Source organism: Macaca nemestrina, chromosome 6 (assembly GCF_043159975.1).
Source record: "Macaca nemestrina isolate mMacNem1 chromosome 6, mMacNem.hap1, whole genome shotgun sequence".
NCBI classification, from domain to species: Eukaryota; Metazoa; Chordata; class Mammalia; order Primates; family Cercopithecidae; genus Macaca; species Macaca nemestrina.
This window is the reverse complement of record NC_092130.1, coordinates 29,259,805-29,317,793: the sequence shown is the minus strand read 5'-3', so window position 1 is coordinate 29,317,793 and position 57,989 is coordinate 29,259,805. Positions and strand designations below refer to the sequence as shown.

Genomic DNA, 57,989 nt, shown 5'->3' with positions numbered 1-57,989 from the left:
CTGATGAGTGAGGGGCAGGACTGGAATTTAAACCCAAGTCCCCTGATTCCTGGCCTAGGCTCCTTCGACTGTCCCTGGTTGCCCTACCCTCAGGGAGGCCCTGATATGTCACCATTACTCAAGAGAAAGTAAGAAAGGGAAAGGAAGAAAAGGGGAACAGAAGGAGGGACCCAGGAAAGCAGGGGGTTGATAGGGGAACATTAGTGCATAAATGAACATGAGTCAGAATGTTGCTCTTCAACTTGGATTTATGTCCATGATTCGTGCAAATAGCTATCCAGGGATGGACAGCCACCCTAATCTGGGCTTCTGGCACCACAGGCCTCCAGCTGCAGGGTCCAGGGTCTGAACCTCAGGGCCTGGAAGCTTCAGGCTGGGGCCCCTCATCGGACCTGGCTGGCATGACCTTCTCCCATCTGCAATGGCTTCAGCAAGGCTACTGTGAGTGGAGGTGGAGAAGGCCCCAGAGCCAGAACATCCATCATTCTCTTCTGTTCCGGAAACAAACCCACACTTCCCACAGCTCCTCACAGAGGGGTAGGGGTGTGCGTGGGGCAGGTCCTGCTAGAGCTTGAAGCAAAAATTAAACACACACACAAATTGGTCATGGCACCAGAGGGCCTGAAACCATTTCCAGGAGATTTTGAAGGAAGGGGATCTTCACTGCACCCCACTCTTAGGATTGCTGCTCCTGGAGGCTTCTGCAACAGATGGCAGGTCAAAGCTGGACGAGGCCTCTCTCCACTCAGCAGCAGGGAAGTGAGTTTTTCCCAGTCACTCCCATCAGAGTACAAATGAAAGCCTTCTGGGTGGAGCCTCCCCAGTCTTGTAAACAGCTCGGTTCAGGGACTGGTGTACAAGCTGGCCACCCATCTCAGCCTCTCATCCAGCTGAGGCTCTGGCCACACCGTGCAAGTGGCTTCTAGTTTTTCGGCAATCTGAGGTCAGCTGGCTCTGCAAGATGAAGGTGGAGCCAAATGACACAATCTGGTCTCACTGAGGCCCCTCACGGTCATTTTTTGGAGACTCTAAATAAACAAAAATTTTGAGGACTTCATGATTATGTGGTCGAGTGAGTTTCAAAGTCTCTTATGGAATGCAATATGGGAACAGTGAAAATAACAGCTAGGGTTACGGGGTGCTACCAAGCGCCAGGGCTAAGTACCTTAGGTACACTGGTCATGTAATCTTCCCCCAGCCCTATGAAGAAGGCAGGTTATTACCCCATTGTAGAAGAGGGAACTGGGACACTAAGAGGTTTTGAATGACTTGCTCATAGCTCCAGGTCCAGGAAGTAGTGGGGCTAGGATTTGAACCCAATCTGGCTCCAGACCCCGGAAGTGGAGCAGTTCTGGGGAGGGAGCCCCTCCCCTTAAACCAACCTCTACCACTCATCAAAGCAGCCTCTAAGGGGTTCCACTGAACTCGTGGGGCTCTTCAGGGAAAAACAGAAAATGACCGAGCAGTCCAATCCTTTCTTCCAAACACCAAATCCTCCAAATCACAACCCCTCCAAGGTATCCATCCCATGGCCTTTACTCACACACCTTCTGCAAAGGGACACTCGCTACCTCCCAGAGCGGGTTCCATTTCTGCACAACTGTGTCCCTTAGAAAGTTCCTCTTCATGCTGCGATGGACCTGACCTCCCTGTCATTCCCACCCACTAGTTATAATTGTGTTCCCAGAAGTCCCACAGGCGAGGCAGTGCCTTGTGTCCCATGAGAGCTCTGCAGGGAGCAATGGCAGTTGCTAAGGTCCCAGTCTTTTGACGAGTGGACACAACTCCCGGCCCTTCAGCCTTTCATGGTGGACACCATGGTCAGGGGAGCTTTTCAAACAGAAATATGGTCATACCACTCTGCCTTAAAAATGTCCAGTGACTACACATTATGCTGAGGATAAGACCCAGGCCTCCCACCAAGCTCTGCAGGCCTGCACGGTCAGGGCCTGGCTACATCCCGAACCTTGCATTGCCCCTCTCTTTCCCCACCTTGTTCTTGGCTCCAGCCACACTGGTCTTCCCTCTGATCCTCAAATCGGCTTCCCTACTTCCCCTCCTCCCACCAAGGCCTCTGCATTTGTCGTGTTCTCTGCAAAAGCATGACACTCCTACCTCTCCACCTGACTAGTGCCACTCATTCTGAGAGTCTCAACTCAAATGCTGCCGCCTATGGGAAGCTCTCCTAAGCCCCCAGTCTAGGTCGGCTTCCTCTGCTATTTTCTCCGACAGAAACCTGCTCTTCTTCCTTTAGGGCACTCGAGTGCAGCCTGTCTGTGTGGTGTCTGTTTAGCCATTTCTGCCTCCCTCATTAGACATTATGCTGTATAAGGGCAAGGACCGTATCTGCTTCTGTTCTCTTGGCATCCATAGCACCTAGCACAATGCCTGGCATTTAGATAATGCACTAGAATGAATGGTTTCAGCCCCCCTCACTCTGTGGCTGCCATCGCTCTCCATTCAACACTGTTTTGAAAAGCTGGGCCTCTCCTCCACCAAGATTAGAAAGTAACAATATCACCCCAGACTTAGGCAATGCTGGCAGATGAGATGTTATCTCCCCCAGGGAGGACCAAGACTCAGGACTCGGGGCTCACCTGGTTCTGTAGGCCTGGCTGTGGGAGAGTCCATCATTTGGGAGCTCTGATTTGGATTTCGAACCCCTCCACAGGGTAGACGCCAGGTGTATTCCGGCTGCGACAAAACTGGTGCTTAATAATCAATAACCACACCCGAAAATTACAATAGCACCTACTGTGCCAGGACAATACTAAATCTATATTAGTCAAGTATAAGTGAATCTTTATAACAACTCAGGCTGGCACTCCCATTTCATAGGTAAGGAATCTGAGGCTCAGAGGGGATAACTTGCTGAAGGTCATCCAGCAAGGAGAATGGCTAAGCTTGGATTTGAATCCAGGTCTTTCTAAATCCAGAGCCAACCTCTTAAGCGCCGTACTATACTCTGGTGTTTAAAGATGTGTACCAAGAATGTTCATATGGGAGAAGCTGAAAAGGAGGCCAGCCAGGAGGTTTCCGTAATGGTCCAGGGGAGAGCTGGGACACCTAAGGTGGGGCTGTGGCAGAGGACTGGGGAAAAGTAATAGCAGACCTTTGGAGGAAGAATGGTAAGAAGGGAAAAGAGGCCAGGCGCAGTGGTGCACGCCTGTAATCCTAGCACTTTGGGAGGCCGAGGCAGGTGGATCACCTGATGTCAGGAGTTCGAGACCAGCCTGGCCAACATGGAGAAACCCTGTCTCTACCAAAAATACAAAAAATTAGCCAAGCGTGGTGGTGCATGCCTGTAATCCCAGCTACTTGGGAGGCTGAGGCAGAACAGCTTGAACCTGGGAGGCAGAGGTTGCAATGAGCTGAGATCACGTCACTGCACTCCAGCATGGGCAAAGAAGAGTGAAACTCCATCTCGAAAAAAAAAAAAAAAAGAAAAGAAAAAGGGAAAAGAAAATAAAAAAAGAGAGAGAGGAGGAAAGGAGGGGAGGGGAAGGGAGGGGAGGGAAGGGGAGGGGACAGGAGGAGACAGGAGGGGACAGGAGGGGAGAGGAGGGGAGATGAGGGGAAGGAGGGGAGTGGAGAGAAAAGGGAAGGAAAGAGAGAGAAACATGGTGAGGCTCTGGAACCTGGTTACATGCGGAAGTTATAAGAAAAAGCAAACCCAAACTCTGATACCCCTGGCCTGGGGCCTGGAGGGAGTCCTACTTCCTACCCTGCACTGTTACTCAGCCTTCTCTGTCCTACACCAGTGACCCTGAACAGCTGTGGGGCAGCCTGCGGGATGGTGGCCAGATCCCTGCCCCTGGGTAGCAGGCCAGAGCCAGGCCCTGGACACCCACCTGCCACCATGGTGCTGTTTAGCTCAGAAGGATGCAGTTTCTGACCCCCTCACTTAACCTTCCTCTCTGGAAGGTGTCTGGGGCAGCCTCTGTGTGTGCCCTGGAGCAAGGGAGGGACACAGACTCACCAGATGGAAGAGGCGGGAGTTGGGGAGTGGGGGCGGGTGCTCCATGGCCATGGGGGGAGGTGGGTAGCGGATCTGGGACCAGTCCTCAAAGCCATGGTGTGGCACCATGGCTGGCATGGGCGGGTAGGCGTAGGGGTAGGCCCCGCAGAGATGTTCCGGGTGGGGCTCCACGTGGTAGCGCTCTCCCGAGGCCTGCAAGAAAGGCTCACATCTGGCTTTGGCCTGCAACAGGCTGTACGGGACACCCACCTCATCACCGTCTCTCTAATTAGAACGTTAGCTCTCTGAAGGCCAGCAGGCTAGGTACCAAAGGCTGGTACGTGGTCATGAAAGGCTGCTACATGGGTACAGAAATCTGGATACATGGGTATAGAAGGCTGGATATATGAGCATGGAAGGCTGCATGGGCATGGAAGGCTGGGTACACATGCATGGAAGGTTGTGACATGGGCACAGAAGGCTGGTACATGGGCACGAAAGGCTGGTACATGGGCACGGAAGGCTGGTACATGGGCAGGGAAGGCTGGTACACGGACACGGATGTCTGGGTACATGGGCATGGAAGGCTGGGCACATGAGCATGGGGGGCTGGACACATGGGCACAGAAGGCTCATACACGGGCATGGAAGGCTGGTAAATGGACACAGAAGGCTGGGCACATGGGCACGGAAGGCTGGTACATGCAAATGGAAGGCTTGTACATGGACACGGAAGGCTGGGCATGGGCACAAAAGGCTGGTACATGGCACGGAGAGCTGGTACATGGGCACAGAAAGTTAGATACATGGGCATGGAAGGCTCACACTTGGGCACAGAAGGTGGGTACATGGACACGGAAGGCTCATACAAAGCCAAAGAAGGCTAGTGACATGGGCACAGAAGGGTGCCACCTGGACACAGAATGTCAACAGTGATGACAGCTAACGCATCGTAAGCACTGTCTCTGTACCAATACCGCTCTAAGGCTCTTCCTGTATTACTCATCAGTGAGTTGGTAGAGAATGTCCCCACACCCGAGCACACACTGTGCGTCCATCAGGCTAGTTCCCTGAGGAAGGTGAGATGATGTCAGTGCTGCCACCTCCCTCAGGCCTCCTCACCTTTGCTTTCCTCTTCTGCTGTCTGTTGGCTTCTCTTGCCTTCTCCTCATCTTTGAATGCTTTTAGCTGAGAGAAGGGAGAGAGAAAAGACTGTCGGCAAGGTGGTTTCTGGCCAGGCCCGGATCCAGGGCCTAACCAGTGGAGAGCACTGCCCGGCTGACGCTTCCCGCCGGGCCACCATGCATGGGCCAGGCCTGGGAAAGGGTCCTGAGGGCCGAGCGCAGCCCAGGATGTTGCTGCAGGCCACCTGCTCGTCACAGTGGTCTGTGCGCAGGTCAAGAGGGTTCGCGTGAACCTCGCTGCTTCTGTGCTAACATCTTTTAGTTCCATTCTGGGAGAGTAAAGCCCTAGAAATGACTGTGGAAAGTCAGAGGTACAGGTATCTTAGACTAAACCTGGTCATTGTACAAAGCAAGAGTCAGAGAGGGGAAGGGCCTTGCCGAGGTCAAATATGATTGCAGAGCTGGAGAGAAGCAGTGAGTGTCCCGACATCCAGCCTCACCAGGGCCCTCCAATCCATACCCCTCTCCCAATGAGGACAGGCCAGTCACCCTTCCTGGGTCCAGTCACTCTCACCTGGGCGTTCGACAGGGTGACCTGGGCCTGCAGCTTCTCCACTTGCTTCTTCAGCTCTTCCTTCTCCTCATTCATGCGCTCACGATCACTGCGCTCTCTCTGGAAGTCCTCCTCGAAGATCTTCACCTGGTGTGGAGGGAGGATGAAGAGAGGGAGTGGGATGGCCTGAGTGGGGATTTCTCCTCAGGCCCAGACTCCCATGCGTCCTACTGGGGTCACAGATGGCAGAGCTGGGGGTCGCCGTGGAGAGTGGGACAGGTGCGCCTCCAACCCCCACCTTAACTTCAAACAGAGTAGTTCTGTGTCCCTCTATTTTACATTCTGGGCCCCAAGGTAGGACTTTATTTGAACAAAGGATATACGGCTTTAAAAGCAAAGTTGAAAGCCATCAACCAGTACAATCCTTTCACTCTGCTGAGAACCACAGGGGCAGTGACCACAGAGCCAGAGTTTGGTGGAGACCGGAGTTTGCGTCTGCTGGCTCTGAGGGTAGAGACCCTACAGACTCTGCTCGGGCTCCGGGGTGCCCCAGCAGAGGTAGGTTGGGTGGGGCCTGCCTCTGTCTCTTAGCCTGTAGTTTCACATGCTTAGTACAGATCAGCTGAGACACTGGCTAGGTTCAAGGCGGTTTAGGAGGATCAAAAGCATAGGATTAAATAGCACGGAGACAATGGGAGAGCCACAACCTTTTCATTTCCTTTCACCCCAATCCTTCTGTGTCCCTCAGGACTAGTAAGTCTTTAATACCATTCTAGTACCTGCCAATCTCCTTTAAATAAAGGGGAAAAGAACTCCAGTTCAGAGTCTTCATCTGGCAAGAGTATCTAGCTAGAGTTTTATAACATTATTTTTATTGTGTTTATCGCTTACAGTTACTTTCTACTTGTGACAAATAATAAATGTGTTTTTCCATTTACAGTAGTGATATACAGCTCCCTTTTAAATTCATTTATTTAGAATGTATTTTTTAAATACTAGGTAAATGATAGCACGTGTGGGGCACAGAGATGGCTAAATCATAAAGGTGGTAGAGGAATGACTTAAGCTAGGGCTATGGTGCTGGAAAGGATAAACGTAGAGCCAGACGGGGGCCCTGGCCAATGGCCAGAAAGTGGATTACTAATTACAAGTTCCACGTGATTCCAAGCCGTCTGGGCCCTCAGGAAAGCTCCAGCTCCCACTGAGCACCTCCCACCTGATTTCCTCCCGGAAGCCTCACCTGCTGTTTCAGCAACTCATTCTGTGTGACCAGCTCCTGTTTCCTTAGGAGGGCCCCTGCTCCTTCTGGGCTACCAAATGCTGTTGGTGGAGAGGATGGTGGGGTTTGGATGCTCAGTGCTTCCTCCAGGGCCTGGAATCAGGGAAAGAAAAGACAGGACCATCAGCAGGAACCCCTGGAAATCAGGGCCCTTTGGAGGGGTCATCCTCAGGGACCTCCTTCCTAATAATAATGATACTAATAATAGCCACCACCATTAATGGCACTGTGCAGAAGATACAATGAAATATGTGTAGAATGCTAAACAATAGGGTAGCACTGGATCTTCTGCACGGTGCCACGAAGAAAAAAAGTCTATGATCATCATCCTCATTTTACAGATGTGAAAACCGAGGCTCAGAGACCTGAAGGGTCTTGTCCAAGGTCACACAGTTAGTAAGCGGCAGAGCACAGACTCAAGCTCAGCACATGCTCTTACCCAGCAGGCTAAACTGGTTGTCATGTAGAAGGGGAAATCTCCCCTTCCCTGAACAGGTGTGGCTCAATTCTTAGCATCCAGACCTAGAAGGAAGATTAAGTCCTCCGGGGGAAGCTTGAGTCTCCCCAACAGCTGGCCTGCCCTGAGATTCTTCAGCTTCAGCAACCCATTCCCATCCAAACCACCCCTTCCATCCCCAACACTTCCGTATGTAGAGAAGACTGGATTTAATTTCTACTTAGTTAATATTTTCCCTTTCTAACCCTGAAAGTGGGCTGAAATATCACCAGATAACATTTTGAAAATAAAAAAAAGTACTCTTAATCTATCAGGTTCACAAAATACTTTTCTTTATATAAACAGTGTGCTCACATCTCCTTAAAGGTTTCAGTTAACCGTGTTTCCCCTTTAACTCTGTTAACATGTTACTCAGAACTCTGGAACACGTCTCAAGACTGGTCACCCTGGACTTCAGCCCCAGGACAGCAGGGCTGCCCCTCGCATGCCTTAGCATCACCCATGGGCCTCCCTGGACCATGGGGAGATAGAGACCTGGCCCAACTTGGACTCAGGCTTCCACTTGGTCTCCTCAGCTCCCCTAGACATGCAAAGAAACTGCAGGACCGAGATTAAATTCAGGATGCTTCGAGGGGAAGTTATGGCTCCACTTTTTCTTCCTACTCCACCCCACTTTTTAGATGAAAAGACTGAGGTCCAGGGACAGGGAGATGCCTGAGGTCATGAGCAAAGAAGGCCACATGCCCTGCATTACTCATCCACATGGTGTCTGTCCCCAGCTCTGCCAAGAAAACCTCCAAGGGCATCTTTATGATCAGCAGCACGGACAATTCTCTGCCTCTATTTAGAGCCCCAAGTCCCCCAGCTCAGGACAGATCGCTTTTCTTTCTCTGGAAACAGGTCAAGGGCCCCAGACTTGGCATAATCAGTGTTTACAAAACACCAAAACCAAAAAGAAAGGGTGTCCCCAGCAGGCCTAGGAATGCTCAACTCATGCCAGAGTCCACTGTGACCAGGGTCAGGAGGCAGAGGGAAAGAAAAACAATTAGCACGAAAGGAAAAGCTGAGCCATGAACTTAACTCCTCCAGGCCCTCAGAAAATGTTTCCTTTCAAAGCTCCCCCGTCAGCTTGCATCTTTGAAACCCTGCTGGAAGGTAGGCAGAGCCAGAGCCATTCCCACCAGGGTTCTGATGGCAAAACTGAACTGGAGGGGCTGGAGAGGCTAAGGGGACTAGACCACTCCGCTTGGCTCAGACCACACGGTTTCTGGTTTCCCCAGCCTCCACCCTGGGGGCCCCGTCTCCCTGGATCCCACTGCACAAGGGCGGGCCCCTCAGCCCGTGCTCCTCCACTCCCTTCAGTGTTTGCTGAACACGTGCTCAATGGCAGGAGCTGTGCAAGGCACCCAGGGTGTACACCTTGGTGAAGGTGTGCACCTCCCACCGCCAGATGGGAAGACAGAATTAAATAAGTGATGACGAGCCATGAGACGGAGTGTCAGAGAAGTTGCTGGGACCTCAGGAGCACAGACCAGGGCAACCTGAATGAGGTTCAGGGAAGGCTTTGCTGAGCAAGTGAAGGTAAAGCGAACCCTGACAAGCAGGGTGGGCAGGTGAGGCATAAGGGGAAGAGTGTACCTCCAGAGGGATGGGTGACACAGGCTCATCCAAGGGCTGAGTCACTCTGAGTGTGGGAGGCAATGGCAGAGCAGGCGGGAAACAGGATGCCAGTTCACTGACTGGGGGTTACCCTTCCTGAGCTGAATGGTTGGGGGTGCCAGTGATGGGGTAGGCATTGCAGCTGGATTCAAGGGACCCCTGCCCAGCCAAGGGACCCGGGCCAAGACACCCACCTTGTTGAGCCGCTGGATCTCCTTTTCCTGGTACTCACGCTGCCGGGTGAGCGGGCTCAGCTGATCCTGCAGGTACTTGACCTTTTGGCGCAGCTCCTTGGCCTCTGCTGTCAGCTGCTCCTTGTCGGTCTGCAGGGAACACAGGATTGGTAAGCTGGCTAGGGATGGCCTCTCCAGGAGGCCTCGGACTCTGTCCTGCCTGGCCCAGCTCCTACCTTCTCCCCTGGCCATCACTCCACAATGCTCACATGCAAGGCACCTGGGGTCAGTGCAGTAATGTCCATCTGGTCCTGCCCTCAATTATTGTGGGTCAATTTAAAATAATAATTTAAAAAAAGAAAAAGCAGCAGCTCAGTTGAGTAGAAGACCCTGGATTCTGACACCAGTTCATTCACTAAGCAGTTGAGACCCCCGGCACTGCCACAGCCCTCTCTTGTCTAAACTTACCTACCTGTCACAGGTACGGGGTTCCTAACGTGAGTCACACAGAGGCCTCAGGAGGCCTGTGAGCCCCAAAACTGAAAGCAGAATTTTGTCTGTGTGTAATCTGCTAGAAAGAAAAGCCATAGTTCTGACCATATTCACATGGGGGTCTTCCGTGATCCACAGAAAGTGATAAACTACTGATAATCCCTAACAGACACTTCAGCTCGTATAGCCTTGGAGCCTAGAGGGGAGATGACACGCCCAGAGAGCACTGTGGCATAAGGCAGAGCGTGCTCCTCCAGAAAGAAACGAAGTACTGAGGGGCTAAAAGAAAGATCACCACAGCTGAGGGAAGGCTTCCAGGAGGCGGTTCCATACCCTCTATGGAACCAGCAGGGCTTCGCCACAGACAGCCAAGACTGGGATGGCCTTTAGACAGCATCAAGTCCCAGCCCTGTAATACGATGGAAAACAAATGTCCAGAGAGGGGAAGTGACAAACCCAAGGCCACATAGTGAGCTGGGGCTAGAGCCCAGGTTTCCTATTCCCTTGCACTCTCCCCTTCCATGTCAAAGGAGGTGTTTAAACGAGGGGATGGCAGCACAGTGCAGTGGAAAGACAAGGCACATCCCAAAATAAACTATACATTCCTATGTGTACATATATGCGAGAAAGGTCTGGAAACGGATGCACCAAAACGGTAACAGTGGTTCCCTCTGGGGAGGGCCTGGGATCGTGGCAGGGGGAGGTAGTCCAGGGAAACTTTCACTTTGTAGTGTGTGGACATTTCCTAACTGTGTATTCACAGCATGTGATTAGGAGACCAGTCGCAGGGGTTAGTTTTCACCCAGCCCTGTGGGACCTTTAGTCAGTATGGACTGCGGAGGGCAGCCTTGGTCAGAACTCCGTGGGAATCGTTCTGGACTCCCCATCAAGAGGCTCCCAGACGGGCATGGCCTTTACCAAAATGCGTACTTATCTACAGGGCCACGCCTTGTCACGAAATGCCCTACCTTCCTTGCAGCTGATAGGGAAGAGCCCTCAGATTCCAGGGATTTCTCTCACCTATCACTGTTAACAAGGCAGAGAGGCCAAAGATCCAGGATGTCTCGCTGTGAGTCACCAGATGTGACTGTGCACTCGTGAGGAAAGACAGAAGTGTTCTCCCTACCACACCTCCAAGGTGAGGGGGTGTCACAGACGCAGGCTGACTGCTCAAATAAGGCCCCTGGTGTCCCATGCTGATGGGAGGAACTCTGAAAGGCAATCCATGTTGAAAACGTCCATTTTGAAGCTAGGCAAAAGACCATATCCAGTTCCCATGAAGGGGAAAACATGGTGACATAAATAAAATCTCCCGAGAGTCTGGCAGTCAAGTGGCCTTTCCTCTTTAAGCTGCTCCAAGGTCCTGATGGGCCTCGGCTGGTCTCAGTCATACATATGACTGGGCAGATACTGCTACTTAGGGGACCTGTTGTTTCCCCCCTAAGAAAGAATCTGGTCCCACTTATGCTCACTCTCAGATCTCTGTAACTTCTTCCTCATCGTACTTTTTTTCTGAGACAGGGTCTCATTCTGTTGCCCAGGCTAGAGTGCAGTGACGCAATCTCAGTTCACCGCAACCTCCACCTTCCGGGTTCAAGCGATTCTCGTGCCTCAGTCTCCCGAGTAGCTGGGACTACAGACATGCGCCACCACACCCGGTTAATTTTTGTATTTTTATTAGAGATGGGGTTTCACCATGTTGGCCAGGCTGGTCTCGAGCTCCTGACCTCAAGTGATCTGCCCACCTTGGCCTCCCAAAATGCTGGGATTACAGGCATGAGCCACCATGCCCAGCCATACATTTTTCTTTTAAAGAAACAGGGTTTCACTCTGTTGTCCAGTCTGGAGTGCAGCGGCACGATCGCAGCTCACTGCAGCTTCCAACTCCTGGGCTCAAGCAATCCTCCTACCTTAGCCTGAGTAGCGAGGTCTACAGGTGCACGCTACCACACCCAGCTAATTTTTAATTTTTGTAGAGACAAGGTGTGGCTGTGTCACCGAGGTTGGTCTCAAACTCCTGGCCTCAAGCAATCCTCCCACCTCGACATCCCAAAGTGCCAGGATCACAGGTACAAGCCACCCAACCTGGTCTTCTTTGCAATACTTAACACACTTTTACTTGATTTGCTTCTGTAATTAGTTGTCTGGCACCTCTTTCCCAGCCAGGGCAGGGTTGAGCTGTTCCTGTGGACTCTATGCCCAAGCATAATGCCTGAGACAGGCTCTGAGGACAAAGGCCTGCATGAATGGATAAGTGAAGCTCTGTCTCATGTTGTAGCCCATCCCTGGCATATCACCATCACTACGCTGAACACTTAGCAGCATCCCACCCCACCAAGTGCCACAGAGCAGGCCTGCTTGGATCTTTTTTTTTTTTTTTTTTTTGAGAAAGAATTTCACTGTTGTTGCCTAGGCTGGAGTGCGATGGTACAATCTTGACTCACTGCAACCTCCGCCTCCCAGGTTCAAGCGATTCTCCTGCCTCAGCTACCTGAGTAGCTGGGATTGCAGGTGCCTGCCGCCACACCCAGCTAAGTTTTGTTTTTTTTAGTAGAGACGGGGTTTCATCATGTTGGCCACACTGATCTTGAACTCCTGACCTCAGGTAATCCATCTGCCTAGGCCTCCCCAAGTGCTGGGATTACAGGTGTGAGTCATCGTGCCTGGCCACCTGCTTGGATCTTTTATACAGTGTGCTTCCCTGTACAGTTCCCCAGTCCCTACGATTTTAATGGAACAAAAAGTTCTGAATAAAAACAAGAAAATGTGCAAAGCTGCAGTTAATGCAACCTTCTCAATTTTCAGATGGGAAACTGCAGTGCAGGGAAGGAACGTGCCTGTGTTTTTGGTCACAGAGCTCTTTGGCACTAGACCCCCAGGTCTCCTGACTCCTGCTCCTGGCTTGTTTGCTCCAGTGAACTCTCTGCTAATGTGGAGGGGAGCTGACTCTGCAGGGACCAACAGTCACACTTGCCTCCTCCATTTCAATCTTGGATTTGGCCAGGAGAAGCTTGCGGTCAAAGTCACGCTGCTTCTGCTCCCGCTCGGCCTCCAGGTCAGTCACCTGCTTCTGCAAATCAGCCAGCTTCTGACGCAGCTCAGTGATCTGGGTTCAGAGGCAGAGAGAAGGAGTGTATAAGGCAAGGATGTAGAGCACTTCCAGGATGTGGGCAGGGCCTGGCTGCCCCTGGGCCCTCCAACACTGCCCCCACCTTCTCCTCTGGGCCATACTGGGGCTCAGCGTGGCCACTCCCCAAGGTTCAAAGCTGCTAAAGAGGCAGTGAGATGAAGACCAGGCATGCCCTGTGGGCGTGGCCAGGAACCCCACATTACCTTCTGCTCATACTGCTGCTTCATGGACCGGAAATGCTGGTCCCACTGCTTGTTCACTTCCAGCAGCTGTGGGGAGAGACTGGAGTTAGCAGGAGATGAGCAGAGAAGGAATAAGGAGAGCCAACTCCTGCCCCATGTACACCAGCGTCCCAAGGTGCGCTCAGTGTGTGTGAATAGTGGCTACGTCTCCAGCCCTCACCTCTCAAAAACTCAATGTTACTCAAAGTCATTTACCTTTATCCACTGCTGCATTTTACCTTGCCAGGAAAGCAAGATTAACACTAAGACATGGAAACCACATCATTCTGGTGAATAGTTGTGGAACACACACACACCTCTTTGGAGGGCAGTCTGGGGTGATGTATTGAAATTTCACATTTTCATCAACTTTAACCCAATAATTCCACTCTGAATAATTTAACCAATAGAAACACTTACACAAGTGTGCAAAAATATATACACAAGGCTAATCATCTCAGCAATATCTCTATTACAAAAAAATCCAGAGGCCAGTCTAACCACAGAAGATAGGTTAAGTAAATGATAGTTTAAACAGACAATGTGCAGCTGTTAAGAAAATAAGAAAACAGGCGGCCAGGTGCAGTGGCTCATGCCTATAATTCCAGCACTCTGGGAGGCCAAGGTGGGCCAATTGCTTGAGTTCAGGAGTTCAAGACCAGCCTGGAGAATATGGCAAAACCCCATCTCTACAAAAAACACAAAAATTAGCCAGGCATGGTGGCACGCATCTACAGTCCCAACTATTCGGGAGGCTGAGATGGGAGGATCACCTAAACTTAGGAGGTGGAGGTGGCAGTAAGCTGAGATCATGCCACTGCACTCCAGCCTGGGCAACCAAAGTGAGACCCTGTTTTAAAAAAAGAAAACAGAAAATAAGGCATCTACCACACTTCCTCAGTTAGAAGATGACACTAATTATCCACCATACTCTTGATATAACAATGCCTCAGGGAAGAAAAACAAATCTACATCATCAACTAAATAAAACAAAAGGAGTATTGGCCCTGACCCTTAAGATGCGTCATAAGGATCCACACCAATTTCAAAAACACTGCATATGATAAAAAATTACTAAGAATTGAAGGAATATAGTATATGTTATAGATATGAATAGACACTCTCAAAGGCAGTTAATTTTTTTTTGGAGGCAGGTCCAGGCTGGAGTGCAGGGGTGTGATCATGGCTCACTGCAGCCTCCTGAGCTCAAGTGATCCTCCCACCTCAGCCCCCCGAGTAGCTGAGACTACAGGTGTGTACTACCACACCCAGCTAATTTATTTTTTTGTAGAGACAGGGTCTTGGTATGTTGCCCAGGCTGGTCTCAAACTTCTGGATGCAAGTAATCTTCCTGCATCAGCCTCCCAAAGTGCTGGGATTACAGGTGTGAGCCACCAGGCCTGACCCAGTTAATTTTATAAAAAAGAAAAGAAAAAATAATCTGTAAAGCAGTGTGTGTATATACATATACATATACACACATGTATATGTGTAATTTTATTCTACTTTGAAAAAAACTGAGGGATATGCAACAAACTGTAATCAGTTGTGGTCTTCTCTAGGAGGTGGTGTTCTTGATCTTTTTGTAATGAGCATTATATCACTTTTGAAATCAGAAAAAAAAAACGCTTATAACAATACAAAAAGAAATCTAAAACTAACATGCACATCAAGAAGCTTTCAAATGTGCGGGAGGACGAGGACAGGCAGGCTCGGGGTTCTAGAGAAGCACCTAGGCAGTGTGGAAAGGGGCTAGATGGAACACACAGAACAAGTGTCTACCAAAAAGGAGCTGCACTTCGACCTCGAGTCTGGAAAGACTGGACTAGACTAGGGGTGTGAGGAGGAGGAGGAGGAGGAACACATGTGGGATCCACGGGAAAAGGCGGAATGGACTGCAGCACAGGGACTCTGCGGTGTGGCTTCTCTCTTGGCAGCAGAGGGAAACTAAGAGCCTCTTACGAACCGGCTCCTGCACCTTAGTGGTACTGGGGGACATTTAAACTACCTAAAGACCTGGCCATCGCCCTAATGGAGTTTAGGAATCCACTCAGTATTCTGTGGCAGGCTTCAGCTGCTGGCTGGTCTTTTTCATTCTTGCCTATGAAAATTCTTGAAATGGGAGTCTCAAAATACCTGCAAAGTAGCTACACCAATAGAGGTAGGTAGCTTTTTTTTTTTTTTTTTTTTTTGAGACAGGGTCTTGTTCTGTTTCCCAGGCTGGCATGCGATGGCATGGTCTCAGCTCATTGCAACCTTGGCCTCCCGGGTTCAAGTAATTCTCCCTGCCTCAGCCTGGGTAGCTGGGATTAATAGGCATGTGCCACCACGCCCACTAATTTTTTGTATTTTTAGTAGGGACAGGGTTTTGCCATGTTGGCCAGGCTGGTCCCAAACCCTTGACCTCAGGTGATCCGCCTGCCTCAGCCTCCCAAAGTGCTGGGATTGCAGGCATGAGCCACCACACCCAGCCGAGGTAGCTTTTAACGTTAAAAATTTTGACAGTAAATTTATGGAGCCTCCAGACTAATGGGAAGAGGCCTTAATTCCCTCCTTCCATGATGGGCCCTCCCTAAACCACCTCTCGAGGGTCCCTCCACTCCTCATCAGTGATGCTAAAACTTGCCTAACTTATCACAACCTCTTTCCACCATCCAAGGTCTACCATGGGAGCCTGCCTAAACTCTACCCCCAACAATGTTAGGCCATGCCCCACATGCCGCCTCCTCAGAGTGACTGCTGTAGGCAAACGGACTGATCAAGAGAGGGCAGTCCAGGGCAAGGAGGCAGACCTCATCCATGGGCAGGTGGGTCAGTGGTCACCATGCCAACTCCTCATGGTGACCTGGGACCTGCCAGAGCCAGGAGGCCAGGGCAAGCCTTTGTGCTGCTGGTCCTGGGAGGGAAGAGGGATCCTCCCACTACGGCCACCCCGGCCACCTACCTCACTGCGCTGCTGCTCCAGCATCTTCACCTTCTTCTCAGCTGCGCCCAAGGCCGCCACCTCTGGGACCTTACCTGCCGTCACACTAGCCTGGGGAGAAGCACAGAGGGGCCTTCACCAAAATCTCAATACAAATTATCTCACCCACTCAGTGCTCCTCTAAGGCCCCTCACCCCTGTGGCCCCAGTTCTCTGTCTCCTATCTCCCTACTCCTCCCACCCACCAGGACAGCACTAACCGTCCCAGTCATGACTACGTCCCCTTCTAGAAGTCTACAAGGTGATGATTCCCCCTCCCTGACTCAGGGTGGCTGCCAGGCCCTCTCCCCTTCCCTTCTGCCCTCCCCATAGCCACTCTCCCTGCTTAGGTACAACCTCTAAGGTACTACCAGCCACTCTCCTCACCCCCTACACACATTGGCCAAAAAACTCTGTGGCCTGGAAGGTAAGACATTTGAGATATAGATATAGACAGATATAGCTATATTCATTCTATAAAACATATGTTTTATAAAACTTTCATAAAAGTTAAAGTTACATAAAATGTTTATTTAAAAACACTTTTAGAAAGATGCAGAAATAAAGATCTGTGTAGTACACATAGATGTTTCCCAGCTCTGTCCTCTGTAAGGGGCTAAAGCAGAGACATCCAGCAGCACTGAGTACACCTAGTGCTCGGTTGGTTTCTAAATATCATTTTCTTTTTATTAAAAAGAAAAAAGAAATAGGGCTGCTTTGAGGGGCTGGAGCAGATAAAATATAAGGTGGAGCAGATAAAATATAAGGTGGAGCAGATAAAATATAAGGTGAGTTTGGTACATCTTACAGTGCCAGAAAGTAAGGAAGTGCTCACATGAATAATACTAATAACAATAATAATAAAAGGGCACAGGAGACAACCTGAAAAAAACTTCTATGGCCAAAACAGGAACACTTTGAACAGCAAAATACATCACAATAGTATTAGATTGTAAGTCACAGTATGAAATAAATATTCTTGAGTTCATACTGATAGAACAAAATAGCTGAATACATAAATAAATGGGGAGAAGGGACAGCTCTTCCTTACAAAAGAATTCCGATTAATAATAGGAAGAATGAGTAAAGTACAAAATCACCATTCCATTACTACAGGAATAACTGTTGCAGGTGGAGATCCACCAATGGACACTAAAATCAGTGAGTGAAAGTTTAAGGAAAAATAGAGTACTTGCAGAGTCTCAAAAGTTGCTTCTCAAAAATAAACATTTATTAATTACAAAGGGAAAATTGGTCACTTGTTTGCAGAGAAACTTGAAAGGCAGCACTTGAGCAAGTGATGAAGGTTAACAGTAGTAAAACATTGACGTCATGTACCCCTGGTCTGCTGGATTGAGAAATGTTCTGCACACTCTAATGTAAATAGAACGCGACCTCCGTGAAATTCTTGCCAAAACACATAACCTCAATCTCATCATGAGATCCAATCACTTGTGAGGCATCAATCTTGACAGCAAATAAGCCCAAACTGAAGAACATTCTACAGAGTAACTTGCCAGTACAACTCAAAAGTGTCAAGGTCATGAAAAGCAAGGAACAACTAGGAACTGTCACAGACTAGAGGAAACGAGAGAGATGAGATAACTGAATGCAATGTGAGATCCCAGACTCCAAGCCGGCACGCGACAGGACGTGAGTGCAAATCTGGTGAAATCTGAATAAAGTCTGTAGTTTACTAAGTAGTACATGCCGTTAATTCCTAGTTTTGATCATTCAACCAGGGTTCTATAAGATGTTGCCATTAGGGGAAGTAGAGGAAGGGGATAGGGGAACTCTCTGGACTATTTTTGCAACTCTTCTGTAAGTCTAGTTATATCAAAATAAAAAGGTTTAAAGGTTAAAAAAAATAGCAAGTGCTGGAGTGAAACAGCAGACAAGGCCAGTAGTCCAAAGGGTGTGTGTCGACTCTATCTCCAAGTCCCTCTGTGATGGACACCAAGACCCTCGTCTTCTCTGGGCTTCATACAATGAGAAGCTCAAACAGAAGAAGTTTCTGACATTGTCCTGGACTTCTGACATTGTCCGCCATCATCCTGGAATCAGACTCTCTCTATTCTCAGCATTCTCTTTCCCTCCACACTGCACCCCCTAGAGGCTTCGGGGAGGGCTGGGGGCAGAGCTTGCCCCCTACAGGCTCAGGCCTGTAAGCACACCATAGCACCAAGGAACAAGGTGAGGGGGAGCCCTCCATGGAAGGTCACCCCCTTTGAGAAAGGGGACAGACAGGCCTGCCCACTTGAAATCTGCGGCATCTTGGATGGGAGCTGTGCTTGGCAAAAAGGTCAACAAGTTACTGGGGAAGGAGGAAGCGGGTGGACTCCAGGTTCTAGGGTGGAGCACCCTGAACCTCCACGAGGGAGAGAGGAGTCCACGTGGAGTCAGCAGAGCTGGCTGCTGGCACCAAATCTCCCCTAAAGAGCAACAGCTAATGTTCACTGTTTATGACACTAAACCTACTTTACAAGCATTGCATCACTGAATCCTCACAACCACCCCTTGAGGCAGGTGTTACTATCTTCATTTTACAGAGGAAACTGAGGCCTAGGAGTCTTATATGACCTATCCAAGGCTGCAGTGCTGGTAAAAGGTGGAGCTAGTATTCTACCTGCATGCAATTCCAAGGCACACTTGTTGCCCCTCTGTAACACACGCCTCTTATGGGACAGGAGACCCTGGGGCAGAAGGGCAAGTTGCTCCCACTCTCAGATAGGGCAGGAAGAGCATCTGGCTCGGGGCTTTCAAGGAAGATGAGTGGAGATTAAAGGGCACAGGAAAAGTAAAGAGACCTGCCCAGGGAATTCCACACCTGAGGCAGCTCAGAGAACCCAGGGCAGAACAACTGAGTCCACAAGTCCCTTCCACAAGATGGCAGACAAGGCAGGATCTGATGTGGGGAATAAAGGGAAGAAAAGAGGATCTCCATGGGCTGGGATTCAGAAGACCAGGGAAGAGCAGACTTTTGCCATTTATCAGCATGTTTCCCTGGCCGTACCCTACATCTGCCTGACAGCAGGTCACGCAGAAATCCTAATTATATGATGTTACATGACCTCCCCAAACCTACGGCCATCGCTACAGAATGGAATAATAGTCCCAGCCTTGCCTACTCTATATGTAGAGATGAGGCCCAAGTAAGATAATAGATTTGCAAGTCCTGGATAAACTCTACATTGCCACACAGTAATAAGAAATTAAGCCATTACGGTAATTACTACTATTGCATAGGTGTAGGGTGGGTTAAAGACACTGAGCCCTACTGTTCAGCTATTAAACCCCATTAAAGGGTGAAATTAAAACATGTTGGTAAAGAGTTGGGACTCAGCTCTGCAGCAAGGCGAATGGTAACAACTGGGCAAGCGGTGCAGAGTCTGCTCCTGCTTGGGACCTGGATGTGGCCAGTGCTGGGACTAGAGGAGGATGGGGGAGTGGGCCAGCCCTGCAGCATCACCAGACCACACCAAAACTGGCCAGTACCCTCCCCTGTCCACTTTAGAGGCTCCAGAGACACAATCCCAGGAGCTTAGCAGAATCCAAGGGAGCTTGCTCAACCAAACAACCTAATTCTGCCAGGAATATCAAAGATGTTAAATTGACTTTTGGGAACCACTCTCTAAGACAGACTTTGACAAACTGGAATGTGTTTAGGGAATGCACCCAGACTGAGCAAATAACTCAACACTGCCTTCTATGAGCAATGGCTGAAGGAACTGGAGTTATTTAGCCAGGAGAAGAGAAGGCTTATGAGGCCCACAGAGCCACAGTGACTCCCAGCAGCCTCTAAGCATGGAGGTCAGGCCAAGTAAAGAAAAAAACATGTAACAGCTACAACCTTCTACCAGTGGCACTGGCTGCAGGAGGAAGTAGGCTCACTGTCACTGGAGGTGGTAAGCAGAGGCTGAGTACCAGCAACCAAGGATGCTACAGAAGGAATTTCTGACCACATACCTGCTGCTGTCCGGCCACCGCCTTCTTGCCTGCCCCTTCCATCTTCGGTGAGCCTGGCTGCCCAGACGCACCCTCTTTGTTGCCATTGCTCATCAATAACTTCTTGAGCTCCAAATTTTCCTCCCTGGGATGGAGGTAAACAGAGAAGTCACAACGCTGGCCCTGAGTTAAGAAACCTACAGGGTTCCTTAATGCTCACTGTCGCATGAGTTGCAGCTGAGCCCCAGGGAGTACTGCGGGATCCTGAAACCTGCCCTCAGGGAAAAGCAAAAAGGGCATCTTCAGCCACCTTGCTCTCAATCTGTGGGCTTCCCTGGAGGCCTCTGATTGTCAATGGCAGGGTTTCCCCAGCTGTGGAATTTCTATGCACATAAGACCTTCAGGATAAATTAAATAACCCTGGATCACATTCTAGTGAGAAAGTGACACCCTTTCCAATTATCTTCACATTTCCTGTGTAGACCATGGAGACAGTGCGAACTTGGTGCTAACAGACCCTGGGCACTTCTCTAGTTACTCGCCAGTCTCCCTTGTTAACACAGAAGTGCAGGCTGCAGACTCAGAGCCTTCAATGTGCAATGATACTTAGCCTGAATTTATTAACGTCCTTTCATTTTCCTTGTATTTAGAGTTATCTTCTATTTATCACAGATAACGCTGTTTTCCACTTACTCTAAAGTTTTTTTTATAATTTTAAGTAAAAATATGAATCAAATTAAAGTAAAATGCTAAGTAACTAATAAGGCAGGTGATAGAGGATATTGTAAAATTAGTGATTTTAGTCAGGTCTGACTAAAATGTTTCTTTCTTTTTTTTTTTTTTGAGATAGGGTCTCATTCTGTCACCCAGGCTGGAGTACAGTGGCCCAATCTCAGCTCACCATAGCCTCGACTGCTCCTACTCAAGTAATCCTCCCACCTCAGCCACTCCCCACCTCCCCCACCACACACCCCCACCCTCTTGAGTAGCTAGGACTATAGGCACACCACCATACCTGGCTAATTTTTTTGCTACTTTTTGTTGGGGCTGAGGGAGGGGTGGTGATGCATTTCACCAGGCTGGTCTCAAACTCATGGACTCAAAGCAATCCTCCCACCTTAGCCTCCCAAAGTACTGGGATTACTGGTGTGAGCCACCATGCCCGGTCACCATTTCTTTATGTTCTATTTGCCAGCTGAGTTTCCACTTGAAAAGCCAATAAGTAAAGTGACTTTCCCAAAGTCATACAGGAAAGACTTGCATTCTTGCCTTCTAATCCGTGAGTCTTTTCCCCAGCTTCGGTTTTTGAATCCATGGATGGGGTCAGTAGGGCTATAAAAACCCCAAAACTGCATCCTTGGCCATCCAAAAGCAAATAAATTACACACTGATTCAAAATAACCAATGGCTCAGTAGTTAAACATTACTTCTGTGGCCATACTTAAGAAGTTTATATTCCTTCTCTTTCTGTTGATTCTAATAAGAAAAAGAGGAGGAGGAAAAAACAGTGGCAAGTCTTGTCTATAACAAAGGCCTTTCCTATATGTGCCTGAGCCTAACTGGCACCCAACAGATGACTCATCCCCCAAATTGTCCAGGGCCACAGTGCAGGCAGGAATTGTGGCCACTCAGAGGATGGAGAGCAAGGAGGCCCAAGTTCATGTTGTAAGACTCCAATCAAGTCCCTGCCTCTCCCTGGGCCTCAGTTTCCCCTCTGCACAGTGAGGGGTCTGGCCTGCATGATCTCCAAGGGCTTGTCAAGCCCTGACAGTCAAGATCAGTGTTTCCCAAGGCATGATCCTGGGCCTACCTCCGTCATAATCACAGAGACTCCTGGTGAAATGCAGGCTCCTAGGTCTTGCCTAAGACCTGTCAATTCAGAATCTTGCAAAGGAAGGAAGGGAAGGCATATAAACTTGTAATGCCTTTCCCTGACCCTCAACCCTCAGTTAAGTCTAAGCCCGCTAGTCCAGAGGCGGACCTCTGATGTTCTCAGGAAGACAGAGCAGGTCAGGATGGTGACCAGCAGGAGGCAGCAAAGTCCTGAGTCCTCTGGCACAGCCAGTTCACCGTTAACAGGGGAGAGAGGCGAGTGTTGGAGGAGGAAGTAAGTGCAATCTATGCTGATTTTCTTCTGAAGCTCTCAAAGCACTCTATATACTTCCCAAGGTGGCAAAAGGGCCAGAGAGAAAATACCAAAGGAGCCAAGGAGAAGGATCAAGAGACATAACCTCCAAACAGGGCTCTGGGCACAGGGCCCCGGAGCCACGGTCCTCAACCCAGGAATCAGTGCTGCACACCAGCCCCTCCTCCTGCAGCCCCCACTCCTCACCCCTTCTCTGAGGGGCCTGAACTTACCGCAGCCTCTCGGCAGCCTGATCCCGCTGTTCCAGGCCCTTGTCCAACTTGGCCTTCAGAGCCTCGTTCTCCTTCCGAAGCTGCTCACACAGGGTCTGCCGGCAAGGGAACAGGCAGGGTGAGGGGAAGGAGGGGACACCTCCCAGGTGCAGGCGGAACTAGAGGACAGGGACGGGCTGCAGCCACTCCAGGGCCCAGCTCCTTATTCCCTTTGCCTGGCCTCACCCAATCCCTATCTAAGGAGCTAAGCCACTTGGCCACCCACGTGTCCTCTCCCCTGGGAGCCAACTACAGAGAAGCCTGACCAAGAATCAGCGGTGGGGCCTTCTGCTCCTCCAAGACAGACAGCTCCATCCCTTCTCCTTCGTCCCTGCTCCCACTGCCGAGACCCCTGTTCCCCACCAGCCTCCCCTGGCTGACTTCTACTCTTCCTTTGAAGTCTTAGTTTAAATCTGTCTCCTCAGAGAAGTCCTCCCTGACTCCCCCATCCAGCTACATTAGGCCAACTCTGTTATCCTTGCTCACAGCCCCCTGCTTTTATGCTTCTCAGCACCTGTGACAGATACAGCTAAAGAACTGTTTGTGCTGCTATTTTCTTAATATCTACCCCCCTTACTCCCAATGAATTCCTGAGCTCCTGGAGGGCTGGGACCCCTAACCATTCTCTTGTTCACGGTCAGATCCCCAGCCCCCAGCTCAAAGTCTGTGGAAGGAACAACGTGACTGAACAGCCGAATGGACAAATGAACAGGCGAGTCGTGGGGGGCCTGGAAGACACATCAGTTTGCAGGTGTGAGAGGTACCCAGTGTTGCCAAGGGGAAAGTCAGAAGACGGGGCATTCAGTCAGGACCTCACTATGCCCTCACGCCCTCACAATGTGGCTGTAACACTTGGTTCCCTCCTCTACAAAAGAAAGACAACTGTTTCTTTTTTTTTTTTTTTTTTTTTTTGGAGACAGAGTCTCGCTCTGTTGCCCAGGCTAGACTGCAGTAGCATGATCTCAGCTCACTGCAACCTCCACCTCCCAGGTTCAAGAGATTCTCCTGCCTCAGCCTCCTGAGTAGCTGGGACTACAGGCATGTGCCACCACGCCTGGCTAATTTTTGTATTTTTAGTAGAGACGGGTTTCACCATGTTGGCCAGGCTGGTATCAAACTCCTGACCTCAAGTGATCCTGCCTCAGTCTCCCAAAGTGCTGGGATTACAGGCGTGAGCCACCACACCCAGCCCAGGGACAACTGTTTCTTCTCTGCCTCCTCTATAGGGCTGCTGAGAGGGACAGATGAGACAGTGAGAGTGGAAGTGTCCATGAACCATCAGCCACTTGCTTATGTGTGGGGACTCATGTTGGAAGCTCTGTGAACTGGGGATGAAAGGGGGGTCACCAGACTCAGGACCTCACAGGCTGCAGGGAAGGAAAGGTGCTGACTAGCAACGCTAACATGCACAGAGTTGTTCAATCTTTCCACAAATCCTCACCGAACACCTGACCTGTGCCAGGTACATGGCTGGGTGCTTCTTCATATACTACCTCACTGGTGCCTCACGACTTCCCCAAAGCTAAGTAACTCATCTCTATGTTAAAGGTGGGGAAACCAGGTAAAATGATACAGTCTAACAGGTGCACAGCTGCTAAGACTCATCCCTGGGAGTAAAACTCCATCTGGCAGACCCTACACTGGTGTCTCTTTCCCCTGTGATGAAAGATCAGAGAAGGGAGAGAGATGGTGCCCAAAGGAGGGGACAGTCTTTGAGCTGGGCCAGCACCAGGGCCATTCACTAAACAGCCATCTGCTGCCTTCCATCTCCCAGGCCCGTTGCAGGTAGATGCAATCATGTGACTAGTTCTGGCCAACAGAAGAGGTGCGGAAGGGACAAGCATCACTCCTGGGTTGTCCTATGCACAATTCCCCAGTCTCTTCTTCCTGGTAGCAGGGGCTGATGTGGATGCCTCGTTCTCTAAAGGACACTGGAAGGTGGGGCCCCTTTCTCCCTGGGATTCTGAGGAACTGTGTAGAGCAGTTCCTCAGAATCCCACACGGAACAGGAGCGAAAACTTTTGTTGTGTAATCCAGGGAGATTTCAGAGTTGTTTCATTTCTGACTCACACAGGAGACTCTTGGGAAGGCTGAATGGAGGACACAGCCTTAAACTGGAGGTGGCTGGACAATGAGGGAGATGAGGCTCAGAAAACAGAAAACTGGCTGGGCATGGTGGCTCACACCAGTAATCCCAGCACTTTGGGAGGCTGAGGCAGGAGGATCGCTTGAGCCCAGGAGTTCAATACCAGCCTGGGCAACGTGGCAAAACCCTGTCTCTACTACAAATACCAAAAAATTGGCCAGGCATAATGGCGTATGCATGTAGTCTCAGCTATTCAGGGAACTGAGGTGGGAGGACTGAGCCCAGGAGATCAAGGCTGCAGTGAGCTGTGGTCGCACCACTGCACTCTAGCCTGGGTGGCAGAGCAAGACCCTGTCCCCCACCACCCCTCAAAAAAAAAGAAATTGAAAAATTATTGTTGAGTCCATTCAATGCCTAGCAGAGAGCCTTATGCTATACCTGACCTTGAACATGTTTAGTGAACCAAGAAACAAATCAGTGAATGAATGAGGAGGAACTGGATTAATATACCTCCACCCAGGCAGTAAAAATACCCGAGATGCCATGTCTCTGGGTGAGGCCTCCAGGGAACAGAATGGCCTGCTCCTGGTCCCTAAGGGAAGGCCAGGACAAGGCCTCACTTACTGTTCTACCATTGCAGTCTAGAGGGCTGTTTCCCTGGAGTCTCTGGGTCAATGCCCTGGGTGCAAACCGGCCAATGCATAGAATCATCAGAGGTCATAAAGATCATCACCTTCCATCCAAGGCGCTACAAGAGCTAACCTCTGAGTTCATTTGATCATTTATTCTTTTGTTCATTCATTCATTCACCAAATGTGTATGAAGTAGCAGGAACTGGGATGCAACAGTGAATATAACAGACATGGTGCCTGCCCCCCTCAAGCTTACCTTCTAGCAGAGAGTATAAGAAAAAAAAAGAGTATAAGAAAAAATTTATTAAATAAAATTATTACAAACTATGATAAGAGCTAAGAAGGAAATAAATAGGGAGGGGCCTGAAATAAAGAATAACAGAGGTTGGCAGGACCCCTTTTAGGGGACCTGGGATCTATCCCCATCTCAAAGCTGAAAAGTGGATGCACAAAGTGCTCTCACCCCAGACACCTTCCCACCCTGCCCACAGCCCAGGCACTGTGCCAGGCTCACCTTGCCAGGGTTCGGCCTGGATACCTTGAAGCCTCACTGACATCTTAAAGGGGTTCCTTTCTCTCAGCCTGGCCCTCCAGGCCTCTGCCTCTCGTTCAGCCTCACCTCCCAAAACACCCCTCCCCTCCAGGTAGGATAAGCGTCCTGCGTGCTCCTCTGCCCCCACACTTCTCCTCACACTGCGTCTCCAACCTGGTTGCCCTTCCTGCTTTTGGCAACCCAAGGTCACGCAAGGGGGACTCCCCCTTCTGCCATCAGTGGGGCACTTGAGTGCCTGCTGACATGAATGAGACCATAGACCAGAGGTAGACCATAGACCATAGACCAGAGGGCCTGCAGGGAGTAAGGAGGCTTCAAGTCACGGCTCTGTCACTAAGGTGGCGGGCGCTCAGATCACAAGCAGTCCCTCAGAAGCCTCTGTATTGCCATCTTTAGAATGGTCACCAATTATAACTGAACACTTTCTTGCTGCCAAAGCCTGCAAGGCTAAGACCCTCTGCCCAGTGTGGATGCCCGTCATGAATTCTGAATGGGGACCTCTCTTCCAGCATGGACTAGGTTCTGGACCACACTGGGGGCATCCTGTACATGGCCTCATTTAATGCAGCAATCTAACCATGGAGGCACTCCTAGCTCATGTTACTGATAGGAACATTGGGGGACAGAGAGGATGAGTGACTTGTCCAAGGTCATGTAGCAATAAAGGGTCATACTGGAACCAAGGACCATATAACTCCAAGGTCTGGTCTAGCCTAGCAAGGAAATCTGGCCATTCCCCACAGCCCAGGGAAGCTTTTAAAAGGAAGTCAATAGGGGAGTCAGGTTGGGATGGTGGTCAAGAGTATGGGCTTTGGAATGCAAGAGATCGAGATTCCAATCCCAACTTCACCATTTATCAGCTAGGTGACCTTGGGCAAAAAAAGGGATGCTTCCCCACCTGTGAAGTGGTGATAATGAGGGTGCCTACCCTGGGGGGAAAGGGGCATAACAAAAGGAGCTGACCTTTGTTCCCTCCCTTCCCATCCCTCCACCCTGCACATGAGAAAGAAAGGCAGGACTGCTGGGGGTATCCCCAACCATGACACTCACATTGCCCATCCCATATTTCCCCATTTCCTTCCTCTTCCTCATCCCTCCCCACAACTTCCTTATCCTGTTCATCACCCTGAACAAAAAGCCCAAAGTCTGCCCACAACACAGCCTTCAGAAGTCCCCACAGTACCCGTGGATTCCCAGGAGCGGGAAGGCGGGAAGAGCTCGGGGGGAAGCACGCCTGCCTGTCTCGGGCCGCCCTCCCCGTGTGCCTCACCTGCAGGATGGAGGTGCGCTGCTCATTCTTGTGCACCTTGGATGCCAGTCGGTTGAACTCCAGGGCCATGCGGCCCAGGTGGGTGAAGAGCTGGCCGTGGTCCGGCTCCTCAGCACACACACTCAGTGTGGTCTCCAGGCGCTGCAGGTGCAGCATCAGGTTGCCGTCCTCATGGGGCAGGGGGCCCAGCACCTGGAGAGGGAAAGGGCACATGGCCCACTCTTCACCAAGGCCTGAGTAGGCGCCGCCAGTCCATTCTCCCTCTGCTTCCTCATTTCTCATGACTCAGTTTCCCCTGTAACCCCAGCTCAGCCCAGGGAAATTCTCCAGTTATGCAGGTTCCCTGTCTGGGGCTGACTCACAGGGCAGGACCCAGGACCCACAGGCCACTGGTGGCTCCACAGCAGCGGGGCCACCATCCTCCCACACACTGGGCCTTGCAGAGTGCCTGACAGTAAGTCACTTGTCTGCCGGACCTCAGCATCCTCATCTACCAAATGGCCGCACAACCCTTCTCTCCCTTCAACCTCACAGGGTTCTTAGGACCATGAATTGACCCCTGGGAGCAGCAAGCCCAGAGAATGGACATCACTGTACAGTCAGCCCTCCATATCCATGGGTTCCGCATCCATGGATTCAACCAACCACAGATCAAAAACGTTGTAAAAAAACAAACAGGCCGGGCGTGGTGGCTCACGCCTGTAATTCCACCACTTTGGGAGGCTGAGGCGGGCAGATCACAAGGTCAGGAGATCAAGATGGCCTGAGTGGTTAAACCCTGTCTCTACTGAAAATACAAAAATTAGCTGGGCATGGTGGCACGTGCCTATAATCCCAGCTACTCGGGAGGCTGAGGAAGGAGAATTGTTTGAACCAGGGAGTCGGAGGTTGCAGTGAGCAGAGATCGCACCACAGCACTCCAGCCTTGGCAACAGAGTAAGACTCTGTCTCAAAATAAAACAAAACAAAACAAACAAACAAACAACAAAAAAAAAAACTGTATTGAACATGTACAGAATTTTTTTCTTGTCATTATTCCCTAAACAATATAGTATAACAAAATTTAGCATTTACATTGTATTAGATATCATAAGTAACCTAGAGATGATTTAAAGTATACAGGAGGATGTGCATAAGTTATAGGGAACTACTACACCATTTAACATAAGGGACTTGAGCATCCATGGATTTTGGTATCCTCAGGGAGTTCTGGAACCACTCTCCCATGGATACCAAGGGACATCTGCATATACATCCTGCAACCTCCGCCTCCTGGGTTCAAGCGATTCTCCTGCCTCAGCCTCCTGAGAAGCTGGGATCACAGGTGTGCACCACTACACCGGGCTAACTTTTGTATTTTAAGTAGAGATGGGGTTTCACCGCAACGGCCAGGCTGGTCTTGAACTCCTGACCTCAGGTGATCTACCCACCTCAGCGTCACAAAGTACTGAGATTACAGGCGTAAGCCACCGTGCCTGGCCTACATGTGTGTCTTCTGGGGAATAGTCCAAGCATTCATCAGCTTCTGAGGACCGAAGACTCAAAACCGTTTAAGAACCACAGCTTCAGATATTTCAGAAAATCCCAACTAGTACAGTATATAAGAAATAAAGCACACCGTGGGCAAGATAGTCCATTCCCTCTCTAGTCTATCTGGAATACTCCTACTAAAGACAATTGCCTTTGTTACACCAATTCCATACCCAAGGACCTACAGTGTTACCCTGCCGCAGACGGCACTGGGCCCAGCTCCCCTGATGGGCATCTAAGGCCCTACGGCCGCAGGTCCCATCTGCAGCAGCATCCTGTTGGGCTCCCCACTTTACCCTGCCTGAACCCACACACACCAGGTCCGGTGCCTCTGCAGGCTTCAACCCAAGTGTCCTCTCTGCCTCTGCAAGTTCTGCTCATCCTTCCCACCCTGCCCATGGCTCAGCTCCTCCAGCAGCCTCCCAGAAACAGTTATGCGAATCACAGGACATCAGAGCTACAGGGAGCCTCAGAAATCAGACTGGGAAACCAAGCTACGGGGAGGAGGAACTTGCCCAAAGTCGCCCAGTAAGTCAGAGGCAGAGGTATAATGAGAACTGAGGTTTCCTGACTCGCTATCCAGTGCTCTGCTGCATTGACCTCGCATTTCTCTGAACTCTGGAGGAATGGCAATGACTATAACCACAACTTCAGGCATTCCCTGAACACCTGTGTAACGGCGTCAGTGCCACATTCTAACAAGAGGAAATGCTGCTGTTTCAACTCTGCATCCATTCCCCCACTGCCTCTTTCCATAAAGGAGCTGAGGTGGCAGATGCTGCTCTATTTAGGGCTCATGCAATGCTTCCCATGCCAGCGACTTCTCCAGACTACAAGCTTCAGAGCACGGGGGGGCTGTGTTGTCTTGGCTCAGTGGCTCAGCAAAGACAGGGCACACCGTAGAGCTAATGAGGAACTTACTAAGTGAGTTAAAGTTATCGGTCCAAAGTCAGAGCGAAATGCTTTCTGAGCAGGGGATCCTGCCTCCATGGCCAGCATCTCAGAGCCCTCAGGGACAGAACAGGACAAGGGGACAGAAGGTTCCAGCAGACAGAACATAATGAGCCTTTCTAATACTCAGAGCTGCCTGAGGCCGTGGTGAACCTCTCAACACTGAAGACGTGCTAGTTAGCTAGACAACCACCTGAGGGGGCCTTGCACTGGGCACTGACAGGTACACGGGGCAACCAGTGAACACAAGCACATTTGTCAGCCAAACCTTTGTGAAGGGAGGCAGCAGGGATCAACATATCAGTGAAGGGCCAGAGCACTTACTGCTTGCATAACAACAATTAAAGAAAAAAACTTGGCCGGGTGCGGTGGCTCAAGCCTGTAATCCCAGCACTTTGGGAGGCCGAGACAGGCGGATCACGAGGTCAGGAGATCGAGACCATCCTGGCTAACATGGTGAAACCCTGTCTCTACTAAAAAAATACAAAAAATTAGCTGGGCGTGCTGGCGGGCGCCTGTAGTCCCAGCTACTCGGGAGGCTGAGCCAGGAGAATGGCGTGAACCTGGGAGGCGGAGCTTCCAGTGAGCCGAGATCCGGCCACTGCACTCCAGCCTGGGCGACAGAGGGAGACTCCTTCTCAAAAAAAAAAAAAGAAAGAAAGAAAGAAAGAAAAAACTTAAAAGTGGGAAGGAAGAGAGAAGGGAGAAGGTAGGAATTTAGGACGTTTAAAGAATCTTCCAGACTTTTCACAATGGTTCTTCAATAAGTCTGTCATTTTAAGAGAGAACAGAAGGGATATAGTTAGGATAAAGGCAGCCAGCATTGTAAGCTGTGGAAAGAGGATGCTGGGCAGACGCTCCAGAGCTGTACGAGAAAGAGAGAGAGAGAGAGAGTGTGCGTGTGTGCGCATGCATGCGTGTAAGTGGAAGGCTGAGCCTCCTAACTGTGTACTCCAAGAGTCTGCACAAAGGGTAAATCACCTGTCTTACAGGGCCCCGGGCCTTCCTGACCCTTCTTTCTCCCCCAGGGTTGGAAGCCCACAGACCCAAAGGGCTGAGTCATAGTGTGCGGAGGTGCCTGGCCCCTGGTAGAAGGCAACAGGGCTGGCAAAGAGCCCAGGCTTTCACAACGGTCGGGTGCCTGTGTGCCCCAAGTCGGGGAAGTCACTAGCCCAGGAATTTGCATATGTGAGCGAGAAGTACCCTCTGCTCCTGCCCCTCGTGCATCCCCAAGTGACTCCAGGGTACCTAAGAGATCTGAACAGGTTCTGTGTCTATCACATGGTAGCAAGTGACAAGACAGAAAGGGGGCAGCAGGTCAAGGCCGGGGGCCTGCCCGTCCACTCACCGTTTCATTGGCATGGCTGCTGTTCTCTGGTGGAGAACTCTGCTCCTCAGGAGTGACCACTTCAAATTCAGAGGAGGTGCCCTGTGCAGAAAGGAAGTCAGGTGCTGACCGAGAGAAAAACAGCTCAGCCCTCCTCTGCGGCCCTGCGGCTGAGAGCAGCAAGGGGGACAGAATCTCTTCCCACTTTGAGTTCACAGGGACCGTTACATATCATCTCACATGAGATCACAAAGCAGGATTCTCGACAAGCCTGTCATAGCCCTTTACGTAATGTGAGGTCATATCCCCTCGATGGCCAATCCTCTTCTGTAGAAGGGAGATGTGGGATTAGCTGACCTTGAGCCAGCAGCACTGTAGGATTGCATTTTTTAAGGCCATGTACTTTTTAAATGCTTTCATGAGCTCTATTATTTCTCACAGTGACCCATGGAGTGGCTCAGAAGGTTATATCCTCTTTGGAAAGATGAGGAAACTACAGTATACAGTTGGTTAATGCAAAAGCAGGGACCGAACCCAAGACTGCAGATCCAGCATTCCTGCCACAGCCCCAGAGTTGTCTCTTCGGCCCAGATGTCTCTGATCGGTTTCCCAGAACACAGATGGCAGCTGTTACAGCCACCACCAAGCACGGCCCTGTGCTGGCCTTCCCAACTCCGTCCTGGAGATCCCAGAGGAGTGAACTCCTCTGAGAAAAGTCCCAGAGACGATTCAACAAATCTGGAGACTCTTTCAGGATTCAACCAAATCCAGGGTGGCCAAGGAATCCCAGATTTTTTCACATCTTTCCGTCATTCAACCAACCAAGATGCCAATGGCCCACCTGAACCAGCCGTTAGCTCTGGGATCCGGGATTTCCATGTCCCCCTTAAAACCGGTCTGCAGCCTCCCTTCATCCCAGAAAGGGGCAGGATAGATGAGAGGAGTCAGTGCTCAGCTTCCGGCTGACCCTCAGGGCCACCAAGAACTCACCTCTGGCTCTTGGCCCTGCCCTAGAAAGTCTCTCTCCTCCATCTACATTTTCCCATTACCCATGTAACCTCAAAACAGGTCCTTCTTTCCCTGCACCTGACCTGTAGGATAAGGATGCTGAACTATACAATCCCTTGTAGGATACCAAGCAAAACTTCTCCAGCCAGATCTGTAGATGGTTTCTTTCTTTCTTTCTTTCTTTTTTTTTTTATGAGAGGGTCTCACTCTGTCACCGAGGCTGGAGTCGTGGCATCAACATGGCTCACTGCAGCTTTGACTTCCTGGGCTCAAGTGACCCTTCTGCCTCAGTCAGCCTCCCAAGTAGCTGGAACCACAGGCACATACCACCACACTCGACTACATTTTTTTCTTAGAGAGATGGAGTCTCTCTATCCTGCCCAGGCTGGTCTCAAACTCCTGGGTTCAAGCAATCCTCCTGCCCCAGCCTGCCCAAATCCTGGGATTATAGGCATGAGCCACTGTGCCCAGCCTGTAGAAGATAGTTTCTGAGCCCTCTTTGAGAATGTGAGCTCCATGTCACATCTGTCTGTTTTCCTAGCACTGTGCACACTCAGTGATACTTAACAGTATACAACTTAGTAAGTGAGAAGAATTCCTTGTACATATCAGGGTCTTCCTGGTAAGTTTTAACTATGACCTTCATTTCAAAATGGGGAGGCTGAGGCCCCAGAGGGCTTGCGATGGACTTGCCCAATATCACCCAGTGAGTCGGAACACAGTTTCTTGACCTCGACCCTCTTGCTTTATGTTCTTGTATCTGTCAGTAGGACCTTGAGGTCCATCCAGACAACCTCCACCCATGACTCCAAATAAAACTTACACTGGATGGAGGCTTCTGGACTGGTGCTGGCTTGTCACTGGGGCACGCAGGGGCTGTGGGAGGTGCTGTGACATTTGAGTCCTTTCCTGGAGGAATGAAGAGAGCACAGATGAACTGACTGGGAAGGGGAAAAGCCCAGGTACCACCCTCACAAGGACAGCCCTTGACAAAAGAGTTCTCAGACAGGATTCCCCACTTGAGTCTAGGAGAATGGGAGGTGGTCTCATCAGGGCCAGGTAGTCTGGGAAAATGGCCTGCCGTGGAGTGACAGAGCAGAGCCTCAGCAGAGAGACCATGCTCCCTGGGCTTACTGGGAAAATCCCAAGTTGGCTGCTGCTCCTTGCTGCCCCAGACAGGCCTCAATGATAAAGACAATGATTTACAATTTTAAGGGTAGCCTGTGACCTAAGGATACACCAGGGGATGTGGGTTTTGGCATAAGAAGGGAGTTCACTGTGAAGGATTTGGGCAGTTTAGTTTCAGGGACAGTCAGAGGTACCCAGACTCCTCTTATACCTGTGAGCTCAGCCAGGGGGTCGAAGGAGCCCAAGGAGGGAGAAGGTGGTGGGAGCAGCTCATTGTCCTTCACTAGCTCCTCTGCCTTCTGCCGGAGCCTGGTCGCTTCCATCTGGGACTCTTCCAAAAGCTCCCCTAGAGGTATTGGGGAAGAGGAAGCAAAAGCATTTATTCAGTTCACTGTGCTGCTTCTCCCTGTCCCAGGCCCCTAACCCTGCTGCTGCCTGGCTTCCGAGGCTCCAGGCCCTGGACTTCACTCCCACCATTGCTCTGTGGGCCAAATGGGACAAACTCCATGCTGGCCCACCACAAGAAACAGGCTAGAGCAAGGAAGAGGGCCCAGCAATCGGGGGACACAGGAGCGGAAGGAATCTATGAGAAACTCCTCGCCCCGCCCCCCCACCAGCATTCTCTTTCTGCCCCACTCCCTTCACACCCAGCCAGGGGCCCCCCACCCTACCACCATAGCAGCCGGGGCTACCCACAGCCTGAGCCTCCAGGGCAAAGGGCTGCCTGCAGGGTGGAGACCTTGGATAATTCCAACCAGCCCTCTAGGCCTCCATTTGCCTTTTCCTACAAGCGGAGATGGGGAAACTTGACTCCTCCCTCCCCAGTCGGCTATCCCAAGCAAGGATCTGCAAGCAAGGAGAAAGCATTTTAAAAATCAGGGAGCCGTGCTCCCCTCTAAAACTTGAGACTAGAAAAGGGAGCAGCAAGGCAAAGGAAGAGTTTCAGGAGTGTGGAAGAAAGAGCCCCCTCTGGATGGGAAAATCAATGAAAGCCTTGCCTGGAGGAGAAGGGGATACAGCAACTGGGTGCTGAGGCACAGGGACTGTCGGTCATGTGGAGGGAGGTGGGGTTGTTCTAAAGCGGGGACGGCTTGAGCAAGAGCCAGGAGAAGAGAACTGGGGGATCTACCACCTCCTTGCTTCAAGCCAAACTCTGTTCCCTGCTCCAACACCTGGGAACACGTGCCCCAGTTGCCCTGGTGATGCCAGCTCTCCCCATCTCTCATGCCCCAGAAAGAGGAGGCCATTCTAGTTCCATGGCCACAAACTGGGCCTTCCAGCCCCCTCTCCCTGAGCCCACACCTCCCTCTTGGACCTGAGTCCTGTCATCCTGGTTTCAGGGTGCTGAGGAATCGGGGTTGGGAATACTGTCACCATGCTACACGGTGCATAGAGACAACTGTGAGGCAGGAGCCAGTGCTGGGCCAGGAGGGACGGGGATGACTTGGGCAGAGGCATATGCCAGCTTCATTCTCCACTGCTGGTAGACGGACTGGCATCACACTCTGCAGGGAGGGGCGCTCGCAGGGAGGGGACAGGGTCTGCTTTACCTAACATCTTTATCCCTTGCATTTTTTCCTTCAGCCGGGAATTCTCCTTCACTAGGCGCTCAAAAGCTGTGGATGCCTCTCCTGAGGGCACGCTGCCCCCAGGGTCGTAGATCCGGTACGGTCCTCTCCCTTCCATGAGGGTAGCTCAGCCCCTGCCGTGGTGCCCGCCTGGCTGTAAGGACAACAGCAGCATATCAGCAGGCTGGCCAGGCCATGGGGGCATTCTTTGCAGAGAAGCTCTACTGTGTCAATGCCCCAGAAGGCAGTCCCCCGCTTTAGGCTGGTCTGACCATATTACAGCAAAGCAGGACAGTCACCTCCTTTTATCTGGACACTTTGCGTCTATTAATACAACCTTAGAATGGCATTAGTTTCTCTTAGCAGCCTCAATGCATTGTTGACTTGTTTGGAACAGGAGTCCAAATAAACAGTAGGGTGCAATGTGGGATACAAGAAAGAACCTGGACTTGGGGAAAAAAAAAACCAAATCTGAGTTCATGTCCTGTCTGTGAGGTCCAGAAGAACAGGAATCCCATATGTTTTACCCATCATTGCATCCTCAGAGCCTACCACAGTATTAGCTATGAATTTTGCCCAATAAACACTAACTCAATTAAAGGCCTAGCCATTAATTTACTACGGGATTGTGGGCAGTCCCTTCCCCTCTCTGAGGGAGGGAAATGAAAGTCTTAAGTTAATTCAGTAATCTTTAAAGTGAAATGCTTGTACCCTAAGGGATAAGCAAGTCAACCCAGTCCAAAGTTCCATTTATATGTGTATCATCTTCTTCAAAAAAAGAAAAGAAAAAACACCCTGACTAATATTTAATACACCGTCACCCTCCTCCGTGAGTCTCATATCATGTATGGTCTGTCCCTTGCAGTTCTAAGGAACAGAGAATTTTTCATCAAACCACTGTCTATTTGCGCACCAAGGTTTTTTTAGTAATCTGTTCAGTTTCATCTGCTTTATGTCATTGAAACCAGTTGGAACGGTGATTTTAGAATCCTAGCTCCGTGACTTGGCAGAGCAGCTCTCTGTCCATCCACTCATCCATTCAACAATTACTTACTGAGCATCGACTCTGTGCTAGGCACCCGTCTGGGTGCTGAGGAATTATCAGCAAACAAAACAGACAAAACTGCTTCATGGAGTTTATAGTCTAGTGGTGAAAGCAGAGGAGGGTGGTGGGGAACACATTATTTCAGGTGATCAAAAAGTCTATGGACAAAAATTTGGCAGGGAAGGGTGAGGCAAGGAATTTCATGTTAAATGGAGCTGGCACGAAAGGCCCCATGGAGAAGGAGCTATTTTAGCAAAGACCTGAAAGGGGTGAGGGAACTAGCCATGAAGATATTTGAAGGAAGAACACTCTTGGCAGAGAGAACAGTAAGGGCAGAGGCCCTAAGGCTGAAACACCGAGCCAGCCTCCAGCCCTCCAAACAGCTCTCCAGCATGAAAGGGCCCCCAAGGCCTCCACTGGGGACCTCAGAAGGGTTTGGGGGCTCGGCATCTTCCTCCCAAGGTCACCACCCCCAAGACAAAAACTGTTTCATCAGGAATCCTCAAAGACCCTCCCAAGTCCACACCATGCTCCGCGGGTCCTTGGCTCTGCCAGGCGACTACGACCGTACCACCCTGTTCCCCGAATGGAAATGAAAGATCAGAGTGAGAAAGGATTAATGGCAACACCACCATCCTTGAGTCATCTCCTTGCCAGGCACTGCATTAAACCCTTCAGATATACAATCTTGGTGGAGCTGCACAGTATCTAACATGCATACTAATCTATCTGCATTTTACAAAGAAGAAGCTGAGGTTCAGAGAGGTTAAGTAACTCAGCCACGATGACCCGGCCAGCAATAAGAGCCAAGATGCAAAGTCAGCTCTGCCTGCTGTGACTCTAACCCCCACCACACTCACACAGCCAGGATACAGAGCCAGAGGGGCAGACAGGGAGTTCAAGCCTGTTTGTAGGGCAGCACCACGCTATCGGGTCACCTCTGGGCAGTTTCCCTTGCCCTGCAGCATGAGAACCAATAAGGACTTTTCCAAGAGCATCCATAGGATGGATTGGGCCAGACCAGAAAGAAAAACGAAGTTCTGATGAGCAGGACCCCCGCTCCCAAAGACTGACAGACACAAGATGAATACACCATGTGGGAGGCACCCACACCCTGCTGAGCCCGAGAGGCAAAGGACGGCTACCCACACGCCCATCACAAGTCATCACCCGGCTTAGGGGCGACTTGTTTTTAACCTGAAAGGTCAATGTTCTACAGCAAAGCACAAAGCACAGATGTTTCCACTGAACTAAGAAACAGTGTGGGGGCAGCACTTAGCACTGTAACTGGCACAAAGTAAAGTACTCAAAAATGTTGACAGATGTTGGGGGTCCTTCCCCTCTGCTCACCTCTGTCCTCACGGGCCTTGCCACCCGGTACAGCATGTGTCTGACGGGTGCGGGCATTGGCCATCCGGCTGGGAACTTCCTGAGGCAGGAGCATACTCTGCACATTTTTATATCCTGTCGGGAGCACAGGAAGGTGGGCCTTCCTTGAGAACTGCTTGGAGTTCAAGAACAGTGAAACAGAGGACTAGAAGGGGCCTGGAGCCACCTTGCATGAAAAGGACAGCAGTGTCCTAGTTCCTGTCCACCAGTATGCATGCACCCCACGTGGAACTCACAGTCAACACCACAAGAAGGCGTGGGGAATTTCTTACTCAATGTCTGCCTTGTCCTGCAGATTAGAGGCTGCATCAGGACAGAGAGCAAGTCCATTCTGTGTGCCAGGGTATCTTCAGAGTGGCCCAGAGTAGGGCCTCGGCAAACCTTGAATTCAGAGAAGTCAGACTGAAGGGAACGAGCCCTTGACCCTGAGCCCGCCTCCTGCAAGGCCATGTCCAGCATCCCAGAGAGAGCCTAACCCTGACCCACTGACCAGATGCACTTGGATACCCAGACACTTCTAGAATCGGGGCTGGGCCAGCCATGCTCCCTCAGAGAGGCCCAGATGTAAGGTCAAGGGACAAAGCAGGATGCAGGATGTGGGAACTGAAACCCACCCCATGTCCTCTGAAACACGCAACACTCAGTTTCTCTTGGCACTGGGGAGTCAACAGGGAAAGGGGTTCATGAGAAGCAAAAAGGGGGCAGACAGAGCTATGCTCCCCTACTTTAGCCTCAGGGGGCACAGCTTGGGGAGAAAGAAAGGCAGCGGGCAGAGGACACGCAGGAGAAATATCCTATTGTGGGAAAACCCTCTCTGGAGATCAGAGGAGCCGCCCCCGGAGGGCCTGGACTTCTGGAGGAAAGAAAGACAAAGAGGGAAACAGGGAATTTCCAGGTCCTGCTGACTTCATGCCCAGATGGTCAGCGGCAGTCCCTGGATGACCACTGGGCACACAGGAACTCTCCCTCTGATCAGTGAGGTTTTTATAACTTCTAGAGAGAGGACTCATTCTCAGGATGACACAGCTGGAGGGGACTCTCCAAGGGCAATGAGGCGAATCCTGCATTATCAGGTGGAGAGAAATGCGCCCAGAAACACTCAGTGGATGAGGGGCTGCATGAGAACATGATGACGGCATGTACTCCCCTCTGCTGTCCTCAAACCACGAGTGTGTTTTCAAAGGCGAAAAGGAACCACTGACCACTCCCCTCCATACAGCAGTATCTGGAGTTCAGAGCCCAGGAGTCCTTGGGCATGAGCTCATCTGATTCTCACTCATGGCACAGGCAGTGCAGCAAGGCAAGGCCCTGAGCAGGGAAGGCCAAGGTCACAAAGGAGTCAGGATGGAGCTGGGACCAGAAGATCCCTGCTCTCCCTCCAGGGTGCCCACAGCCCATCCTCCATTTCCCTTCCTGCCCAGCAATCCAATGACACACCACAGGCCCCCGCCACATCTTCTCGCGGAGTCTCTATCCACCTGGCCTGGTTCCACAAACTACAAATCAGCAGGTGCTCCACCAGCAGTGGGACTCCAGCCCGCCTTGCCCAAACCAGAAACAGCTGGTGGTATAGAAGCAGCCAGCGCAGACTTTCTTCCAAAACAAGACCTCAGCCAGGGGGGCCTCCACAGCCCGCCCCAGAGGGGCCCTGGGGCTGCCCACTGGAACCAGAAAGGCCCAGTTTGGGGGCAGAAAGGGGCCCAGACAGACTGCAGGTCAGGCAACGACCACAGAGCGTGAAGATGGAAGTGATGCTGCTGAAACCGAAGGAGCCACCCACTAGCAGGCAAGCACTTGTGGGTGGCAGGGAGGCAGTAGTCTCCAGGACTCAACTCTCAGCCCTACCCCAGAAAGAGAGGGGTGTGATAGAGACTACATTCAGAATTAAATTTACATTCCAGCTTTTGCACTGAAATGTTTTGGTCTGTCAGATTATCTTGCCATTAGCCATGTTCTGGGGGCTGCGTAGTGGGGTGGCCCCAGACCCCCCAAATGACATTCACTTGCATAGCCACTAACATTTGCAAAATACTTCATCGTGTCCCAAGCATTGTTTCTCCATCTGATTATCACAAGAGCCCTGGGAAGAAGGCAGGGCTGATACCTGCATGATGGATAAGGAAACTGAAGTGCAGCTTGGGGACTTAATCAGCCCAACTGAATGCCTCTGGTCACTGGCAGCATCCTGGGGTCAGCTATCCCTGCAACCCTGGAGCAGGCGATGCCCTCCCTGGCCCAGAGGGAAAAGTGGAAGCAAATCTCTGGTACAGGGAGGTGGAAGGTCATGGAGGCCAACATCTACCTCCCCAGCAGAGGCAAAGGCTGCCAGGGACGCTGGCAGGTGGGCTGGCAGAGGGGGCATAGGGAAGGGTCTCCAGGAAAGACGGCACAGAACAGAATGTCAGAGAGGTCTGTCCTAGTGTCTACTCCGCTGTGTATGGAACCAGGGGCTCATTCCCTCACATGCAAGGGGAGGAGCATGGGCCACAGAGAACCCGGGTGATGGCTAAAGCTGGCCTCAGGATCAAGAAGACCCAAGCCTCAGGAGCTAGCAGCAAGCTGCAGAAAGAGAGGGAGCCAGCACCATGGAAACATCGCTGCCCTGGAGGCAGGAAGAAAGGTCCACACAGGGAACGTGCTCAAGGCCAACCTTGCAAACACAAGGCCTGAGAGGGGGCCTCACCTGTACTAGCCTCAGCTCCGTACACCCTGTGGGCTGTGAGACCCTGGACCAGCCACTCGCCTTTCCTGAGCCTCAGTTGCCTCATCTGTAAAACAGGAGTAATAATAGAACCTACCTGATAGAAGATCAAACAAATCAAATGAAACAATGTGTATAGTTGGAAGGGAATTCTCACTTTCTACTTTATGCAATACTCCCTGATTATCTGATTTAACAAGAAACACATCCTTGTTTTATAATAAGATTTCCAAAATAATAAGCATATACAGTAACTAGCTCAGTACTTGGCACACAGCAGATGCTTAACAAAAGGCTGAGGCAACCCCACAACCGTGCCCAGCTGATCTAAGGGCCAATGCTTTTCCCATATGTTCCCTCCTTTAACAGGGGATTTTAGGCTCTTCGTTCAGCTCAGTAAGCTAGGTTCTGGCCTCCACTTATTCTCTAGTGATCTCAAATCACCATTTAACTGTGGTTCAGCAGGGTGCCCGGGCACACCACAGCTAGTGAAGATGTAGCTATAAGATGCCCTTGAACCACGATGCCACACTCACCAACGACTGAGAATCTGAGCCTCATTTCCTCTGTTGTAAACGGGAATATCCTGCAATTCCACCCAAGGATGAAAGGAAGTGAGACGCCATGATATCACATTGCACACATAGACAAAAAACTGTCCACATATTTGTGTTATGATGACCTCCAGTCCTCCCCCACCAATTTCCAGGCTGGGGAGACTGCAGCCTCAGGCCCATCCATCAAAGGCCAGGTTGGATTTTTCGGGCAGTGAAACCACTCTGTTCAATACTGTAATGGTGGACACCTGCCATTCCACATTTGCCCAAACCCACAGAACATGCACCACCAAGAGGGAACCCGGATGTAAACCACGGACTCCAGGTGACAGTGGTGTCCATGTAGATTCATCAGCTGTAACAAATCTACCACTCTGGTAGAGGATATTGATAATGGGGGAAGCTATGCATGTTGGGGGTGGGGGGCGGGGCGCAGTATATGGAAAATCTCTGTACCTTCATCTCAATTTTGCTGAGAACCAAAACTGCTCTATAAAAAATACGGTCTTTAATTTAAAAGAGAAAAGGACCAGGCTGCCCTCTCCTGATGGCTGTCAGGTTCACACATCAGTGAGGACACTGCACCTACTTGAGACAGTGTGTATTCAAGGGCTCCACCCTGGCATCCTCACCAATAAGGAGCCCAGACTTAACTCCTCCGTCCTTGCAATCAACTGAGCAATAATGAGGCTGCAGGCACAGAGTCTCATATAAACAGCTGGGGCTCCAGAACTGTGGGATCAAGCCAACGTACACTAGGGTAAACATCTTAACCCTCACTAGGCCTCAGTTACCTAAAAAGAGGGAGCTGCAAAAATAGTAATAACATGGGGGGTTGCACAGACAATCTTTAAGGCCCCTTCTAATTCTAACATTTCAGGATCTGAAATTTATTAGCACTACTTTCTTTAACCTTTTAACCTTAAGACGGCTCCAGTTCCCAGCTCCAATCCCTTCTAAGGCCCAGGTGGATTTCCCTAACCCAGCAGTCCTCCCATAAGAGCTTTCATGGGTGCTATCCCCTCCCCGAGTGCAGTCAGAGACCCTCAGCTGACATCCACAGCCCTGTGCCAGGTCCTCCCCTCCTGCCTAACTTGCACCAGGCTCCGGCCAAGCTTGCTCTGTGTTCCTCAACATGGCACATATCTTCCCATGTCCTTCATTCTCCCCTCCCCTGAGTCACCCACAAAGGAGGCCCCACTGTCTCCACTCAGCCTCCGAGGCCCAGGTTACACACCACCTGCTGAACACCTGAGCCAGAATTCACACTGCAAAAGAGGACGGGAGAGCACCTAACTAAGCCAGAGAGAGGGTGACAGTTCGTTAGGTGCTACCCTATGCCAGGCGCTGGGCTGCACCATTATGCACATGACCTCATTTTCTTCTTGCCACAGAGATGGAAATTATCATCCACACATTCCAGCAAGGAAACCAACAGACGCGGTACATGGATGAGGAAGCAGACTCAGAGAAGTTAAGTCATTTGCCTGAGAATACACAGCTGGTTAGTGGTAGAACAAATAATGCAGCCTCAATCTGTCAGATTCCAAAACCGGTGCCCTTTCCACTGCTCTGCACTGCCTGGAGAGGCGGCAGGCTGACGCTCAGAGGTAGGAAACCAGACCTGCTTTCCAGTTCTCCAGAACATGCCCCAAGTTCCTAGCCCCTGCCTTTATATGTCTCTAGCTTTATATGCAACCAGGTGGCAATCTGCCCCTCATCACCTGCAGTCAACAGGGTTTAGAATCTCAGGCTGGAAGGGAGCTCAGAGGACATTCCATCCTGTGCTTACCCAGTCCTCTGAGGAGCCCAGGGACTCCAGCTGGCCAACTTCAGCAATCCAGATCTCACCAACTTCCTCCCCAAAACAATTCCTGGGGCAGCCAGCACTGGCTATAGTTAGGCTGCTCCCAGTTCTGTTTCTACTGGCCCTTCTCTCCCCTCTGTGGTCCCCTGGAATAAGGAACAAGATGCCCATCTTCAGCAGGACAGCCCTGAAGACATTTGGAACCTGCAGCCTTCTCTTGAGGTTGATCAGCCCTTTCCCCTGTACTGTTCCACATAGGGGCTGCCCCCTCTCCAGCCCCCCACCAACCCTCTACCCCACACTATCTCTAGCTGGTTCTAGCACTGGACCCAACACTCCAGGTATGGCTTGCCTGACCAAATGCAGAGTGACTTTCACCTCTACCCTTTTAGGTAGTATATTCCTACTGAGGTAGCCTGAGTATACATTTGCTTTTCTTACAGCTGAGTCACCCACTGAAAAATGTCCTTTCTCAATGACAACAACCTGCATGTATGCCTAACTGGTGAGAACAAAGTTCTCGTGTAGCAAAGTGTGCTTGAGGGCTGGGTGCGGTGGTTCATGCCTGTAATCCCACACTTTGGGAGGCTGAGGCGGGCGGATCACCTGAGGTCAGGAGTTCGAGACCAGCCTGGTCAACGTGGCGAAACCCAGTCTCTACTAAAAATACAAAAATTAGCCAGGTGTGGTGGCACACTCCTGTAGTCCCAGCTACTGGGGAGGCTGAGGTAGAAGAATTGCTTGAACTCGGGAGGCGGAGATTGCAGTAAGCTGAGATCATGCCACAGCACTCCAGCCTGGAAGACAGAGTGAGACTCCATCTCAAAAAAAAAAAAAGTGTGCTTGAGGAGGTGTGACTTACCTAACAGGGCAGAAGTCTGATTGATTCAGTAATGCCCTATGTAGGAATCCAGAGATCTTTGCATCAGTACACACAGAAGCTGGACAAAAATGTACACTGCCACATGCTTTGTAATAGACATTTTTGCTATTCTTGAATGTCCATCAAGAAGCGACTGGTTAAACAAACTACCATTCATTTCATGGAATACTATACAGCCATCAAAAAGAACAGGGTAGATTGCTTGGCAGTGATACAGGAAAATGCCCATAAAATACAAACCAAAGTGCAGATTTATATGTGTAACAGGACGCTATTTTTTTCAAAAACACGTAACTCTGTGTGTGTGTGTGTGTGTGTGTGTGTGTATGTATGTGTACGGAATCTTAAATGTGCATAGAAAAAGGCCTGGAAGCCCAGTGCTTTGGGAGGACAAGGTGGGAGGATTGCCTGAGGCCAGGAGTTCAAGACCAGCCTGGGCAAAAAGCAAGATCCGGACTCTATTAAAAATTTTTTTTTACATTAGTGGAGCATGGTAGCCCATGCCTGGAGTCCCAGCTACTTGGAAAGCTGAGGTGGGAGGATCACTTGAGCCCAGGAGTTCAGGCTACAGTGAGCTATGATCATGCCACTGAACTCCAGCCTGAGTGATACTCTTGTCTCTTAAAAAAAAAAAAAAAAAAGAAAGAAAGAAAGAAAAGAAGAAAAGAAAAAAGTCTCAAAGGATACATACCAAACTGCTACTAGTACACTGCTCTACAGAAGGACCTGGGTAAGGAACTAAAACCAAAAGAAACTTTTGCTTTACCTATGCTATTTTAACTTTTTACATGGGAAAACTAGTCCTGTTCTTATACAATTACAAAATTAATTTTTAAACACAGTGGGGACAGAGGAAGGGGAAAGGAAGGAGAGAGAAGACAACTGTCACTTTTTTACTTTATATCTTTTGCACTGCTTGAGTTTTGGGGGGTTTTTCCCCAATAATCATGTGTTATTTGGTAATTTTTTTAAAGGGAAACTTTAAAATATTTTTTTAAAAAAATTTAAGTGAGCTGGGTGCAGTGGTGCATGCCTGTAGTCCCAGCTACTCCAGAGACAGAGGCAGGAGGATAGCTTGAAACCAGAGTTTAACCCTGTAACGCCCCTGCCTCCAAGAGGTAAGATGCCAATTTTGGGGATTCCCCTTACACAAAATATGGTGGAAAGAGGGTTTCACAGATTCAAATCCAGGCTATGATCCCTTCCCGAATGACCCTCGGCAGGCCTCACTTTCCTTGTTTCTCCCTATGGAAATGTTGTGAGGACCAAGTAGGAACCATAGAGTTCTCTGTAAACCTTAAAATGCTACCCAGACTGGAGCAATAATGGCTGTCAAGGAGCTAGAAAGGAAAAGGCTGGATAGGGGCTGAGGTACTCAGATAAAAGCCAAAGATGCCTTGTGTTAACAACAAAAAGCTGAAAGCTACCTAAAATGAAGAGGAAAATGAATAAATACACTGTGGCAATTTCCTATCAGGGAATACTATACAGCAGTGAAAAAAGATGAGCCACAGCTGGAGATACGAATGGAATAATCTCGCTCTGTCGCCCAGGCTGGAATGCAGTGGCATGATCTCAGTTCAGTGCAACTTAAACCTCCCGGCTCAAGTCATCCTCCCACCTTCCTTCTCAAGTAGCTGGGACTACAGGCATGCGTCACCACACCCAGCTAATTTTTGTATTCTTTGCAGAGATGGGATTTCGCCATGTTTCCCAGGCTGGTCTCAAACTCTGGGGTCAAGAGATCCACCTGCCTGCTCTGCCTCCCAAAGTGCCAGGATTACAGGCATGAGCCACAGCGCTCAGCCTAAATAACGTTTTCAAATATAAAAAAACCTATGTATTATTTAGGGATGCACACATTTATTTAAAAAAAAAAAAAACTTTAAAGAAATGCAAGAAAAAAAAAAGCCACTAAATTCAGAACACTTGTTTCTTGTTGGTGGCTGATGAAGGAGAAATTCGAGGTGATTGGAAAATGTGTTATTTCTTAAACCAGATGAGTGAGCGTGCAGGTGCCTGCATGGTACCCTCTATATCTGACAGACTCCTTCATTTTTTCTCTTTTCTTTTTACTGTATTTTTTGCTTTTTTTCTGCTTCAACTTTTATTTTAGATTCAGAGGGTACATGTGCAGGTTTGCTACCTGGGTGTACTGCGTGATTAGGGCAGGGACGATCCCATCACCTGGGTACTGAAAACAGTTCCCAACAGTTTTTCAACCCTGCCTCCCTCCCTCCCCACTCTAGTAGTCCCCAGTGTCTACTGTTGCCATCTTTATGTCCATGAGTGCCTGTATTTAGTTCCACTTATAAGTGAGAAAATGCAGCATTTGGTTTTCTGTTCCTGTGTTAATGTGCTTAGGACAATATTTTCTAAAAGTCTATGTTGCCAGTTTCCTGGGGACCGGATCAGGCAGGAGTTGCACCTGCAGAGACAGAAATGGGTGGAGAGGGACCAAGGCTCCTGAGACTGCTGCTGAAGCTGACTGTAATGAAGGCAGGGGATGAGCGGCCTGAAGGCCAACAGAGGGCCTGGCCAGTGCTCTGCCGAGTAGGTGGAGACCGAGCCAAAGGACCTTGACTCATAGGGCAGTCCCATACCTGCCCTGGCCTCTCAGCGTGACTCCTTGGTGACACAACTCCCACAGTACCCACACACCTACACCCACTTCCCCCCCACACATACCCCTGCCTGGGCTGCCCGGTTTGTCCACTGTGTAGGTGCTCAAGGACACAGAGCTCCTGCCTCTTAAAGAACAGCCTCAGGGTGAGGTCCTTGGGAGAGAAGAGTTCAGCTCTGCACAGAGCAGCCCTCAGACAAAGAGCCAGCTGCTGCTCGCCAGTCATCCGTTCCAATCTGAAGAGTGACTGTCCTGGGCCAGTCATGGGAAAATCATCAAGAACTTCCCACAACGGTCATGGTGGCTGCCAAGGTCTTTCCAGAGCACAGAACAAGGGGACGCAGCTACCCTGTGCCTTCCTGTGGCAACTCTCTGGAGGATGCCCGGATACCCTCCCTACAGATGGCCAGGGATAGGAGGGGCAGGCACTGCGGGCATGTGGGGACATAGCAGCAAGAATCTAGGAGGGCAAGCACAGCAAGGCCTGGCCCAGGGGGAAACCAGGAGCTGCCAGAGCCAAAGAGAGGGTGACCCAATCATTGGTTGTTGGTTGTTACAGAGGTTTTAAGACTTGGAAGAGAATGCCCTGAGATGCCAGACAGTGAAACGTTTTCATTCTGCAGCTGGGAAACCAAAGCCGACAAAGGGGAACAGACATGCCCACAGCTGCATGGGACAGCACTAGCACAGAAGAGATGCATACCCCGTCCTCTGGTGGCCACTGTGCACTCTCTTACCACACCATGCTACTGCTCAGCCTCTCTCCGTCCCTCACAGTGGTCAGGTAAGCAATGAGGGAGAATGATGGAGGTGAGAAAGGAAGAACCCGCGCTGATGTGGGCCCACAAAAGAAAGAAGTCTGGAACAGCACTGGAAGGGGCTGCCTACAAGGTGGAGAGTGCCCTGATCCCAGGAGTCAGGGCCACGCAGAGCGGCACCAGGGCTGTTGAGGGAATTCAGGCCAGGTGTCTTCAAAGCCCCACCCACATCTGAGTTTCTACCACTCCAAACAGGGACAGATGCTTGAGACAAAGCCAAAGACAACTCATCCAGAGGGGACACGGCATGGTCCACAGGTGGCAGAGGGTTGAAAGCAAGTGTCTTAGTCTCCTTTCTGCTACTATTCTGTTGAATATCACAGACTGGTAATTTATAAAGAACGAGTTTATTTGGCTCACGGTTCTGGATGATGAGAAATCCAAGTGCATGACACCACCATCTGGCAAGGGTCATGCCAAGGTGGAAGACAAAAGAAGAAAATCAGTGATTGAAATAGAGAGAGTACTGACCAAACTGGCCCCTTTTATAACTAACCTCCCCCTCCCCCCGCCCCGTGATAGTGACAGTGATCTATTTATGAGGGCAGAGCTGACAATACATTCATGAAGCATAGGGATTATGTTTCCAACATATGAACTTTTGGGGGACACAGTCAAACCTTAGCAGCAAGTTATCCAGAGCACAGAACATCAAACCAGTCTCATCATCTCCTACTGGAATCCTGTTCATGATTAGCATCATTAACGATAATAGCAACGACCATTTACTGAGCGCTTACCACACTGTTGGCCCGTGCTGAGTGTTTGCCACATACTGTCCCATTAATTCCCACCATTCTAGGAGGTAGCACTGATGTCATACAGAGCTGACAGGTGAGGATGCAGAGGCCCAGAGTGACAGACACAGCTACCCAGGTCTGCCAAGTACTGAATCATGTGCTCTTCACCAGGGGTGCTCAAGGAGCAGCCCGGACCAGCGGCACTGGCACCGCCACCATCCACTGGATCAGATGCTCTGGAGTTGCAGCCCAGCAATCTGTGTTTAACAACCACCCTCCACCTCCACCCCCAGGATTCTGATGCATGCTCAAGTTTGTGTACCAACTGCTCTGACCATTTCCCCATGCTGCTAAGGAGAAAAATCAGTATTTCTGTGTCTGGTATCAAAATCTTCTAGGGTATTTCCCAGGCCAACTTGTCAATTCTCTCAACCTAGGAGAGGCCGATTCCAGATATTCTGACTAGTCTACTAAGTCCCAGAACAGACCCAGGTTCCACTCTGCACTTCGTCATTTTTTTAGGGTCTGACCTTGAAGTCACTTCCCTCCAGAAGACCCCCCCCAACCATCTGGTGCCCCCAAATTACTCTGCACTCCAGTTATACCTATGCCAATCCGACTCATTTGGCACTTACTGGCACACAATGCCTTTCAGGTCTCACCCATAGCACATCTTCCCATTTGACCAAAAGTTCCTGGAAGGCAAAGCCAGCTCCTTATGCACCTGTGCATCAAGGACACTGTATGGTACTGGGCACAGGAGCCATCAGGAAATGATGCTTGGGAGAGCGCCGGGAGAGCAGACTCTGGTTCTACTCCTGCCTTCTCATCTCTAGACCTTAGTTTCCTCATTTGTGAAATGTGCCATTATTCTACTCATTCATTGAACAAACTCAGAAAAGCCATCCACCAGGCACTCTTCTCCCGCTACAGAAATACTCGAGAGGACTACACTCACCCCTTCTATTCTAGGAAAAGAGAAAGACAATAAACACTAAAAATAATTTGCCAGACACTAAGTTCTATGCATATGCTTTCACATCAGCAAATAAACGAGATTCTTTCATAGCATGATACATGCATGAGAAAAGTAAAATAGTAATGACAGAAAGTGAAAAAAGGGGCTGCTTTGCATAAAAAGATCAGGGAAGGCCCCTCTGAGGAGCTGACATTTGAGCTGAGACTTGATCGATAAGGAAAAACCAGTCATGGGAAAAGCTGGGGAAAGATGTTCTGGGCAGAGGGAGCAGCACGTTTGAAAGCCTAAGGATGAGAACAAGCTTGGCTTGCTGGAGGGGGAAAAGCAGGCCAGCATGGTGTGGCCAAATCACAGCGGGTAAAACAGTAACCAGTGGGTTGGAGAGAGAGGCAGACAAACAACCACCTACAACGCTGCCTCACTCAAATCAGGTCGGCCTGACCCAACCGGGACATCCGGGCCCCAAGTCACAGGCAGCACTGGGGGTAAGGGTATGACTCAGACCCCACAGCTTCCTGGGGCCCCGAAAAACCTGGTGGGGGTATCCAGGGGTAGGCATCAACCCTCAGCATGAGTGCCATGCCATACCCATGGAACACCCAAGACTGGGAGACAAACATGGTTACATAAGCGTGTAGAACACTGCACATTCCCAGTGGCAGCTTCCAGAGAGGCATGATCAATTGCTTCCATGAAGTGCCAGTCCTTGATCACATTATTTTCCCGGGACACAGCAGGACAGCAGCCTTGGTCAGGGGAAAGGGAACACACTCCAGGATTCAAGGGTTGCTAGTCTTGGGAGTCTTAACCTTCTCTAGGCCTCAGTTTCCTCATCTGAAAATTAGGAGTTGTTAGAAAGATTAAGAGAGGCTGGGCGCGGCAGCTCACACTTGTAATCCCAGCACTTTGGGAGGCTGAGGAGGGCAGATCACTTGAGGTCAGGAGTTTGAGACCAGCCTGGCCAACATGGTGAAACCCCGTCTCTAAAAAATCAAAAAATTAGCCGGGCATGCTGGCGGGTACCTGTAATCCCAGCTACTTGGGAGGCTGAGGTAGCAGAATAGTTTGAACCTGAGAGGCAAGTTGTAGTGAGCCGAGATTGCGCCACTGTACTCCAGCCTGGGTAACAAAGTGAGACTCTGTTTCAAAAAAAAAAAGAAGATTAAATGAGATACAGAATGTAAGCACTGTGCCTGGCACATAGTAAGCTATTAGCATTAGCATTAGCAGTTTTTTCACTGCCTCAGTTTCTTCTGTTGCAAAACAGAGAACACCACGGGGATGCTGAGTTTGTACTAATTAATATTCTACCCTCCTAATACAATTCTACCCTCCTTTGTCAAGGATTTTTCTTAAAAATTCTGAGTCTCCTTTTCTGACCTCTCATCAGATGCCAAATTCCCCTCTATCACACCCCATTGTTTGGAAAATGAGTAAGTGCTGATTAAATCCCATTTTGACAGCACTGTGAAAAAAAAAAATGATGCATTAGGAATCTACACATTTCCCTGCACTGTCATTCTGCAAGGGGGTGGGGAAGGACGTTGCTGATTCTTCTGCATCATCCACAAAAGTCCCTCCCTCCCCCTACCAAAACACAATCTCTCACCCAGTCGCACAAAATTCCCATCTGCTCCTGTACACACAATGAATGTACAACGCACACGTGCACACAAATGTCCTACAGTGGAAAGCTCAGCCTTCAAACTCCATCCCCAGAAGCACTCCTGGACACTCATCTATCCTGCACATGTACACAAATGTCTCCAACAATGTGCACGCAAAACATGTTAAGCAGAAATCGTATAATAGGAACTCTGGAGTCAAATGCCTGAGTTCACATCTGACTTTGCAACTCACAGCTGTGTGACCTCAAGCTCCAAGTACCTCGGTTTCCTAAAGCATAAAATGGAGATAAAAACAATGTTTATGATGGAAGTGACAATTAAATTAGTCTAATACACGTACAGCGTTAAGATCAGCACTTGGAAAGCACCCAATAAGAATTATTATTTTCCTCCTCGTGACATATGTACACTGCTTCCACAACTTTATACGAAACTCCTGACGCCGCGTAGGAAACTCGTCTCCACAGGGTAGACACCCAAACGGCCGCAGCGCCGCCCGCACCCGGAGGGTCTGCGCGCTGTACAGCCGCCCCAAGCCGTTCTCAGGCGCGCTGCCCCGCGCAGTGCGCACGCGCGCCCCGCACCAGCCCCAGCGCCAAGCAGGGAGTCCCCTCGCTGCCCTGCCTGGCAGCTGGCGGAGAGGCCCCGGGACCTCGCGCGCGGGGCCCGGGTGTACAAACCATCTTCCCAGCTCGCGCCCCGCCACCACCGATGCTCTGGACGATTTGGGCCCGGCCTCCCTTCTTCCCCTCCATCCCCGCTCCGGCCCGACCAGCTTACCCGAGGACCGGGAACTTTGGGACACAGCGCCCCGCTTGCTGCGTCCAGCCCCGAATCCAGGGACTGGGCAGCGGCCAGGGACAGGCTCCGGCCCCCCGTAGCACTCCTCCGGTTCCTGGGCGGGGGCAGGGGGACCCGGCCGAGGACTAGGAAGTGCCCGGGGCCTAGCCGGGCCGCCCCACCCCTGGGAAAGTCCCCGGAGACTGGCAGACCGCTCGCCCAATCGTGCCGCGCGCTCCGGGCGGGCCCACGGCCGCCAGGGGTGGAACCGAGCGAGGTAAACACAGGCTGCCCGCGGTTCCGGGGGCCCGCGGTGTTATCACGTCCCCTCGGCGGCCTCCCCCTCTAGGAGCGACCTCGCTGGCGCCACCGTCCCGGGCCCGCGCGGCCCCTTGCCGCACTCCCAGCCCCGGAAGCCCCTGGCGGAGGCCTGGGGCCACCTTGAAAGTCGGAGTTTCAGAGCGGAGGCGAGCCACAGAGACCACCCAGCCCCTTCCTTGTGCCGAGTGGCGAGAGCGGGGAGGGGACCTGCCAAAAGGCACGTAAGCATTTGGCACTAAGCCAGAGCTGGAGCTCAGGGCCCGAGTTCCGTCCAGGGAGCTCCAGGACTCTTCTTAACGAAACTATAGAAATTCCGAGCTGAAAGGACCCGTAAAGACACTTACCACTAACATTTTTTGCTCCAGACATCGTAAAGGATTCCCAGACATTGTAAACGCTTTGCTCCTGGCATTGTAAATGCTTTGCGTGCATTATTTTCTTTGCACAATCACCCTAGTGAGGTGGGTTTTACTGCCTTTTCTTAAAATAAATAATATTTGAGTCACAAAAAGGTTAGATGACCTTAGTAAAGGGCTGAACCAAGATTCAAACCCAGGTGGGCAAATCCAGAAGCCGCCTTCCACCCTCCCTACCTATATGTGGGCTAGATAATCCCAACAGACTGGAATTTCCTAGACCGGTAAGGAACAGAAACTTGCTTTAAGGGTAGGAAAGCTTTTTAAAAGTTTATCCTTTTATTTTTAAAAAGAGAGAAAGGTAAATTTTAATTCCAAAAAGTAGAAGGCCTAACCTTGGAATAGAGAACGGGGCTCTTTAAACTAAATAAAGCTTTATGAAAAACCTATTGCAAAAGATTCATTTCACTGGTACTGTTGAAAACTTAGTCATTGACAGGCCCTCATCCTCGAAAAGAATTAGGGGAAAGGATTTGGGGAACTGTTTAATACACACCCTCATTTTACAGAAGAGAGACTCATCAATCAACTGTGACTTCGCGATAATACACAGGCAGACGCTTGACCAAATTAGATACCTAATCTGGGGATTCTCTAAGGTTTTGTAACGTCCTAGGGTTCCTTCAGTTACTTCAATGGTGTTATCAGATCTTCAAAACTATATTCATTCTAGTTTAATTATGAGAAGAATTACACTTATGGCTCGATTCAAAAGGGAGGAAGGGAGGGAGGAAGCGATGCAAACACCAAAGCACCACTGAGTGTCACCACTGGGGGGATCCTACAGAGAAATTGGGAATCCTGGCCCTGGTATCATCTCCCAGGCATCATCTCCACCCATCAGGTCCCCACCTGCCAGTTTTCTTCCTGCTCTTTGCCTGTACTTCCCAATTCTCTTCCTGCAATGCTGTGTTCCTATTCCCAACCCACATCTTCTCCACCCCCACCCTCTATCCACTGAAAACTAAAATTCACCTAAAAATGACTGGTCTCTAATTACTTGCATTTTGTTTCCACACTATTTCAGCTGTTTTTGTAGCATGTCTGGCCTTAGCTGGGCAGTTTCATTTCTCAAAGTGCCCGCTAGGAATTCTCAAGCTTGACGTAAAAATGGCATTCAGTCATCTTTTTGTCTGATTTCCTAGTTCTGGATCCTTTTTCTTAACAGTTACAATTTGTGAGAAAACTTGTTTATTTATAAGTCGTGACTACCCCCACCCCTTCCATTCTTTTAAGTCTTGGTTTGTCTTCAGGGTATTCCACCCTGATAGAGGCCCTGGAGCCCATTGATAACAAACCCCTATTTGACAGATAGGTAAATTCAGTCCTCTGTCTAGAAAAGGACTTGCTCTAGGCCACACACACTGAGTGACACAACCGGGATTGGAATCCAGGGCCTTGGCTCCCAGTCCTGTGTGCTTGGTCCGCTGTACCAGGTTGTCTTCACAATGACATGATTTTTCTCACTGTCTTGCAGAAACTCACCACTGTCATAAACACAGGCTATGAATCAAACTAATGGGATTCCAATCCCTGCTCAGCCACTTACTACCTGGGTGGCCCCTCTAAGCCTGAGGCTTCTGTCTGGAAAATGGGGGATAATATACCTATTCCTCATGTAATCATGAGGATAAATTGGATAATGCAAATAAAGCCCAAGGCTCAGCACACAGTAGGCATTCAAGAAATGATAGTGGTGTCTAGCTGTGGGCTGCATGCATTGGGTAGAACTTTGCTGTTAAACTCTGCAGTGCAACCTCACCAGGCTCCATCCCACCATACACATCCTCTCTGAGACCCTAGCCTCTGGGGGCGTGGCAGGAATGGGAGACAGGCCCCCTAGCCTGGCACTGCCTGCTACCTTGTGGTCTGGAAGGGGATTTCCAAGTCAAGAAGCTGGGCCTGACGCTGGGAGCTGAGTGACTCAGGCAGGTGCAACCTCTTGTTCTTCCAGAGTAATGACAAGCACTCGCACAAAGCCACACCCAGAAGGAAGATCAAACTGCCTTTGTTTTGTTTTGTTTTATTTGGTTTTGTTTTAAAGCGCACAACTTCTCAATCTCCTTTCTGCTACTCCCTTCTCCACCACCTCTACTGAGGTAGCTACAGAGTCAGACCCAGATACACATTTGAAGGAAATAAAAAACATACAAAAAATCCATCTATAACCAACTTAACTCTGGACCAAGTGCCAGAAGAGGGGTGGAGGCTGCATAATGAAAGCATTAAAAGGTAACATATGGAGTATTTGCTGTGTGCTAGCTCTGCGCTTTTATTCATAATTTGTCTCCCAACCAGCTTATGAGGTTGGTACCATTATCATCCACATTTCACAGATGAAACTGAAGCTTTGAGGTATTAGATGACTTGCCCAAGGTCTTACAGCGCAGCAAGTAACCAGAGCTTGAAGATCCAGGCTCTTAAATGCTTAACACTCTTAAGCATCATGCTCCAAAGTCCTGCCAGCTAGCAAGACATAGAACTCAGAATGCCAGGCTTGAAGGGTCTTTTGAAATGGTCAACCCAGGCGGGGCATGCGGTGGCTCATGCCTGTAGTCCCAACACTTTGGGAGGCTGAGCCAGGCGGATCTCCTGAGATCTGGAGTTCAAGACCAGCCTGGCCAACATGGTGAAACCCCGTCTCTACTAAAAATACAAAAATTAGCCAGGCGTGGTGGCGGGCACCTGTAATCCCAACTACTCGAGAGGCTGAGGCAGGAGAATCACTTGAACCTGGGAGGCGGAGTTTGCAATGAGCCAAGATCACACCATTGCACTCCAGCTTGGGGACAAGAACAAGACTTCGTCTCAAAAAAAAAAAAAAAAAAAAGAAATGATCAACTCAGTCTTTTCATTGTAGGGCTGGAACCACACCAAGGGCCAGAGAAGGGCAGGGATTTGCGGGAGGTCTTACGTTGAGTTTATGATTCATACACAGGACAGAACCCAAGTATCCTGCTCCCAGCGCAGTGCTGTTTCCACATACCCCACTGATTGGAAATGGAGCATCTAAATCAAACAAGCACATGCCTCATTCCATTAGGAGAATGAGTGAATCAGGGCCTTGGCTAGGGGAGAATGGAACTCAGGGGGAGCAGCTAATGAGCTAGGAAAAGAGCAGCCCTTCCTTAGATCCATAGCCTGAGGCAATCTCAGGAGTGTAAAACCCTCCAGTGGATTCTAGGTACTTTTTGGTGCTGGGTGTAAGTGTATATTAGAGAGAGATTTTGATGATAGTTAAATGAGATAATGCACGTCAAGCACATGATACTGACTAAAATTGTTCTAGGCAATTGTGGCAGTTTTTGGTAAAAAGTAAATAAATGAGCAGAGTCCATGGTCCCAGCTTCTCTCCTCTGCCTAAGAACACATTTTTAATTCTCTCTATCCACCTCCCAAATACCTGCATGAGGAGGTAGTTGTATCTTCAGAAGTTTTCACATTCATTCAGCACCTTAAGGTGAATGAAACCATTTCATATCCACAACTTGCCCGTCTCCTAAGAGACTGTCATGCAGAGGATAAGGTGTGGGCTCTGGCCTCTGGGCTTAAATCACAGCCCTGCCACTTATAACTCTGTGCCTTGGTTTCTTTATCAATGACATGAAGGTTATAACTGTGCCCAATTCACAGGATGGTGACAATCAAATGCCACAGGACTTGGCCTCAGTGAAAGGTGGCGATGATCATTATGATCATCCATCCTGTGAGGCAGCAGGGATTGCTTCTCTCCTTTCCCCAGGAGGACCCCAAGGCCTGGAGCTGGGGAGCAGCTTGCCCTGGACATCACACTGTCCTCTGAGGAGCTGGGCCTAGAAGGCATTGCTCTGACTACTCTCCAGGCTCTTTCCCCTCTTCCCCCTTCTCCATCCCAACTATGTTCCCTGTGTCCCTGGGCCTGCCTGTTACACTTCAGTTTCTAGGGCACCACTGGAGGAGAGGAAAGGCAAAGTGACACTGGGGGAAATTCCCAGCCTCGTCACATAGTCACATACGCGGCCTAGCCAAGCCCCTCCCACAGTTCCTAGGAACCCTGGGTCCTCCGACTCCAGCTTCTCTCCCCCTGGCCTCTCCGTCTCCAGGTCAGGGTGTCAAGCTGGATCTGGGCTTGCATCCAGGGTTGCCCCTCGTCATCCTCCTGGAAGTGGGAACAGGTCAGCCAGGCTCAGCCCGGCCCAGCCTCTCAGGAAGTTAGACCCACAAAACCGGAGCATTTCCTAATCCTGGGAAGCCCTAACAGGGCCCTGAGAGCAACCCTCTTTCAGTCCCACCCACCTTCCTCCCTGTCCTCTCCCACAGCCTCTTCTTCTATGGCCCCTCCCCGCTCTCCCTCCATTCCTCTGTAGCCTAGAAGCCACCATCAGACTTGGCCTCTGTTCCTTGCCTCTTCTAGCCAGGGACTTCCCTGGACTGTGAAAACATGCCTGGGGAGGAGATGAAGAGGGCCATTTGGATGAGCTGGCCTTTTCTTCATCATTCCTGGTTCCAGAGTTTCCTCATTCTTACGGTAATTTTTATGGACCACTCAGGATACAGGAGTGGACCAATCAGACCCGCTTCCTGCTCTCTCAGAGCTAACAGACTCTCAGGAGCCATATGGGGCTATCTAAATAAGTAGAATTAAACTAAAATTAAATAGAATTTTAGTCCAGATTTTCTAAGTAATCAAAGAGGAAGCTGCATCAGCTGTATCTGCCTGCCCTTGGCCCACTCCCTGTGCCCTGGGCTCTCTGTTAAAGGTTCCACCACAAAAGAGTCCAGCGGCCCTAGAAGCAGAGCAGGCAGGAGAGAAGCAAGAGATCCTTTTGCTCCAGTGTTAAGGAGGGCCTCAGCCTCCATTGTGTTCCCCTCGGAGGCAGCATCGATTCTTGGTCTCTTCCTATCTAGCTGCAGACTTCTAACGTGCCCAATACACACCTGTACACTCCCCATCAAAAATTCACACACACACACACACACACACACAGACCGTACACACAGATACACAAACAAATACAGTCACCAACTTACACCCACACAGACACATACACACCTCAGGGATCTGACACAACACAGGCATTCTCACACACACAAACACCCACATCCATGTTCACACTCGCACACCTCCCTTTTCTTGAGGGAAGAAGACAAAAATAGGCTTTTCTTTTTCCTTTGGAAAAGGTAGTAGCAACTAGAGAGAAAGAGCCTGGCCAAGAAGGCAAGGCCAGAAGAAGAGGGGCAGGAAGAAGAAACGAGATGGGGGAGAGAAGACAGCGGAGAAGGAGGCTGGGTGAGGAGCAGGGGCTGGGAACCCAAGACTTGGGTGGGAAGAGCAAGCTGGGCTGGGAGCAGCAGACCCTGACTGGCAGGACATGGGAGGCCAGGTGGCTCTTGGCATGGAGCTGGGGGTGTCTGCTGACCCCAGCACCCTTGTGCGGTAGGTCCTTTCCCCTGTCCTGGCCACCCACCCCCATCTGGTCACTCACCTGGGGAAGGGCAGGAGAATACCAGGGTGTGTGCACCGGGGGCGGCTGTCCCTGCGAAGGCTCCTCAGCTCACTGTGCTTCTGCAGGAAGGAGGGCTGGGCTGAGCTGACTTTTAGGCAGGAGGGGAATTCCCCGAGATGGAGGAGCCGCCACCAGGCAGCCCCGCAAGGCCCAGCTGAGGCCCCATCCTGCCCCCTGGCAGAGCAGAGGGCCCTTATTTGTCAGCCTCCACCTGTCACTTCCCAGACTGGCTGTCCCGTGCTGTGAATTACAGGGAGTTGGCAGGGGAGTGGAGGGAATATGGGGGGAAGAGCTGGAAGCCTGATGCTTCCTCAGCTGGGCTGGGAAGAGGCACCCGAGGGTGGGCTGGGGCAACCTGGCCTGGCCTCCCTGGGTTCTCCTGAAGACCTCCATTTCCTCCTTCGCCTAAGGTGGGGGATTCCAGTGTTCAGGGCCCTGAGGAAGCTGCCAGATGCCCAGCCCACATCCTCCCACCCCATTCCTATCCCACCTGTTTCCACTTACTCTCTGAGGCTTCTCCATCCATAGTGAAGGAGGGGCCCACTCCTTTCTTGGTGCATGCCGAGTCACATTTGGATGTCAGGTAAGGCCTTAGAAACTGCAGCCCAAGGAAATTGTGCACTGACCAGCTGGAGATCCTGAACAAGTCACCTCGTCATCCTAAGCCCCAGTAATTCCTTGCTTAATGAGTCCTGCTTTGCCTGACTCCTGCCATTTAATGGTAATTAAAATGATGGGCTGGCACAGTGGCTCATGCCTATTAATCCCAGCACTATGTGAGGCCCGAGGCAGACTTGAGCCCAGGAGTTTGAGACCAGCCTGTGCAACATGGCAAAAACACTGTCTCTACAAAAAATACAAAAATTAGCTGGGCGTGGTGGCGCTTGCCTGTAGTCCCAGCTACTTGGGAGGCTGAGGTGGGAGAATCGCTTGAGCCCAGGAGATTGAGGCTGCAGTGAACCATGATGGCGCCATTACACTCCAGCCTGGGCAACAGCGTGAAACCCTGTCTCAAAAATAATAATAGCTTTAGAAATAAAAATCATGATTTGTAGACATCCTTTGTAAACTACTGACTGCTTTACAAACATAATGTCTTTGTTCCTTATCCCCTGAAAAGATGCCTGGGGAGGGGATGAAGAGGGCTGTTTGGATGAGCTGTGGCCTTTCTTCATCATCCTGGTTCCAGAGTTTCCTCATTCTTATGGTAACATTTATGGACCACTGAGGATACAAGAGTGGACTAATGAGACCCGCTTCCTGCCTTCTCAGAGCTCACAGACTCTCAGGAGCCATATGGGGCTATTTAAATATAAATCAAGTAGAATTAAACTAAAATTAAATAGAATTAACAGTTCAATTCCTCAGCAGCACAAGCTGCATTTCAAGTGCTCAACCACCACATGTACCTACT

At 50.3% G+C, this 57,989-nt stretch overlaps 1 protein-coding gene across 18 annotated transcripts; it reads right to left on the bottom strand.

The window, feature by feature from the left end:
* Nucleotides 1–230: 230 nt before the first annotated feature.
* LOC105466855 (TNFAIP3 interacting protein 1) lies at nucleotides 231–56,637 on the bottom strand. 18 transcript variants are annotated; one of them, XM_071098207.1, is made up of 19 exons: nucleotides 56,555–56,573; nucleotides 34,385–34,556; nucleotides 33,046–33,180; nucleotides 32,530–32,615; nucleotides 30,720–30,800; nucleotides 26,891–27,082; nucleotides 22,311–22,405; nucleotides 19,974–20,097; nucleotides 15,991–16,080; nucleotides 13,029–13,094; nucleotides 12,670–12,801; nucleotides 9,225–9,353; nucleotides 6,876–7,007; nucleotides 5,657–5,782; nucleotides 5,081–5,146; nucleotides 3,980–4,171; nucleotides 3,303–3,423; nucleotides 2,598–2,711; nucleotides 231–1,028 (listed from the first exon to the last, which is right to left on the bottom strand). In XM_071098207.1, exons 2-19 carry the CDS (start codon nucleotides 34,518–34,520, stop codon nucleotides 994–996), a joined length of 2,052 nt encoding a protein of 683 aa, XP_070954308.1. In that variant the 5' UTR covers nucleotides 34,521–34,556; nucleotides 56,555–56,573; the 3' UTR covers nucleotides 231–993. The 18 variants fall into 18 exon arrangements, with proteins under 18 accessions (XP_070954308.1, XP_070954307.1, XP_070954311.1 ...); XM_071098206.1 differs by lacking the exon at nucleotides 56,555–56,573 and adding an exon at nucleotides 50,353–50,490; XM_071098210.1 differs by lacking the exon at nucleotides 56,555–56,573 and adding an exon at nucleotides 50,353–50,490 and having other exon boundaries at nucleotides 231–954.
* Between the last annotated feature and the right edge of the window lie 1,352 nt (nucleotides 56,638–57,989).

Bases quoted from the DNA above. Each gene is read 5' to 3' on its own strand.
- LOC105466855 (XM_071098207.1), bottom strand. From the start codon at position 34,520: ATGGAAGGGAGAGGACCGTACCGGATCTACGACCCTGGGGGCAGCGTG. The intron at 27,083-30,719 runs GTGAGTGGACGG...TTCCCTCTCCAG, and splicing joins GCAGCCATGCCAATGAAACG to GTGCTGGGCCCCCTGCCCCA. The intron at 3,424-3,979 runs GTGAGTCTGTGT...TTTTTTTTCGAG, and splicing joins ACTCCCGCCTCTTCCATCTG to ATGGAGTTTCACTCTTCTTT.